Below are 72,089 nucleotides of genomic sequence, written 5' to 3' on the forward strand. Positions count from 1 at the left end.
CTCCTTCAGTCTGGTGGTTTGTCCTTTTTTCTTAGAAACTAAAGAAGTAGGTTCTATTTTTTTTTTTATGTCAATATTCCAGAAAATGAAAATGTCATGATTTCTTTTGCGTAGAATGAATAACCTACCTTTAATGGCTTTCCTAGATTTCTTTCTTCTTCGTTTAGTTATGGAAGGAAGGTCTTAACACTGCACTGAATGAATCTGGCTTTTCCTAAAGACTCATAAGGAGACATACTAAAAACGAGACATGGTCTCTGAGTTAGGCAACCTGGCAAACTGAAATTGCTTAAAGAGCAAAGGCTACTTGGCCCTTTGACACAGAAAAACTCAGGAGGGGGTAGCACACAGTGTTTGAGGTCGCTGACAGCATCAATAAGAAATATTTGTCTTCATTCTCATTTGCAGGTAGAAAAAGCAAATAAAATTTATCAAGAAACTTTTTCCTGCTTTTCATGTAGGAGTAAGTCCAGATCTTCCTCCACATCAATCTGAACCTGCTCATTGGCAGTAGAGTATTCCTTTTACTATAGAAGGGACGGTCCCAAAATAAAATTTCAAATTTATAATAATAATATCAAATAAATTATAATAAGATCATAAAATTTATATCTTGTGTAAATATAAAATATATTTTATATTTAAAAATAAATACTGGATTTGCTCAACTTTTTTGCTTTTGTGTTCATAAATATGGGCTTTACAAGCAAATTGAGTGTACATATATATGTATGTTTTATGATGCATATCTGAACTAGTTATGCAATATGACCTCTTTTGCATATTTGATTGAATTCATCCATAAAAGCATAACGTCCAGGTACTTTTGGGGAAAGAGAAAAATTTTGTTTGTTTTTGGACCATTTTCCCAGTTTCTTCTGTAGCATTGGTCCTCTTGGAGTTTCTTACTTAGTAAAATTTTATTTACTCCTTGGGCTGGCGTTGTGGCTCAAGGGGTAGAGCGCTTACCTAGCATGCGTGAGGCACTGGGTTTGTTCCTCAGCACCACATAAAAATAAAATAAAGGTATTATGTCCATCTACAACTAAAAATATATTTTTAAAAAAATTTATTTACTCCTTTTTGCTTATGAATTCATCTACTTGGCTGAGATGTTTCATGTGTAACCCTAGTATTAACTATGTTAATTCTTGGATTTGGAGTGGAGAAAAAAACAGAAATAATACTCATTTGGTAATTTTGGAATTTATATAAACTAAAAATATATATTTCAAAAATTTTATTTACTTCTTTTTGCTTATGAATTCATCTACTTGGCTGAGATGTTTCATGTGTAACCCTAGTATTAACTATGTTAATTCTTGGATTTGGAGTGGAGAAAAAAACAGAAATAATACTCATTTGGTAATGTATGTGTTATTCATGATTTTTTTCTAAGTGCAGATACCTATCCTCATGTGCACAACCCAAGGTATGTTTGGACACTTGTACATTTACCCTGCTGCATGCCAGCCTTCAAGGTTTTTGCTCAACCTTAGTGTCAACCGCTGAGCTATGGATAGAGATTTAGGGAACACATTGTTTTGTTGGTTTTCTTTCTTTCTTTCTTTTATTTCTGTTTTTCAATGATTTTTCCAGTTGTGAATAATCGGAAATAGGAACATTGATTTTTAGATTTATTTCCCAACAGGTCAAGGGTAACGACAATGACAAGAAATCCCTAACTCCAATTTTCAGGGTCTAGAAATACTTACACCAAGGAATTTCCAATACCAGTAAAGCACAGGGTACTATTTGCACAAGCACTGGGGGAAAACCCAGTACTTTCTATACTGGCAGATTTATTTGCAGAGACACAGGCATTTTTTCCAGGGTGGCTGCCAAACTATCTCCTGAGCTTGTCTAGCTAGCACCTGGGCCACTCTGCAGGGGGCTTTGCAAATAATACCCTCCCCTTTGCCAGGATAGAGGCTGCCTAAGTGATTCTGTTTCAGTGTGTTGTGGCACCTTAATCTTTCTAAGCTGCTCCACTCCTATCTTGGGGCCAACCCAAGAATGGCTGCTAAGGGTGTGGCCACAAAAGCTGTCTGACTGAGGCTGGGGATAAGGCCTGAGAAGATGACAAGAGTGGGCTTTGGATTTTTAGAACACTTCTGTGATCTTCAAATTTAAACATCTTTGGAAGTTGGGATGGGTCTGGGTGTAGTTCTTAGACTAAGAGTTAAAACAAAGTGGTAAGGTAATAAAAGCCACTGACTGGCTTTTGAGAAAGAGAACCTATTGTGATTTGGCATAAACCATGTGCCAGGCTCGGTGCTGTTTCTATAACCTCTTTTTTTGAAGGCTTGATAGAAGTCACATATACTATTATCTATTTTATTGCATTATATTTAAATTTTATTTCATTTGTAGTATGGGGGATGAACCCAGTATATGCTAGATAAGTATTCTACCCTGCTCAGTTCTTTTTTATAATTTTATCTTGGGACAGTCTCTCGCTAAGTTGCCCAGGCTGGCCTCGAACTTGTGATCCTCCTGCCTCAGCCTCCTGAGTAGGTGGGATCACAGGCCTGTGACACCATGCCCAGCATTATCATCTATTTCAATTTTCACATTCATCCTTAAAGATCTCTTACCTAACCCAGTGAGGATATTCAGTTATGTTGTTTCTTAGTAGAGAACTCCTTTATTTAAAACCGGGTAAGTTTTGTTAGAATTTACTTGTTTACTTAACACACACATTCATATCCTTTGTCACATCCAACGAAATCATTGTTGTTTTGAGCAGAGAAATCTTTTTTTTAATAAACATTTTATAGTACCAGAATATAAAGATGGAGCTGCTTCTGTTAAACAAGGTCTTAAACTGGTGGCCCCAGATATAATAATACCATATTGCTCTAGAGATCTAGAAATTTCTAAAATTTCTTTAGTGATATTCATTCTTCTTCACAAGCAGGACTGTGACCCAGTCTCTCCTAGAGAAGTGTCTCTCACCCTGTGAGTTCTTATGCAGGATGTCGAAGGACTCTCTGACCTTGGACAGGAAACAAGTCCCATAATTGGGGTGTCGGGGAAGGCTGGGGGCAGAAATACCTAGACAGACCATATTAGGTGCAAGGCACAACTGGGACCAATAAGACCTGGCCTCCTTGTGGTGAGGAAGGTCAGCTCCCATCACCTGCCTTCAGGCAACACAGACCTGACATGGAACCAGCACCCATGTGTTCCTGTGCATCCACAACTTGTCATTTAAGCATGTACCACTGGAGGAGAAGCACACTGAACCTTTGATATCTTAATGTTTACTTTAACAGTGGCTCATGGCTGTGAACAGAGGGAGGGCAGCTATGACACAAGCACCCAAGGCTTGGCAAGAGGCCAAGACACTTACCAAAGGGAGAAGGATCATGACTAGAGAAGGATCCAGTCACACTTGGTTCACTTCAAAATCTTGCCCTTGTCTTGCTCTTTGATCCAAATCACCTTTCTCATGAGAAGCAAAACATCGTGAGATTTTTTTTTTTGCATGTAGGAAAGTTAAAATTATTTTAAATAAAATAATTTTAAATTTAAATAAAATTATTTTAAATTCTCCTAGAACACTCGAGGATTGGCATTGAATAGATTGGAGGCAGATTTTCCAATGCCCAAAGAAATAATCCTTTGATGATTTTTCCTGTAGTTTCAAAAACTACCCTGTAGGTGTTTACCCCAGTGTAAAGCCTCCCTCCAAAAGGTTATATTGTTGATAAGGGGATATGGTGCTACTTATTACTTTGGTATCTTTCATAATTTTGCTTATTTTTCTATCAGCTGTTTTATAAAGTTGTGTCTGCTGTTTTTCTTTCTGGCACATTTCCTCTGTATTTTGTGCCTTTCAGAAGACAAGAATACTTAGAGATCTCAGAATTTGGCAATGTATTGCAAATATATGATGTATGTTCTCCTACTTGTATTCAGGGGCGTCTATTTCTCATCTCAGCATATGTCACTAAAAGAATGTGTGCAAAATTTTATCTATTAATTTTAAAGAAAAACTTGTAAATCATTTATGATTGCTTTAATGAAGATAAAATGAATGAAGCCCATTTTATTGTTAGCTTGTGAAGCTTATATATTCCATTATAAAACGGGCACGGATATCCCTCGAGATGTGCAGGGGGCAAAGTTTGTGATCAGGTTTAGAACCGATCAGGGTTAAGAATGGTGGTGCATGATTTTTCTAGACCAAGTCCATCAGATAATTTAGAATCACTCAAGTAAGGAATTGAAGCTGTATTTTTTACTAAACCTTCCATCAGAAAATGTTTCTACTTCATGTTTTGGGTCAGAATGTGGATTGTCTCATCTGGTTTAAAGCAGATCAGTGTTAAATAAGTTCATGAGGAAGGAAGAGTCACCATATAGCTACAATGCCTCTTCTTTCCAAGAAGAGAAGTTGGAAAGTGGGAGGATTCTTTTTGCTCTAATCAGGGAATAAATATCTAAACATGGAGGGACATAGGCATGATCATCCTTTGTACAATATAATTAGGAGACTGGAATTTAAGTTTGTGCAGTTGATAGGAAAATAATTCCAAGTGCTAAAAGCTCGTTATCTTTTAATAAAGTTTTGATCTTGCATTTATTCCAAGAACCCCTGTGTCATTAGGGTCAAAATGAAAAGTTCTCATCATTTAGCTGAAGATGAAAGAAGAAATCTGTGAGACCAAGAAGATACTCTATAAGAGCTTGTTTAGACAGAAGGATGGTAGAGCTGTGGTGAACGGTGGATAGTTAAGTAAATCTCAAATAGGCAAATGACTCAGCTAATTCTTGTTCCTGATGCAAGGATTTAATTCATTTTCAGTTACTATGATAAAGTACCTGAAATTAGATACTTTATAAATAAAAGGCTTGGTTAGCTCACAGTTTGGAGGCTTAAAGTGCAATAAGGGGCAGCCCATCAGTTCAGCTCCTGTGAGGAACTCTTGGTAGATGGCACGATAGTGAGAATAGAATGTGTGGGAGGAAGAGATCACATGGCAGGAATGGAAGACAGATAGATTCAGGGACTAAGCTTGATCTTTTTTTTTTTTTTTTTTTTTTTTTTTTTTAAACTGGCTCTTGCAGGAACTAACCAGGGTCCAGAGAGCATTTAATCCCTTCTGAGGATGGCTCCCTGAATGACTAATTACCTTGCACTAGACCCCACCTCTACAAGATTCCACCACCCCTCAACACCACCACACTGGGGACCAAGCTTCTAGCACATGAAACTCCTGGGAACACACTCCAATCATCTCTAAATCAAAAAAGAAGCCATGATTTCAAAACAAAGAAGAATATTGATCTACGAAATGTTATAAAGCCTTACAATCAGTCTTCTTAGTATGAAACATTCTATCAAAACTGTCTAGAGGACCATTTTAGGAAGATTTTGAAAATTTACATCATTACTTAGTTCGGAGTTCAACAGAAATAGACATAATGCAAGTGCTGGATCCCATATTTTAAGTAATAAATTTGTCATTATGTGACTGTCAGGAACATCTTTCCTTGTTCTTTGAATCATTTGACATTAACAATTGAACTGCAGTTTGAGGGCGGAGCAAATCTGAGAGAAGAGGCTTCCAAGTGACATCTAGCCATTTACAGCATTTACTGCAAGAAAGATCTAGAAGTTGCATGCATTGATGCAACTAAGAATTGTAACCCAAGGAAAACTCTATACTTGATAATACAATCACAACTAGTCTACTGCCTTACAATTGCACCCAAGTCCAAACAAGAAATGTCATGCATTTCAAATAAAAAAATTCAAACGGCACTGAGCTTGTAATGTATATTTTATTTTGCACAAGCTTGCATATATACTGCACATACATTCAGTTTAAGAGAAGATGGAAGGCACACAAGGCAATTGGACTACTGTATCCTTTAAGTGGTACAAAGCAAAAGGTAAAAGTTTGGAGAGAATACAAAAGCTTAAAACACACAAAGTAAAACCCCCTCCCTCCCTCCCTCCCCACAACAACTTAATTTTTTTTCCTGTTTTAAAATTTAGTAGCTGCCAAACTAAATTTTTTACTTTTACTTTAAAATCAATTGTCTACTGCACCTTTTAATTTTCTTTTTAATATGGACAGGGAGTCTCATTGTTTTATCATATCAATTAATATTACAGTACATCCTTGGTAATACAAAATTGTACACCTTCATCAAATAAATTAGGATAAATTAAACCAATAAATTATGCAAAGTCTTCAGAACAATAGACAATAACAAAAATCCACAATTGAAATTGCCTCTAGCTAAAAAAAAAATCAAAAATTGACTTTATCAGTTCTGTTATTGTACTATATTCAAATCAAAGGGTCTTTATTACAAAAAAAAGAGCTTCATAATGCTATTTACAACATATTGCTAAATAATATAAAGGCAGTGTTTTGTCACGGTTTATACTATATACATATGAGAATGGCTGGGACAATATTGGGGGAAGCCATGACCTTTGATTCTTCTAGGTAGTGCTGAGACCAACCCCAAATACATTTTTTTTTTGTTTCTAGTTCTAAATTTAAAGTGGTAATATACAATTTTGAATTTTTATCCCCCTATATAGAGGACTTGAATATTTAAAAAATACAGAATGAATCCATCTTCCCCAAGGAAGTCTAGCCCATTTGCCTTTCTGCTCATGTTTGTGCGTTTTAGGGGGTGTCTGATTTAAGAGAGGGCTCAGTTGAAAAGACTCAAAGTCCAGACGCTTCCACATTCTGTTATATTCTTAGAAGGATAATTATAAGAAGATGCAAAGCTTAAATACCAGTTTTGATCCCAGCTCGGAATATGAGCATTTTAGCTTGAGTTTTATAGATGGTTCATAACCAACAGATCTACAGAAAACAAAACTGCATTTCCTTCAACATAACATTTAAGTGCAAAACAGTAACTGCTTACTCATATCAACCAGTTACATTTTTTTTTTTAAAGGGGAGCTTTTTGAAAACAATGCTTCTTGTAATTTGCAAACACAGAGTTTGTACCAGAAGGAAACATTTGTACTATTCACACCAATGAATACTCTATACTATACATGGCAAAGAGGTTTTGCACTGTCCTCACATATACACTGCTTTTTTCAAGGGGAGTCTGTAAACCACTTTGTCTTTGATGAACTGATGACTGCTTCTAGGGGGACATCCTATTTTTGAAAGCCCCCAAATCTTTAGCTTTATGACTCAATATTCACCTGCATGTGTGTGTGTGTGTGTGTGTGTGTGTGTGTGTATGGGGGGGGTTCTTACTAAATGTCTTCATGTACATAGAAAAGAAACTTCATAAATTTACAGAAACTGCATTACCCTTGCCCTTGACATCTGATAAAAGAGACTGTTATCTTTTAAAAGTAGAGAGCAGGATTTTCAAGAATGCTTTCAACTGTCTATACAGTCACTGTAGTGTTCCTAATAAATTCAACAGATGTTGTTGTGAGAATGTAGTTATTTATTAAAATCTCATGTCTTACGTAACAGCAGCCATGAGGTTAAATATTTACATTGCTTTATAAAAGTTCCCCTCTTGCTTTAGTGTTTCCATTTTGCTTTTTTTTTATTTGTCTGTTTGTTGCTTTAAAATTTTTTTTTAAATGATATTCACCCACATCCCTAGTACAGTAACAAAGATTCTGCAAACATAAAACACTTTAATTAAATAATACTCGGAGGCACAAAGCAAACTTCAGGAGTATGTGGGTGAACATTTACTTAAATAATTACTACATTCTAACATCTTCCACGTGTTTTACCATTTAATGTGAAACGTCCTCATTTAAACAGCCAGAGAGACAGTAAGAATTAAATGTTTTGTTGTTGCAAATAGAACATTCTTTTCACAAAACATAACAAATGTCTAAAATAGGTTCTTAAATCTAGATAGGAAAAGGTAAGCTTTCCACTTCACACGCATATATATATGTATATTTTTACATGTGTGTATATGTGTGTATGTGTTTTTATGTTCACACATCTGCACACACATACATAGCACATGGTATGAAATATTGCTTCTATACTACTTTTCATTAGGCTAAGAAAACACAAGATTTGCACCACAGTTACAAAAAATTGGCTTCTACAAGAATTTTCAAAACTCGAATGCTGCTCAAACAATTGAGGAAAAAAATAATTTGCGGTATCAAACTGTTCTAAAAATTCTCTTCTTCAAAAACGTATTCTCCCGCTTTGTTTTAAAAAGACACAAAATATGCATAGCTATCAACATTACGTCAAACAGCCAGAAAAAAAATCTAGTGTTTATTGCAGCTGTAGTAATTGGAAATAAAGTCAAAAAGATGAAATCGAAAGCCACAGAAGGCACAAGAACAATTGTACTTGTGGGAAAAAACTGGTATTTTGAAGGATTTTTAAAAATCCCCCCGCTGGTGCATTTAGATCTAGGCACAGACTATAACCTCAAGTGTACACGTAAAACTAATTTAGAATTAGCAGAAAATAAGTGTAATGTGGAATTTCAACATGGACTTTAGACTCTTTTTTTTTTTCTCTCCTGTGTAAACTGTCCCTCATCCTTCACCCTCCCACCGCAGAAAGTCAACTTTCTCCCATGGACCCAATTTTCACGTGGTGAGAGTTAAGATTTGAAAGTTGGTGATTTTTGTTTTTCAAGTAACTGTTAAATAGGAGTTTTTGAGAGACAGGTTTTCATCATTTTCCAATGCACTCGGAGGCACAAGATTGTAAAAGGGGGAAAACTATCTGAAAAGCAGAGTGGTCGAGTTCTGTTTTCAGAACAAAGAGGTGAGTTTCTCTCAAGCTGCAAGTTTGACTCTGAAATCATTTCTGTGCCTCGGTAAACACTGAGGGGATATTCTCAATGCTGTAAGTGCATCGATACTAGGTTGTAAACACACACTTTTACTTAATTTACCTATCTAAATTAGAAAGGCAGGGGATAATAATATGAAAAATCCAAATAAGTCTGGAATCAATATTTCACTTGCCCCAGATTAAGACACCTAGTCATCTGTCTACCCAGGTGAACCACTGCTCTGCTGTTTTGCCCTTTACCTCACCCAGGGCAACACAATGTTGATGTTAGGAATTACCCGGAACAGCAAAGACCAGTTGCATGCTGACATGAACAACGAATGTCAGACTCTTCCCTATGAAGCAAATTCAGATGGCTTCTCTACTTGTGCTGACTGGAATCTTTTTTTTTTTTTTCCCCTAGACTTTTATTTCAATATAATGATTATCCAAACTTTTTAAGCAAGCCAAAAAAAAAAAAAAAAAGACAAATTGGATCCTAATGATTCAGTGTGCATGAGTGTGAGGGTGTGAGCTGGGAGACAGATGTGTGCGACCATGGGGGCTGAGCGAAAGAGTTGTCGCCCCAGCCCCAACCGCAGCACACTCTGTCCACACTGTGAGGGCCTGTGAGTCTCCTGAATGATGCCCGGCATCACAGGACTGCACCATTTAATTTAAAGTCAGCAGGTTTTAAGGCTTTGTGCTGACAATAATTGTGTTCATACATTCCTGTCCATCAGCAGAATTTATAAATGATGTTAAATTACAGCGAACGGGTCAGCTAGTCAGTCACATGGGTCAACCTGCAGTCTCCAAAGTCAAATATGATTTTTTATAAAAATTAAGGGAAATGGAATTTATGTTCTGTATGTTTTAAATACCAGATTTGTTACTGTGTCATTTTAGGAGGTGTATATCAAATTATCTGAGGGGAAGGAGGGGCCTGGAAAACGCCATTAGAATGAATCATGAATTTGACTCCATCCACACATAAAAATTGATCGAAGAAAACAAGTGTGAATGCTGTTAGATTTTTTTTTTTTTAAATGCACGTATGGGACATTGTACATCACTGAAAAAAACTGGGAAAAAAAAAAGAAAAGAAAGAAAAAAGAGGAGAATCATTGAAGAAAGCTTAAAATAGCAGCTAGCTTTCTTAGGTGTGCTGAAATTGTGTCTTTTGGGTTAACCCCAAATTTTCCTACGCTATACACTATTCTCACATTTTGGTCAATCCTAGCTTCTGACTTAGAAGAGACATTATCAATTGCTTTCAAATGTTATACCTAAAATGAAGAAAAACACTTAGACTGTCGCCACTTTGAATACCCATCAGGGTAGTGTAGAGCTGTATATATGGAAACAGGTCATTCTCACACGTCCTCCTCTTAGGAGGCAAAGATCAAGTCAGCTGACAGCTGTCAACAAACTTGTAGTGTAGGCAAGGATTTTATGGTCCATTGGGATTTCTTTTATTCCTTACTGTAGAAAGGTATAGTGTCTTAGAAAAAAAAAAGAGTTGATTAAACAAATAATAATTCTTTTAAGCATATAAACAAAGTCAAGCAAAGAATATAATTGAAGCTTATGTGCCTTTTAATATCTGAAGCAAAATAAATAGAAAATGATAACAAGTTATAGGGCTTTTCTATATGAAGAGTGATCTAAGCTCACTTATTGTGAAGAACCTATTATAAAGTTGACAGAGGTGGCTAAAAGATCATGTGTGATTCCAGTCTTATCTTGAAAGAGTTAGTTTTGTACAAAATTGCTTTGCCTCCATTAGAAATTGGTACTAGTTTGGGGGTGTTTGCCATTTTGCTCTTAGGAAAAGACCGACAGTGATTATTTTTTTCTTTTTTAATTTGGACTGTTGGGGTATTTTTGAAAAGTGAGCTGCTCATCTGTCATTGGGATTATTTTTAAACACATAAGAAAAAGCTACTTACTGAGTTCAAACCAAACAGAGTACTTCAGTGTATGAAGTGGTTTCATTGAGTTTCCAGACCTTCTTAACAATTAAAAACAAGAGACACACCAATGTCAGTAGAGCTGTGCTGTGTCATGGTTTACCTCAGCCAACCGCCATTTGCAATAAGCCACCAATCCAGCGGATGCATCTTTCACAAATGCCCTTCCTTGCTAATGTAGACTTTACACACGCCAACATTCTTTTTCCCTGAAAATTAACCCTATGTTAAGTCTCCAAATGTTAAGGGCCGTGGGCAAAAGTAAACTAAAGGCGGAAGGAAAAATAACCATCCCCTCATAGTGGAAAACAAAAGGAAATGAGAGAGATGATGATGAGGAGGAATTACCAACTGATTTCATAACATATCCATGCCTCCCATACACATATATATGAAATCAAAACCTAGACACATAAGTTGGACATCCAAAGGGGACTGCTACTATTCATACATTCAAAAAGAGTTGTTGAAGTTTCTACTCATGAAGCAGCTCTTGTAGGCAGTTTGGGGATTTGAAAATCTCAGGGACTTCACTATCCAGCTTGCAGATGACCTTGTATATGGCCTTCTTCCAGGAAGGATCAACATCTTTGCCTGCGATAATGGCATTGAAAAACTCCCGTAATGTGATCTGCGCAACTTCCAGGAATCTCTCTGGAACCTGCTGATACAAGGAGACAATGGCATTAATAAAGTTTTCAGTTTCAGGTCTACAATTCTTCAAAGGAAACTGAGCTAAGTTCATTCTTTCAGAAAGAGGCTTCCACGGTACCTGCATTTTCTAAAAATGGCCGGCTTCTATTCTCTTATGTAAAGTCATTATATATAGTAGCATTGTAATATGAGGTTGACAGCTCTGTGGAGTTTTAGAAAAAGAATTGTGCAGAGCCTACACGCAGACCTATTGAAAAAAATAGGATTTCGTTGTGAACATTAGGGTAGAGAATAGGAAGGAGGCAGTTGGGATTCCTGATTTTATTAAGTAGGTCCATTCCAGAAGAAAATCCCCAGCGAATTTGTCAGAATATAATTCATATTTTCTTTTGATTTCCATCATGAAAATAAAATGTGTTCTCACAATCAAATAATAAATAATTGAGCATCTATATAAAACTAAACCCATACTTTCAATAAAGAAAATTTAAAATCTCAGCTTCTGGATTTGTATCAGAGGACTGTTGCTGAACTCTCAATTGTGTATTAAAACAATCTGTACTATGAAGTACTCTACATTCATAAAGGAGTAAGATAATATCACAAAATATAAAATTTAAACTGAATCCTAAAATGCCACATCAGAAACTGCTTTGAGGTTAGAATTGCTCCATAAGAAAATGATTTATGCAGTTGATAATAATTATGAAAACTAACATTTTAGTATGTATCAGGCACTAGGTTACCTGCTGAATGGGAATGTCATTTCATTCTCCCAAATTCTCTGTGAGATATTATTATCCCAGTTATACAATAAAAAAAAAAAACTGAGAGATCAAGGAAATTGCTCAAGGTCATTATATTCCAAGATAAACACTTCCCAAGTATTCTTTTTAGATCAGTATTTATAAATCCTTTTCTTCTACAGCAATTAATAGATGTGTTGTGTATGTGTGTGTATGTATGTGTGTCTATGTTCTCTTGTTAATTTAATAGTTTCATCTCTTGACTAGGGAAAGGAGTACCAACTGGTGTACCTATTTATTATTCTTTTTAAGTTACTTATAGTAAAATGTGGTCTATCTTTCCCCATTATCAATATAATGGATTCACAGAATAATGCCACCAACTCATAACTTTCCAAGTACATGTTGACACTCAGTGGAGATCTTTTAGGGGTGCGTTTATGCATTGCTGACTGTTTTATTTTTACATATAAAGACATACAAGTACCATGGCTATATTGTAGATACATCTATCTACATACATAACAGATGAAAGATGTTTTTCTCAGTACAGATATGCTGCAGAAAAGGAGAGGTATTGTCATGTTCAGCCTCTCTCCCCACCTGTTCCCCAAACTGCTGCAATTGACCTTTTTATCAGGATAGTAACTGGTAAAGAAAACTAAAATAATGACCCAATATTCCAGTTTTCACATTCAAAATTGGACAAACAAGCTTATTACTCCCAATAGCAAATCAATCGTTCTCTTTAGGTAAACCTAGTAATTCCCCAGCAAAAAAAAAAAGGGGGGGGGCTCTATTTGGTGTCTAGCAAAAGGAAGAATTCTGCACAACCTTTACCAAACACATTTACACTGGCCTATTGTTAGCACACAGTTCCACATCCATGGGTGACTGCCTGGAAAGTCACCCATGGATGTGTGTGCAACCCACTGTTCCCTCCTGAGAACTCATCCAGCTTTCCCACAAACCACTGGTGATCTCCCCCAAAGCTCCTGGATACACGCGAGGATTTGTTGGAGGAGAGCTTAGCCTCCCACTCACCTTATACCAGAACAAAGTCATTAGGCAGACTTGTTGAGTACTCTTCCCTCCTCCTCCCAAAGATAATCCTCCACATTTTATCAAACGGGCATTACTGAGAGAGGGGATCTGGCTGGAGAACAGTTAGGCAGTGTAACTACCCACTAACTATTTGGACTGGGAGCTGTTAGCCAAATGCTACAGAAACATAATCATTGGCATTTATTAAAATAAACATTTCAAGAAGTGTGGTTCCACTGGCCATTGGCAATAGAGCCTCTACAAAAATCTATGTTCCTTGAACACTCAGAGGAGCAACATGGCAGAAAGCGTTGAGGGATGACAGGTGTGAGCAGGGGCTCCAGAGGAAGGCAGAATCCTGGAAGCCTTGCCCACTGCAAGGACCCCACGGGAAGTCTGAGGAGCCAGGGGAAGAGGAAAGAGGGGCGTTGTGGAGATTGTCCGAGGAGGTAGATACATCTAGAACAGCATCAGCACCAGAGGAGGGAGGCAAGAGTAGCCACAGGATTTGAAAGAACAAATCAAGGTAACTTCATTGGGGATTCTGTGCAGGCTCTCTAGCTCATTATTCTTATCATCGTTCGCCATGCCTGCTAAAGGTTTTTTAGTGGGTTTTGTTCTGCTTTAAACATTCATTTCGTGTGGATGTCATCATGGGCTTAGAATATCTTCTGCATTTGTGTTTTGATGTTATGTAACTTTTTACCTACTTGTGTCTACCTTATCCTCAGGTGTCTTTAGGTGAGAAGTCATGGATTTTATTCTGCGAATCACCCACAGTGTTCAGCGGGGGATCTTTTGCAGAGTCATTTGATAAATACTGTAGTTCATAGTAAGATCTCACCCCCTGTTCTAGCCCATCTTGTCCTGGAATCATACTTATACTTCCTTAATCATACATTGGGGGTGGTGGCAGGGAAGGAAGCTTAAAATAAAGACAAAATCGGTTAGAAGTTTAAAAGTTAGAGTTAGGGATGGGGTTGTGGCTCAGTGGTAGAGCGCTTACTGAGCATGTGTGAAGCACTGGGTTCAATCCTCAGCACTACATTAAAAAAAGAAAGAAAGAAAATAAAGTTATTTTTAAAAGTTAGAGTTTAGAAATCATCATTTTATGGGTGAAGAAACAATGCAATTCTCTTGAGACACAGAAATTATGAAATAAAAGAGACTTGTGTGAAATAAGGTGTCTTCCCATTAAACCATGCTGGCTCCCTTTTAATGCCTGTTTTTGTTAAAAGCAATTTCAGCTTCTATGAGGCATCCAATCTTTGACAAGCTTTTGGTCTGTAATTGAGAAAAAACCACCACCAAGGAGCTAGGAACTTTAAAATAAATGAAAATAATGCAAAATTTCAAAAAATTCCTGGGAAGAAACTGGGTTATTGGTTAATGTTTGGGAAGGGGTGAATTCTTTGTGCACAGGTGAAATGGGTTGCTAACCTAGTGTTTGCTCTGAGGTCATGTTCACCCAGTGGACTGGGATGGATAAAATAATGTCATAATGAGACCCCCTAACAATGGAGCAACTCCTCTTTTCTGGTGGCTCTTGAGGCCCAATGTTGGATAACAAATGGTCTGAGAGGGTGCTACTGAATTCTGCCACAGGTAGAAATATCAGCCACGAAAACAAGAAACCCCTCAACCCTCTGCTTGGAAATTTTCCCTAATTCCATTTACTAGAGTAAGGGAGGTCCTCCTGATGCTTTTGTGGGGGCATCTTAGGATTCAGGGTCATGAGTAGGACCATATTTTTCTGCACCTCCTCACACCTAAGGGTTTTCCAATCACTAATAAACATCTGCAGAAAATCCCTTAGTGACAAGTAATCCCTTATCTAGGTTTCTTTTAATAGAACCCAACACTCTGCAGAACGAACCCTAGAGTCTATCTCCTCAGCATCAGGTGGCAACAGTCAATCAAGTTGCTGGAATGCAAGACAATGCAGGCTGCTGGGGGGGGGGAGGGGGAGGGGGAAGGCCATGCCTTTGGACATGCCACAGGGAAAAAACAAAAGGCTTCCAAAGTCTCTGGCTGGAACTCTGAGGCTATTGTGGGAGCTGCTCTGCCCTGCGTTCTTCAGGAGAGGAGAGTGGAAAGTTTGCTTTGATAACAAAGGCATCCCAATAAGGGAGCCTCACCCCAAACGGTTTTGCCTTAATAGTTGGAGGAGAGAATAGGATTGTGACGAGGTGCTTGAATACTTGAATAGCTCATCAGTTTGAAGGGGGCTGGCTAGCAGCATCTACCAATTTCATCACAATTGTTTGTACTTGAGTCTCCTCAGAGCAAAGGAGGGCCTTGTGGACTTCAGGCAACTGGGGGAAACAAGGGGGACTGTTTCAAGTCTGCTCAGTCCACAGCTGGGTTAGCACACACACACGGTGTGTTGGGTGGGTAGCTGTTTTGCTGTTCTTTTTTTTGTTTTTTAATCAGAATGAGTGGCAAAGACATTTTTCCCCCCGTCTTCCTCCTCCTCTTCCCAGTTGCTTTACCTTCAAGGATGATTTGTTTTATTAAACGGACTGTCCCTAGCCTCTGCAGTACATAATAAAAGCCTGACATAGCAGGCTGCCTGCCTTCTGTGTCCTGCAGATACTCATCATAAGTGTCAGGACATACCAAGGTTAGCGGTCACTGGAAGTGTGCTCTCTGGCCCAAACCTTGCCAAACGCTCTTGGCAGCTGAATGAATGTCACAGAGAATAGAAGGGGAATTACAAAGGTTAAAAAGAAGACAGCCTCTCCTATTTTCTGGAGACAGAGAAGCTGATTTTTCACACCTCTGAAACATCCGTAAGCTCATTCATCAGCCTCTTGCGGGGGACCGTAACCTTGCCCCTCGCACAGGTCTCCATGGACACCCCTCCATCCTTGATCCCCTTTAAAAATTGGCCCACCGACCTTGTTTCATCAGTGAAATCATCTTTACTGAAATGGATAGAAAACAAACTAGGCATCACACCTCTCTCTCTCTCTCTCTCTCTCTCTCTCTCTCTCTCTCTCTCTCTCTCCTAAGAACCAAAGATTCAAATGGCCCATTGAGCATTATCAATAGATTCCAATCTTATCAAGGGAGATCATCTTTACAATACATCTTTTTAGCTCATTTTTTTTTCTCAAACTTCCTTCAACAGAAAAAGGGAATCTGGACTCATGTATGGGCAGGAGTGGCTAAGGGTTGGGAAAGTAAAATCCTGCCTAGTGTTTTGGTGAATTAGTTTGTGTGTGGGTTTTCTTTCTTCTTCCTCCTCCTTTTTTTCTTTTTCTTTTTTTTTCCTAATACTATAAAAGGGCAATAAAATGCTGACTGTAAGAAGACAATGTCAAGGAGAAAAGGGTACTGGTATTTTGGATACTCTTCACTGCTCGCCTTGGAGAGAGAGTTATTCTTGTCACAAACCCTTTTGTCTGCATCTGCTGACTGCTTGCCTGTAGCCAGCAGCATACTTTAACTGTTTTGTCACCTCCTAACATCACATGCATCAGCTGTTGGGCTTTTGTTACGGGTATTGTAGAACTAATCCGCTGTGGCTGTTCTACTGTGCAGTAAATAAAACAGAAACGGGCTTCTCAGACTATTCTGCATGAATATTTCAGATGGCTTTTACAACTCCGATTCACAAAATCAAATAAATAAATAACTCCCCCAGCACCCTCACCCCCCTCCCTGCACACAGAAACAAAACCCCTCCAACCAGCCCCAGATGCCTCCAAGTCAACTGCATTGAAGGCTCGGACTTGAGCCTTCAAGCAATTGTTTCAGTGAAGTTGAAAGAACAGTCTCCTCTCAACTTCAGCACCGTGGAATTCCTATTTATTATTAGAGTCGAACATGTCTCATGCTGAAAACCGGCTGAGCATCCCTGAAAATCTGAAGAGCTACTTTTTCTTTCTTTATTTTATTTTATTTTTTTCCCTTTTGGGCCTTAAATATATAGGTAAGGCCATCAGAAACGCATAGTGTTGACTTGTTAAGATGCTTTTATTGTTTCCATCTGCATTGGTTTCCCTTCCACTCATCTGAAAGGGGTCAAGGGAAGATGCTTATACTTTTCATTCATCCTAACGGCATTTTCTGAGATGTTTAGCCTACCCAGGAGCACAGAAAGGAAATCAAACTCTAAGGTCTTTTAAAACTAAATTCACATCAAGAGCTCTCTGATGGTGTAAACAATGTCCTGATCATAGAGAGTGAGGTATCTTTCTGGATGCCTTCTAAGTGTCTTTGGAGAAGTTCAGAAGAGAAAGGGCATCTACACGTGTGCGCGCACACACTTGCACACAAAGATCCTAGGAAAGGAGATAAACAGTTGAAGTACTTTCCCGAGGATTCATTCACCCTAGTGTGCACATGATTCCTCTAAATAAACTCGCCTGTCCCTGCTGTTTGTTAAGTAAATATTGATCAAGGAGAGACCTATCTCCTGACAGCAGTGGCACAAGCTGGGGACTTGTACTGCAGACAGGGTGGACTTAACTGGATAAACTCAGATGCTTTCCTAGCTCCTCGTGGAGACTATCAGATGAAAAGACAGATAAGGAGACACTGAGCGTCTCCCCTGCCTTGCTCACACTGAACTCTCCTGCTAGAGGCAGGAAAGTGGAATCATGGCATGTGAAATATGGTCACAAGATCCTATGACTAAGGGTCTTCCTTTGCAATCATGCATGCATTTATCCTGTGTGGACAGCCGGGAACTAAGTGGCCCTTCAGAAGACAAGAAATGGTGTGGGATGCTAACACAGTGAATTGTGGGATTCTATTCCAATGCCCTCTTTGTTGCAGGGGAGGATCAATTGGGAAAGTAAACACGAATGTGCTTTGGAAAGCATAAAATATCCAAACATAAGGAGGTGGTTTGAACCTTTAAAAAGGAGCCCTAATTCCTGAGAAGCATTTCACTGTGATTAATAAATATGTGCAAAGCATTGTTTTGAGAGATGCACTGGAGGATGTTTGCTTTTTATTGGCTGAATCAACAAATTGAGAAAAGTTGCTGTTTCCTAAATTTGAGTTTGCTCCTTTCATAATTATGACTCAAATTCCTGTTTTCCACACTGTGGTAGCTGAATAGATGCATGTACTTCCCTGTGAAGGCCCGTTTTAAAACAATCCTGAGAGATTAGGTTGTGTGTATTAAACTTTGAGCGCCATGGTCAAAGAGCAAGGTGTTATATTTAGAGTTCCCACCAAATGGCTCCATGGTATTTGTATTTTATTAGGATGCTCTAACCTATGTTTGGAGGGACTGGCATTATCCAGGAGCCCTGGCTGTGAAGCTGCTACAGGGTGACACCAAATGAGGCAGAGGAAGATTCTTTGTCAACAACTGGATTTAGGACTAAAGTCTCTCTTCCTCTGATGCTCCAGGGGGCATTCAGCTTCCCGGGGACCTTAGAGGATTAAATTACTTTAAGACCCATGCAGTTTGGGGCCCTGAGAGGGAGCCCATTTCCTAGTTACATGTTTTGCTACTTAAATATGTGAAGAGTAAATGCTTGTAGGAAGTGGCTCTATAGTTCAAGGCTGTCTTTAAAAAACACATACACACACAAAAAATGGTCTAAGCAGAGGAACACATGGCAATAACATTCTGTATCTTTTTTTTTTCCACAAAGCGTCAAAAGAACAATGTTCTGTTGAGCAAAATTCAGTAGCATTCTGTAAACATTAATTTAAGGAAATCAATAGACTCAGTGAGCTAAAGCCATATTGCAAGATAAACTGGCCAGAGTGCCACTTTGTCAAATAGATTTTCGTTTTCTCGGCTAGATAAAGACAGTTTCAAAATGGGGCAAACGTGTTGCAACCAAGGTTTGAAAAGTATGTGGCCTTCAAACAGTCTGCCTGTTTCTACTACAAAGCTGAATAAACATACTTTAAAAATGATAAGATTGCTTTAGAATTGATTTGGCTTTCAAATTTTATATATAGTAGATGGCTTGGTGGTCTCCCAGGGAAAGAATACAACAAAATAAGTGTGCATTCAGAAGAGAAAATGCACTTAGGAGAAAGGGGTTAAATTGTCTTGAGAGACAGAGAGCTCTGGGAGCAGCTTCAGTGGATGTTTGACTTTAAAAAAAGATAGGAAGAAAGAAATCTTTATTCATGCTGACCTGATGGGCAACAGGCCTTCTTGCCAAAATCCAAAAGCCAAACTCTCCAGTGAGTTGGGGATCAGAGGTTTCAGCTGGTGGAAGCTGCTCAGGTTCTATACTCACCAGGCAGTGGCATGTGGGTGTGCAAGGGGGTGTGGGGATGGGGGCAGAAAACCCAGGCGAGGGCTGGGGAAAGAGCTGCAGCAACAATCTACCCAGGAGCCTCAGAATGTCCCTCAGCCAGACTGAAAGAGCTATGAGGATAATCAGAAAAAGTGACAAAAGGAAAGCCTGCCTCCCGCTTTGTCACCACAGTGAGGACCTACACGGAGCTTGTGGCAGTACTCCTCCAAGTTAGACCACCTAACCTCCTCCAATGCCATTCCAGCCCTTATAAATGCCGGTAGAGTAGCAACCAGATATGACATGGTGGCAATGACCCGCTGGAGGAAATGTAATAAAAGGTATGAACAGTCACATGGAAACTGCCGAGGAGGGAGGTTAAGGATCTATCTCAAATGGACAGTGGAACTCCATGGAGAAGAATCACAGGAACTGGACTTTGGTCTGCAGGGTGGGGAGCAGGGGTGGCCATTGGCCATGCCTCTCCCCTGGACATCTCTGAGAACAGCATGAAGGAAGAGCAGAGACACCACCCTGAATCTTTGTTTTCTCACCTGAATTCGAGTCTTTGTCTTATAAAAATAGGTATTTAGAAAATAGAGCTCACAATAAAATTTTTATACCTTTAAGATGTTGGTAACATGCCTATTACTAAAAACTCCATTTAATTATCAACAGTATGCTAGAGTTGAGTATTTTTAAAAAAATTTTTTTGATAGTTGTACATAACACAATACCTTTATTTTATTTATTTATGTGGTGCTGAGGATCGAACCCAGCGCCTCACACATGCAAGGCAAGTGCTCTACTGTTGAGCCACAACCCCAGCCCCCAAGAGTTGAGTATTTTGGATGGCTATGTCTTTTAGGTAGGAGAAAAGAACATCTTAACATCTTCTACACTACTCATTAATAAACTGTGAATACATTTTAAATGATGCAAATATTCCACCATCAACTCGGCATGCAGATACGAAAAAATAAATAAAACCATCTTTTACATAGTCCCTGAAAAGGTGGTCACTTGCTGGGAACAGAATGACAAATGACTGTGAGAGTTTGTCAATATTATATTGTGGGGCTGAAATTTGGTTCAGTGACTATGCTTTTAGTAGCTAGTTGACTTGCTCAGGCATGGAAGTCTTGGTGTTATATGTGTTAGAAATAATGATTGTCACGTTGTTTGTTTTGGAGTAAATTTTTCTTCCTTCTCAAACTCTGCCTATCTCAAACAGTGACTCCAAGTTTAAACAAATGAAATAAAACAAAAGCAAAATACAAGAAAACTGGGTGTGGTGGTGCCTGCCTGTAATCCCAGCAATTTGGGAGGCTGAAGCAGTAGGATCACAAGTTTGAGGCCAGCCTCAGAAATATTGAGAGACTTTCAGCAACTTAGTGGGACACTGAGTCTCAAAAAGAAAACATAAAAAGGGCTTGGGATGTACTCAGTAGTAAAGCAACCCTGAGTTCAATCCCCAGTACCAAATCAATCAATCAATCAATCAATCAATCAATCAATAAACAGACAAACAAATAAATAAATAAATGGTAAAGCACCAAAACTAAAACCTAACACCTCCTTCCCTTTCCCAAAGATACTGTAAGATCTTAGACAAGATCCATAGAACTCTAAGGTCTTATAAAGAACTGGAAGTGCACTGCTGGAATTGTACACCTGTTAGGCTGTTGAAGTAAGAGCTAGACCAAAACAATTGTACCAAACCAAACAAAAAAGAAAACCTTATAGAAAGCTAGGTGCAGTGCACTCCTATAATCCTAGTGACTGGAGAGGCTGAGGCAGGAGATTCACAAGTTCAAAGCCATCCTCTATAACTTAGTGAGGCCCTAAGCAACTTAGCAAAATAAAAAGGGTTGAGGACGGGATGTGGCTCAGTGGTTAAGTACCTTGGTACAAAAACAAAACAAAACAATAACAACAACAACAAAAAACCACATAGATATTTGGAACTTCAGAAATAGAAGGGGTCTCAGAAAGTTCATGATCCACGAGAGAGAAACAACCTTCAGCCAGGGTTCAGTAATCTTCGTCTGTAAAGGGATAGATAATAACTGTATAGGCTTCATGGGACATATTTGGTCTCAGTTGCATATTCTTATTTTTCTTTTTTACAACTGCTTAAAAATGTAAAACCAGCTGGGTGTGGTGTGCCCACCTGTAGTCCCAGTTACTCTGGAGACTGAGGACTGCAAATTCAAGGCCAGTGTAAGTAACTTTGTGAGATCCTAGCTCAAATAAAAAAATACAAAAGAGAGAGAGAGAGAGAGAGAGAGAGAGAGAGAGAGAGAGAGAGAGAGAGAGAGAGGGAGAGGGAGGGCGGGCTGGTGTGTAGCTCAGTGGTAAAAAACTTATGCCTGCAGCCCTGGCTTCCATCCCCAGAACAACAAAAAATATATATAAAATATTTAAATATATATATATGCCACTCTTAGCAAGGTTCATGAAAACAGACAGAGGGTCAGATCTGGCCTGCAGGCCACAGTTTGCCAAAACCTGCACGTAGCCAAACTTAAGGGCTACCAGTGTTTCTAAAAGCCTAATGTTCTTTCATTCTGTACTAATCCTGTGTGCCTCACTGGGTCAGCACACCAGTTGTTCTTGTGGGGGAGCGTGGATTGACTCACCCGAATTCAACCTGCAATGTCATGCCATTTCCCAGATGCAGTTAAGGCTGCCCCTGTCAATGGGAATAGAGTAAATAATCCACGCACACAGATAGCCAGCGATGGCAAGACTTCAATTTTGCCTTGCTTTGCTTAGCAACCTTTCATTGGAAGTTTTTCTACCATTAAATATTTAAATGTGCCAAATAGAAAAATCTATCCGTGCTTCATGACACATCTAACCAATCAGCTCCATACATAGATCGGAAAATAAACACTGCAGCCAGTGCACTAGTGGTTCTGTGGCCCTAATAGACTTCCCATCAAGACAGCCCAGAAATTACTGAGTTCAAGACAAGCTGATAGTGTTTGAAATTCATCTTTTGCTACAATTACCGGGTAAGGTGTTGAAATAAATAGGGCCAAGCTTGGTACCATTCTTAGATGGGAGATTATCCAAAAACAACATGGCATGAATCCTCCAATATTGCGTGAAGGGAAGCTGGGGCACAGATAATCCACAGTTACTCCTGTTTCGATGGAGAATGCATTACGTGATTGTTTTCTGCCGCAGCTTTCCCTTCATAATTAAACTTTGCTTAGGCCAATATTAAAACAGGTCTGCGTGCCTTGTAGTCTTGTGGATGGAGCAATATGAACAAGGAGACTAGGGAGAAGCCGTTAGGAGGTGGGGCCCAGGCAGGACAATGAGGACAGCACTGCTCATAGTAAGCACCATAAAAAGCCCTTGTGATAGGGATGCCAATCAAACAGAGCTTCAGAGAGCACCAGATCATGGAGGATCTTGACACTTTGCTAGTCATAGCTAATGACACCCCAAATAAACTCTGGATCATTTTGAGGAAAGGACAGGGATGATCAATCTCAATGCAATCCCTTGGTTTTGACTGTAAGATTTTTAGTCTGTTAAAGAAATTTTGTTTTGAGTTTCTAAGGAATTCTGCTAATCTCTCCTCTGCAATTACCCTTTGCAAAATTAAGGATAGGCTATATAGTTGTCTCCATATTTGTGGATTCTGTATGAACAGATTCAGCCACCAGCAGATCAAAACTATTTGAAAACTATTTTTTTTCATCTGTACTGAACATGTGCATACTTTTTTCTCATTATTCCCTAAACAATACAACAATTATTTACATGATATTTACATTGTGTTAGGTATTTTGCATAATTTAGAGATGATTTAAAATAAACAGGAGCATGTGCATAGATTATATGTAATCTATGATAGATGATGACATTTTATATAAGGGACTGGGTATCTGTGGATTTTGGCACTGGGGGTGGTCCTGGTACCAATCCCCCACCAATATAGAGAGATGACTGTGTTTTTAAAGCTACATAAGAACTTCTGAAGGGTTTTTGAAATCACATTTTTCAAGAAAGGTAAATAGTTTGGAAAGGCAAAGGGATTCCAGAATGACCTCAGGGGCATTGGGGAAGCTATGAGACCACTCTCAACAGCTAAGGGGACTTGGGTAATGTTTGGTGTGTGTGTGGGGTGGGTCTTAGAGTGCTGCCAATACCAAGGGCTGGCCCTGCTCCTTCAGGTCACTGAAAATGATCAATCTTTGAAGATAGTCTCTATATTCAAGGAAAAGCAGTGGCCTTGAAACCTCAGCCTTTCATCTTCTTCCACCTACTCCAGCACCAGGTCATTTCTCTGTTGCCTCCACCCCCTTCTCAGCCACCCTCCTTGTTCCCAGTCACCTTTAGTACCAGATTTTAATTAAAAGTTTTAAGGTAACTTTAGGAAAAACAACAAAAACAACAACAACAACAACACAACAACAAAATACAGAAGTTGGTTGCAGTAACCACAGAAATATGAAAAATACATGTTGAAATGATTTGTCCAAGGATTTGATATATACCCACTACAAACTATGCTTACAACCCCTGAGCAACCCCCCCCTCCAAAAAAAAAAAAAAAAAAATGGAAGAGACTTTTAAAGTCTAGATTACTACCATTGGGAATACTTAAATTAAGGGAAAGAAAGTTCCCAACCAAGCCTAGAAGTGAAGATAGTTATGTTCTCTCAAACAGCTGACTGAGATGTTACGTGTCATAGATTAATGCAGATTGCCATGTTGAGGTGTGGCCCATGTGGAAAGCTAGGGACAGGGACACAGATGAGCTCTCTTAGCTTATTCACATCTGAACCACCTCTGAGAAATCCCACAAGTGCAAGGGCCCTACTGATACAGTTCACCTCCTCTGAATGGCCACGCCACGGAAATAAAAAGTGAACAGCGAGTATAATGACAAGTGCTCATTTAGTCAATAAATTGTTTATGAATTTGAAAAATTAGTCTCTGTAATCCCAGGAAGGGAGTCTCCCTGTCTCCCAGGGCACTGTTGAGATTTAGATCTGCAAAGAGGGCTTTGGGAGGAAACGACAATGGGCCCCCTGGAGATTTCTATTGAGATAATTAAGCTGCAGCAGAGTCACCAGGGTAGAAGTGGCCCCGCATGGATGCCATCTGGATTCCCAGGGCCTCCACACTCATGGCACACAGCTCTGCATCGTGACCAGATTTCCCTGAGAGAATTTAGGATGTCCTCTGTCTTCGAGTGACAGCATTTCAGGGCCAGAACAAGGCTCCTAATCCTTTCCAGGTAAGCAAATTAGAGTCAGTGAGGCAGGTGTGGCCAGAGGCAGACCCTGCAGGACAGTGTCCCCCACCCCCAGTTCCCTGCTGCTCTGGAATGGAGGACTACAGAACCCCCCCAACGGTTGCAGGCTGGTATCACCTTCATTGTCATACTTGGGGCTGGAGAAACCACAAACTCTATTTTAAACCAGTTTGGTATTCAATATCTGTCCCCATTCTGATCAGAGCTCCTCACTGGCCCGTTTATTTTTCTATTGAGAGTCAGCAAGAGATGACACCATAGTTGGGCTTCTGGTGAGGTGGCAGCAACAAGGTTACAATAACCTGGCCCCGTAAGCAAGTAAAAGTGAATGCTTGCCAGGTGTGGTGGCACATGCCTGTGATCCCTGTGGCTGGAGGGGGCTGAAGCAGGAGGATCACAAGTTTGAGGTCAGCCTTAAGAACTTAGTGAGGCCCTAAACAACTTAGCAAGACTGTGTCTCAAAATAAAAATTTAAAAGGGCTGAGAATGTGGCTCAGTGGTTAAACACCTTTAGGTTCAAACCTAGCAACAACAACAACAACAAAAAGTGAATGTTTATATAGTATTTACTTTGTGCTAATAAATTCATGTAGGTTAGTTTGATTCTTATAAATTCTATGAGATAGGTACTATTATGTCCCCTCCTTTACAGATGAGGAAACTGAGGTACAGAGATGGCAAAGACATTTGCTCAACTTTCACTGCTAGAAAGTGGCAGAGCTGGGACTGATCTTGACTTGATGGTTTTTAGCCTCGGTGTTCTTAAATTCTACACTAGGATTGGTCCAGGGCCACTGATAGTGAACTACTCCCCAGAGCATTTTTTCTTTTTAAGATTTCAAGGTGATGCCTGTATCTAAAATAATATTTACTAGCCAGAAACAGTGCACACACCCTTCATCCCAGCAACTCAGAAGGCTGAGGCAGGAGGATGGCAAGTTCAAGGCCAGCCTGGGCAATTTAGCAAAATGACCCCTCATGGGATCATTTTAACCAATAAGTGCTACTGAAAAAGCCACTCAAGAAATCCAGCTTCTGAGAACAAATTTGTAGAGCAAACAAAAAAAAGTTCCACTGGGTTGCCCATGAGACACATCACCAAACTGGCTCAGCCATATATACCAGGACTTCTGCCCACGGTTTAGCAACTGTAACTATCCCTCAGAGTAGCACAGGCCAGAAGCACATTACGGAGGGAGCTAAAATGATCAGGGGCAGCCCACTTACTGTATGAGATTAGGCTTTTAAAAAGGATTTAGAGCTCCTTAATCTGGAGAGATGAAGATTAAGGGGCAGTCATGATCAAAGTCTATGAAATCAGAAAGGAAATGGAGAATATGGCCACAACCCCATCCACAAATCCCAGGATATTATAACAAGGGATATCCCTGTGGAGTTCCAGGGGAATCACTTCAAGAGCCATAAAAAGAAGGTACTATTTTCACAGCAGGTAATAAATTTAGAGAATTATTATCTTGAGGAGTGGTATATTCTGAGAACAGGGTTAAGTGTAAAAAAAGGTTTAAACAAACCCACGAGTGATAAAACCATAATGACCCAACACTGGGAGGCTAGGAACATTCTGGATATATTTGAAAACCAGTCAATCAACGATGGATACTAGTCTCTCCCCAAATGCTCCCTGCCGGGGTTAATATGGAGCTGGAAGGGGACCACTGCTCTGACCACCTCTCTCCTTACTGTCTTCAGCTATGTTGCTCATAAATATTTGGAACAGGGTTCATGTATATTCTTGGGCCTATTTTTAAAATGTGTATCAGGAAATTTTTGGAACCTGGTACAATAGAATCAACTCATTCTTCAGAGGAAGGTTTCCTATGTTCTTTTTTCTTTTGTCCTTCCTTCCTTTAAAAAAAAAAAAAAATCCTTGCCAGGGTCTTTGTCCTTGATCCCCATATAAAAATATGAACTCACTCCCTAACTATACTTCCAAACTAAAATCTTACATTGTACTCAGACACTTTATAAAACATGCTCCAATAGTTAGGGGATTAAAACTGGTTAAACTCTCTACTGGGGAAGCTTCTCATCCCACACTAACACAGAATAATTAATTTAAATTTAAGGGGAAATTAAACATACCAATTATGTAGTACCCATCACAGCCCAAGATATTAAGCTCTAAAATTGACGACGGTTATTGTAGGAGCCAGAACACCTGAACAGAATCTGCAGCTCTGGTAAATATATAGAATAAAACTGGGGAGAGGGGAATCTTTCAGTTCTTTCCCAAAACAGCCAAGAGTTGATTAGATATCTCCTAGTAGTGTGGAGATTGGGGAGGCTAGGGCAGCAGGAAGAGGGGGGTGTGGATTTCGGTAGAGGGTAGAGAGGAGAGGAAGATGCCATTTAGAGAAAAGGAACCTTCAGAGGACTCTAGCCTGCACAGCAAGGCATAATGAATGTTGCCCATACTCACATTTTATTTATTTATTTTTTAAAGAGAGAGTGAGAGAGGAGAGAGAGAGAGAGATTTTTCAATATCTATTTTTTTTTTTTTTTTTAGTTCTCGGCGGACACAACATCTTTGTTGGTATGTGGTGCTGAGGATCGAACCTGGGCCGCACGCACTCCAGGTGAGCGCGCTACCGCTTGAGCCACATCCCCAGCCCGCATACTCACATTTTAAACTGCTCTCAGAAAATTGGTAAAATCTGGCCATGTGCAGGAGCCAATAAAGAAGGAAAGAGGGAGTGGGAGAAAGAGGTGGGGATGGAGGAGAAAGGCAGAAACAACATCCAACACCATCATCAACCAAGTACCTATCACTTGGTACATTTTCAAATTGCAAGTTTTTGAAAACCTGAGTCCTCGTGGTGGGGAGCTATTCAAAGTCACTGTTCATGTGGGAAATGGAAACGTAGGAGAGGTGGAGAGGGCCAGTGATAGGCTCAGGGTAGAGAGCACAGACTTCAGAGTGATTTGGGCAAGAAAACTGGGACATCTGGAGTTCAGAAGTCGAGGAAAAATGGGGGAAGAACCAGGAAGATGAATACATGATCATCAGGCACACAAAAGAACGGAGCAAAAGGAAGGCTGGATTTGGGCACTCGCGTCTGGCAAGGAGGCCGGCAGCAGGGCTAATGAAGCATTTGCGGTGTGGGACGTTTGCCAGCGCAACAAAGAAGATGTGCTTGGGCTCTGCAGATGTGCCAGGGCCCCCAGAGCAAAATAATGACATAATCACCATCAGTGTCACAGACCAGACTGTACACAAGGTGACAGGGGAGGGGAAGCCTGTAATACACACACAGGGAGGACTTGCCGTGGCCCACAACGGCTGCGGCCCTGAGGGCTGGGGTGCCTGCCCACGGCCCCACCCCAGACAGACCTGGGATCTCTGTCTTCAAGCCCCAGGTGAGGCGACTGCTCATCTCTGTTGGGTGTTCGACCCAATTCCAGCTACTCTTAACAAGGCCACAGAAATGGGAAAAGCTTCAGAGGGATCTGCACTGGATGGTTAGGGGCTGAAGAAAGCCGAGCGAGGAGAGAGGGGGCCACAGGGAGTTTTTGTGAGTCCAACTAGCCAATCTTTGCAACTGTCATGAACTGGACCCTCACCACGTGCTTTTTTAAGGGTGCCAACGTTTCTTTTATACTGTATGGAAATGCAAGCAATATTTTGGGGAGCCTTGTGTGGGGGGGGAGGGGACACAAATGAGCAATAAATGGGCCACCTCAAAAGGAGCACAGAAGCAATGGCAAGGCTTGAGACAGCCGCCCCTGCTCATTTTAAACAAGGTCTCCCAGCAGGGCCTGTCACCTGCCCATGGCTTTTCCTCAGTAAGGTGGGTGTGTTAGTACAGCTGTCTGGCTTTTAAGTGACTTTTGTCAGTTTGAAAGTGAAAGTCTGTTTGAGGAGCTGAAAGAACAATAGCTCCGGAGCCCGGAAGAAGAGCTCCAAGCACAAAGGACTTGGCTACACTAGTGTCCCTTTTCATTGCTTCTCATGAAAGATTCATAAGAATAACTTTAATTTTTTATGACCCCCTTTTTGGTATGACTATATTAGTTGTGTCAACTTCCACATTCAGGTTCTCTTTAAATACCAAAAGGTCTGTTGTGAAATTGTTTTCAAAGAGCACTGGGGACAGAGTCGATTGTGGCCATCCTGCTGGTCCCTCCCTCCAAAAGGAATCGCTATCAGGGACACAGATTTCCTTTAAATAGGGTTCCCTTCAGCCTTGAAGCTGCCATGAGCAGCCGACAGTGCAGTTATTTTAAACCTTACTAATTTGCCAGTTCAACTGCTCCTCGGAAGAACGATTATATTTGTTTTTCTTGGCTTCACCCTATTTAACAGAAACAGTAGTATAATGATCATTAATAGACAGTCCTCCTTTCCCGATACTTCTCCAGTGGCTGTCTCCACACTGTATCTTTATTTTGTGTCTCAGCCAAAAAAATAAAAAATGGGAGGGGGGAGGTGGGGGACAGATTGTATTTGTTTTATGTCATTACCAAATATTATTGAAGATTGGTTTAAGGCAATCCTTGAAGGCAAAACCATAATCTACTTTGAAGAATTGAACTCTGATGCTCCACCAAATCGAATCTTTGCAAAAAAATATTTCCTGTTGCAAATTTACATTGATGGATTGAGGGGAAATGAGTGATCATGAACATTTCTGCCCTATGAATGATAAAGAACCAAACAGCTAAAGTTACATACCATCTTGGGGTTGGGGGTGGGGGTGGGGTTGGAAGGAATGAGAAAATTTGATTTAAAATGTTATCTGCCACTGCCAAAAGAGACCTGCAACTTCCAGTAAGCTTTGGTTTTGCTAAATAAGTTGGTTGAATCCAGATGAAATAAACAGGCTCAATTTCAATAGGTTGTTCAAACTTCTTCAGACATTTAATCCGGGATGGGCTGAACACAATGATCACATCCCCCTGAAAGCTCTAGCCACCAGCAGCGGCTTCCAGAAGGGAACTTGTGCTCTCTCTCCTATTGATAACCCTTTGTGGGACGAAGAAAAAGAGGCGAGGCAAGGAGAGCTGAATGTCAGACAATAGACATCGCTCCACACACTGCTTCTGAACTTTCCTCCTCTCTGAAGGACAATTAATTATGAAGGCCTTAGGGGTAGGTCGAAGCAAGGGAAAACCCACTGTGGTCCCAGCACCCCAGCCGCCGCCTCTGTGTTTGCTAAATGCTTTGCCTGTTGGGGTACAGCCACCGAGAGAGCCAATAGATCATGGGGGGGGGTGTGGGAGGTGAGGGAGGAAAGCAAAAGATTTTTTTGTGTGTGCGCCTGCCCTTGTATAATTCTATTCTCACTGTGAACTCATCCATACACAAAACACAAGGACAATTTTTTTTTTTTTTAAAGAGAGAAAAAGCCACAGGGTAGGTTACAGTCAGAAACGGGCTCTCCAGTGGTGTGTTAAAAAGGATGGTCTTTTCACCAAATCATTTCACAGAGGCAAAACAGACAAACACAAAGAGTTGAGACTTTTTCTCCTACATTAAATGGAGTAACTGATAAGGTCAGACATATGATACCTAAAGACACGAATCTGTGAACTCTTGAAGTCAAAGGGCCTCTCTGTGCCGAGGAACAATCTTTCAAAGGAAATAGATCATAGAACTCCACTGAACCCCCTTTAAACTTTATGAAGCAGGAGGAGAAAAAGCTCTAAGTAGGGAAGCTTGACAGAAGAGCCTTGAACTATTTTCTGAAGGAAAGATGAGACCCTCCCTAGGCTGCCACAAAACATCTTTTTTTTTTTTTCTAAAGGCTCCTCTGAACTTTGATATGTGCCAAGACACTGCTATTGAAAGCTGTATAATTATGTGCTATAGCCACTGTAGAAAATGCTTTGTTCACCCCAACAAAGGACAATAAGCAAAGTAAAGCGACATTACGCTGTATCTTTTTCTTTAAGAATGTTGAGAAAGGTCATGGAATGCTATAACTAATAAAGCTGTTGAGTAAGGAGGTTTTAAAGTTGATCTTACTGTGCTTGAATGTAACCCAATGACAAAAAAGACACAGGGAGCTAAAAATGCAATGACATTACCAAATAGATGATAAATCAATGGGCCCGCTTCATTATACTGATGAACACCTTGAATCTCAAAAGGACAGCGGTAAAGAAATGGAGCCTCGTGCTGCTCAGGGTGCTCCCTCCCCCCAACCCCCAGTCCCACTCCCAGCCTGCTGCTGCTGGTCCTGTTGTCTCCTTCAATTCCAGGCAATCATTCTGCTCAAGGAATATGTTCCCAGACAGCCATGTGTGTACATATATTTAGAGAACATTCATTTAGTCTCTTAAAAGATCAATTTGGCTTGTCAATGGTGGGACTGGCAAGGGAAGAAATGGTAAGTGTTCCTTTTCCTCCTCACCACCCACTAAGAGTGCGTTGTGTGATCATTTAAATGGCTCAGCAGCTTCAAGGCCAAAAGACAGCAACAGCAGTAAAAGGTTTTCACTCATGTGCCAGTTTGCCAAATGATCACTCATATTTAAGTATCTATTTGGAGCAGAGGGAAGCGCTTCCTAAATCCACCTGTCCTCATTCTTCTTTAAAGAGATGACAATGTGAATGAAAGACTTCCAAATATATTAAATCTTCTTAAACATGGGCGTGGTTGAAAGTGGAGCGGGGTGCCAAGAGGAGCATGTTGAGGGGAACAGGTTGAATGAGCACATGTGTTGGTGGGTGCAGGGGAGCCCAGACGGGGTGCCTCTCTTATTTTCTGTGATCAAGAAGAAAGTGAGAAAATGCTCCCATGTAGAGGTCCGCAGAAGTACCCCTTCTTGCCTATGTCACCTAGAAAAACGTCAAACCCACTAGGCTCTGTGATGGAGTCTCTGCGATGGAGACCCTGCTCCGTAAGATGCTATTTCTATCAGGACCTTAGGAAATGGCATTTACAAAGCCACTAAGGAATGAATCAAGTTCCCCATCCTATTTTATTTCTAAAGCTTCACTCAAGACACCTAGGCCTTTAGTAAGAGCAAGGAAGATTAGTCACTCTTCCTGGAACTTAGACTCTGCCTACAGGTAAATGATTAGCCACCAGGGGACCCAAGAGAGACCCTGCTTTCCTTGGTGGGGGGGTAGAGTTACCTCATGCTATCCCAGACTCATGCACCCCGATGAAGGTATCTATTGCACCCTTCTCATAAGGGTGCAATAAACTCAACTGCTCCCCCAAACCCTTAACCTCTAGATCATTCTACCTCTTTTAACTGCCCCATAGAAAGTGGCCAGCCTGGTTAATGCTGTCAAACCTAAGGTCTTTGGGCTCCTTCAATAGTGCAACGAATCTTGTGAGTTACACACATCAGTTGCCTTAGTTGAGAGTTCCTTGCAAAACAGGTAAACTGGCTGCACCATTATTACCTTCCTTCCCGGCTACAGTTGTGAGAGGGGGGAAAAAAAAAGCAATAAAATCCAACTCATATGCCCCTAAAGTCAGAAGTATCAATTTGATTTAAAAACTGGGAAGGAATGCCAAACCTGCTTTCCCTCCCCATAAAAAAAAAAAAAAAAAAAAAAAAAAAAAAAAAAAAAATTTTTTTTTTTTGGAAGCTCTTCAAAGTGAAGTGAGAATGAAGCATGGAAATATATACCATAACACCTGGAAAGACAAATTTATTGTTGCCAATCTCATTAAACGCGAGAGGCAGGAGTGAAAGATGCAGCCCGTAATGGAACACCCCTTCCCTGAACACCTTTGCAAACTCATATTCAGCAGTGAGCCACCCCCATCCTGTGCAATGTAGCCAACTTGCCTCCTTTTAGCACAAACGAAAAGGGTAGTCCGTTTTTTGTTTCCCCTTCGGTGTCTTCTTCCACATCCCCTGGGTCATCTCAAGCTCTCACCACCCTAAGTCTGGATGCCGTGCCAAGAATCTTGGCAATTGTGTAAACTGATACAAAAGACAGAGCAAGCTCTCCTGTCACTTAGAAGGTCCTGACTCATAAAGGCCAGGAAATGCAGGGTCCAGAAGAGGAGAGAGATGCAAGCCACTCCTTCTTTGCCAGCGATAAACCTTCCCCATCTGCTTTATTTTCCTATAGGCCAGGGGTCAGCAACCTCTCCAGCCCAGAGGGCCATCAGCAGCAGGGGCTGGAGGGGGATGGTGCTGAGCAGTGACAGAGGTGCCACAGAAAGTCAAGACACAAGCTGAGAGGAAGCAGAAAGCTGAGAAGAGACAAGGAGAACAGAAGAGAAAGAAAAAGTTCTGGTGAAGGAGGAAAAATCAGATTCTCCTCAAACCTCCCACCTTTTTTGGTTCTACCCATTTCGAACAACTTCAAAACAGAGCTCAGGGGTAGAGTGCTTGCCTAGCAAGAAGCCCTGGTTTCCATTCCCAGGACTGCAAAAAACAAATGGTAAGGCTTTAGGCAGGTTGGAATGTTTCTTGTTATTCTATTAGTGTCTGTGTCCTTATTATTGCCCACATTAAATAAGTTACTATTGTTGAAATGCTGTAAGGAATGCCAGGGACATTAGTAAACACTCAGTAAATGTTAGCTATTTTATAATTGCTATAAATAACTGATTGAGAAACTTAAAAATACAATTCATACAATATTTTGTTATTTGACCAGCTAATAATACTCAGGAGGGTTAATCTATTCATTTGCACTGACTGGATCTTTGGTCATTGTGTAAACATGACTTCAGTCTCTCTACCACATTTGGTCTCTGCTTAAAATTAAACACACACACACACACACACACACAAAAAAAAAACAAAAAAAAAAAAACAAGGTATACAAGTCTCCACTCTACCATCCTCTTCACTTGCCATACTGAAATTATGGGCTTATTTACTTTGATCTGAAGGGGAGAAACAGCAATGCAAAAGTAGAACAGCACACACACTATCAGTCGAGGTATTCAGCTCGAGGTGCCTGTACTACTTTTGGCTCGCAGCCATGGCCCATGCTGGTGGAGCTACAGTGATAAGAACGGTGGCTTTTTAAGCATCTCACTTAAGAAGTGACCTCCATGCTCAAAGGCACAGAAAAGAAGGGATCCCCTTATCAGAAGCATTTGTAAATGTTCTAAACTGAGTGACTAAAGTAAAAACTATATGGTGACCGTGGGCTTCTATGTGGTGGTGCGTCTGCATGTGAGTGTACGTATGTGAGAGCTTGTGCATAGAGCAGACAGGGCACCATCCATGTTCCTGAGTCTTCCTTCCAACCTTTCTGGAAAGAGCCTGGTTTTTAGCAAAGGAGGAATTTAGGCCCAGAATAGTCCAATAACTTGTCCAAAGTCACGTGAGAAGTGACAAAATTCCTGCCCAGGCCCCATGCTCCTTGCAGTGAAGCAGTCTTAAAATAGACACTGCAGATAAAGGAGAGGTGGCCTGGCTGGAAGTGGATATGATTCACAAAGGGAGAAATATCAGATGTTAATCATATTAAAGGAGGATTTAGATGATGCTAAATGGAGCAGCTTGTTGGGTATCTCTTGATGCCATTGTCCCCTGTTTGTGTCATTTTGGTCCTTGTGCTGAGAGTAAGGGATTAAATTCCAACCAGGTAAGGTTTAAACAACCCCACAAATCCTAATGTGCACTTTAAGGATTTGCTCCCTTGAGTACGTTATACAGCAGAAATGCAGAAATCATCTCATGAATCTTGGTCAAATCTTTTATGAAGCTTGATCTGTGCTTGCAGGTGAATATTTATGTCATAATACAATATAAATAATTCACTAGCACACAGTAGAAGTCTCTTAGCTTAAGGTTTAGATCAATAGACTTATCAGAAAGCGGTGGGGTGGGGAATAAAGCTCTTAATAAGATCTCTTTAAAATGTTTAGCCATAATCATGTTCTTCAGCTGTAGAAGAAATGTGCTTGTATTCTGTCATTATAGTAAAACATCTCTCGGTTACAACTGAGACTTGAAAGAGAGAGATTTTAGGATAGTGAATCAGCACTCCAAGAGTCACTAATTTTAATGTGTTCAGCGAAAGAAAAACTTCATTGACAACATGTTTGGCAAGAAATATATTGGCTTTGGACAGAAAAGATACAGTGGTAACTTGCAGTATAATCATTTATACTTTCAAGGAAAAACTATGACTTCCCCATTGCTAAGTTTGCATACTTAGTTTTCTTTCTTTTCTTTCTCTCTCTTTTCTTCCTTCCTTCCTCCCTCCCTCCCTCTTTCCCTCCTTTCTTCCTTTCTTTCCTACTAGGGATTGAACCCAGGGGTGTTTTATCACTGAGCTACATCCCCAGCCTTTTTTATTCTGAAAAAGTTTCTTGTGAAATGCTGAGGCTGGCCTTGAACTATGATCCTCCTTCCTCAGCCTTCCTAGTTGCTGAGATCACAGGTGTGTGCCATCTGCCCAGCATACTTGGTTATTTATAAGCCACCATAACTGATGTGCACTTCCCAGAACTAAGGAGAAGAGCTGAAAAGGAATGGGCAAGCAGAGAGGGTACTGGTGATCAGTCCCCTTTATTGACAAGGCCAAATTGAGGTGTCCTCTTTGCTTTGAAATTAATAACATCCTGGACACCTGTCTATAATGGGAAAGCAAGAATATTAACATAAGTTTCCTTAAGAGCAGATATGAAAAATTTCTATCTTTAGAATAGCACAGCATTTAGCCAAGATGATAGAAGAAATGAACCAATTTTGTCAAGCCACAGCCCGTCCACTCTCCTAATTGAGGGTTCAACCTGCAGAACCCTTGTCACATTCCCATCTCCAACCATTGTCACTTCAGCCTGCAGGGCTCAGCAAAATGCCTTTGTGAGTACTGGGAGATTTGCTGGTGTTGTCTCATAGATAGTCATCACGTGGTGGTGAACACTGTTTGCTGAGGCACCGCATTAGCCCATAAAGAAATGCCTTACTCATAGCTACACATCTTTCATTGTTGCAAGGGTACGGCTTCCTAGAATTGTCTATATTGCTTTGTTTGTATCCAGAATGTGCATGTTGTAGATCTATCCAAGACAGTACAGGAGCATATGAGCAAAGAGCAACATGTTTTTGAAGGTATACATAGGCAAAATAAAACACATGATCCGCTCCTCCCAAAACAGAAACAAATAAAACTAAAAAAGGATGTCGATGGATCTCTTCTGATATGTATTTGGTAAATTCTCATACCGAGGCCTCCATTAAGAAAATCGATTAAAGTTAGAAACCATGGAATATTACTTCCCTGTCAACATTTTTAGACTTTGTCTGAAAACAACTTTTGTAGCTATCATTGCACAAAACATGCATCAGCTCAACTGACATCCCAGAAGATAAATATGAAAAAGCTTATTGGAACAGGGGCCTCTTCTCTGGAAGAAGTATTTGCTCCTTACTGCTCTTTCCTTTGGACTGTTCAGTTCACTTTTCTGGGGCTGGGTGGGTCTTTCATATAAGCTAAAGAGCCAGAGGAAGGGAATGGAAATGGCAGAGGGGCAACTCCCCATGGTTCTGATGGTAAGCTCTGCATTGTGGCTGCGCCTGTCACTTTACTAGGCCATGGTCTTGTAACAAACTAGTACCAAACAGATTTAGGAACATTTCTTAAAAAAAAAAAAAAAATTAAAGTAAAAGGAGATGACCAAAAAATGTAGATTAGTTCCTACCTCAAAGTCATTTGCTTTATTGTAGTGCATGTTCAGAGCCCTGTACAGCTCACAGTCTCTGGTTATAGACAGCTCCTCCGTACTGGTGACCCCATCGTTGATGGCTTGACGTGCATACTTCTCCATCTGAATGTAGTAGAACTCACGGAAATTGCTAAACCACTTGATGAGCTGAGAGGTAATGCATCTGTTGAACTGTTAAATTTAAACGTTGAAAAGGATAAGAATATTGCCATTTTTGTTCATTTGTTTTTTTACGTATTTGAAACAGTTTCAAAGTTCCCCTCCACCCTGTTACCTGGAAAAGCGTGTATTTAATTCTACCAAAATGGTAGCAAAAGAGAAATAACCTTTTTTTTTTTTTTCAGAATATCATAAAACGTTCCAGCAATGGAAATCACATCATTGACCCTTCACATTTCAAATGGAAAACTCAAGTTCTAAATCAGATTTTTCTTAAGCTTAGCATCTTTTTAGGAAAACATGATTCTTCATCTCTCAGTAGAACAACTGCTTTTGTTTACTCTTCTTTTGTGTACATGGGACTGGGGATTGAACCCAGGGGCACTCTACCCCTAACTGCAATCCCAGTTCATTTTATTTTGAGACAGGTCTTCACTAAGTTGCTCAGGCTGACCTGGAATTTGTGATCCTCCTGCCTCAACCTCCAGAGTGGCTAGGTTACAGGCTTGTGCCACCACACCTGGCACATTTTGTATACTCCTTATGGAAATTCTTTCAAGCCATGGAATCCTAGAAAGAGCTGTCACTCTCAAGTACAAAAGACGATGAACCACAGGACTTCACCATTAATATGATATAGATTTTTAAAATGAAGATTCCCATCACCTCATATGGCCTTCTTTAATGCAGGAAAATGGCTTTCCAACAAAACGGCAAGAATCTGTTATTTGCTTTTTTTTTTATTTTTTATTTTTTGGTAATGGGTGATTCCCATACCCATCTGGCCACAATTCCACTTAATGTTTGTCCACAGTATTAACTTCTGGTGTGGTTTGGTCAGACCTTGGTACCTGTTCATCTTCTCCCTGAAGCCAGTGTTGGATAAGACCCATCCCTGGCTTTCCCTAGGTATCTGTGCCATTTGGGAGGTGTGTCTAACACACAGTACACAGACAGCATAAACAGAAGCTTTATTCCTTTTTTTTTTAAATGCCAAGTTACTATAACATGGTTAAGCTTTAAAACTTTGTTTACCAAGATTTCCTGATGACCTTTGTAATGAAGATGTCTTCCTGGATGCACTGAAAATGATACCATCCTTATTGACAGCCCTCTGCTCATGTAAAGGACAGATGCATCTCAACTTGCCAAGTCAAAACCAATAAATCCATAGCTTTATATCAGGCAGTCTGACAGACAACCCCTGCCTTTTGTCATCACAGGCATTCCCTTTCCTGGCCCCAAGTAAAAGATGTACATTCATCAAAAATCAGCAAAGAGCACTTATCAAACACTGGCCATGAGAACATCCAGACTCCAAGAAGATGACAGCTAAAGTGTGTATTGGAGCTGTAATTACTACACAGAAAGTTGTTTCCATACTAGCAAAGATAATAAATGAATGAAAATTTATGGCAGAGAATGGAAGTAACAAGGAAACAGAAGCAGGGAGACTGGTGTTTCTCCCAGAAGGCCAACTTGCATCATAATTGCCATGGAGTTGCAAGGGCCCTTACAGATAATTGACCAGAAAATGATTAAGTCATCAGCAAATCGCTTCTGCTTGCAAGAGTTCAAACATGTACTTAACCTATCCAAGAATTATATTTTCACTCTGTGTGTCTGCTCTGTCTCTATTCAGCCTCGCGGGGAACCCGATTAAAAAGACAACTGAAGGACCCCCGTTATCTGATCTTCTGGTTGCCGATTTCAATAGAACTTAAACCCATTACGATTTGCTGAACTTGGAGTTCTTTCCATTTTATCTCAGCAGTAAAATACACTGTCCAAATTTCCAGACACTGAGATAAGGACTACAGGCCCCCGTGACGGCTTACTGTTCCTTTTTAATTCTTTTAGAATAAGAAACAAAACATTACAAAATGATAGCAGGCTGTGCACTGGGGAATGAAAATTGCTTTGACATGGAGATTAGGCTTCTGCATTGTTACAAGACATTGTCTCATATGGACAAGAGTACTGTAGAGGAAAAAAATAGAAGGGTTTTTTTTTTTTCTAGAATGATCATGAATGACCTAATGGGAGAGGACAAAAAAGTAAGTGCACTTCCCATTATTTACGAATGGGACATAAAGGGAGATTTAAGGCTTATTGTTGGAGAATGGAAATACCAGAGAGAAAGAATGGACAGAAAAAAACAGACTCCCCAAACATGAGACAAGTGAAATGACCAGCAAAAGAGACCAAAGACCAGGGTTTCCCTTCCACAAGTGAACTGAAATGCATTCGATTTTCCTTCCTGGCTAAAAGCAAAGCAAGTCATCTCTTTACTAGATATTTGCGTTGGGGGGAGGAAAACTGTTAAACTTTAAAGAGTTAATTTCCCGAGTTCTGTAGTGGCTTACAAGAAAAGGATCAATTGTTCTATAAAGGCAAGCTCTGTAGTGTGTTAATGTGTTACTGCAAAAACTAATCACTACAATAAAGAGGCTGTGTTTCCACAGTGTACGAGTCTCTGTGACTTTGATTAATGCTTCCCACGGGACATCTCAGCCTCAATATGGGCTGAAGAAACTTCCTAAATATTCAATGAGCATGGTCAAAAGATGTATAAAACAAATCAATGTGACACCTTAATCTGGCTAGGCAGCAGTTGACTCAAGGGGTGGAGGGGATGGGATACATCATTTAACACTGCCGGCTTGCAAAGCTGCGAGCGTCTGTTCTTCAAAGCTGAAATGACATCGAATCTGTTGTACTTAGTGGTTTAGGAGTTATTAGTTTATACATTAAAATCAGCACCCAGTAGCGAACAGGAAGGCAGTGCAGCCCACCCATCCTAAGCATCTCTCTCACATTTGCCCAGTTGCCCTTCTCAAAGGATTTGAAGCCCTGAGGAGCTGAGCTTTTTGTCTGGCGAAATGTCATTGTGAGGGAATTAAGTTGGACTCTGGGTGAAAAACACAGAACTTTGTTTAGATTTTTGACTAAGTCAGCCCTGGTTTTACTCTTCTATCCCATCACCACTGTAGAAGAACTTCTCTCCTCTCACCAGCATCTCCACATTACAGGATTTCCCTTTACCTCTTTCTTTCCAAGGGAATTGAAAAGTCCCCATTACCTAAGCCCAAGGAAGTCACTTGGGGAGAGTAAGCACTGTATCTATTCTAAGGGAAAAATACAAAGGTATGGGCATCACCCTTGCTTAGCTCATCTTCTGGGGCTGGTGGCTTTGGTGGACATGTAGGCTATGTCTTATTTATTAAACAAAATATTTTCTGCTCATGCTGGTTTCCGCTGGTTTTTACATGAAGACTAACTTCTGATGACTACATGAAGTGAAAGGACCTTACAATTTGGAAAAGTATGTTTTACTAGAAGTGGGAATTTCCTTAGATCAATGTGACCACAATCCCAGGATAGGCTAATGTGATCATGACACATATAACTTGCTACAGAGGCACCTGAAAGTGTTTCTCAAGATACATGATATAAGATTTTATTTCAGCTAAAATCCCAAGGTCCTTTTCCCAATATTTAGGGATCTCTCTAAATTCTATAGGGGTTTCTTGAATCCTGAACGGAATAAAACTTTGCATTGTATGCTCATATAAAGGGAAATTTGCAAGTCTCTTTCAGCCTTTCAAAAAAAATCCACATTCACATATTCATGTTTCCATGTAGCTATAGAAATAGATAACACACACAATATAACATATACATATACATAGACCCCAATATATATATATATATATATATATATATATATATATATATATTATATATAAAATCATTATTAATATGTGTGTGAATTATGTATCATTTATGTGTGTGTGTGTGTGTGAGTGATGTTGATATGAACATTACCAACATTCAATTTGGAATGATTCTTAATATTAAGGAAATCTCAGAAAGATCTGCCATTGTTATCTGAAAGTTTCTGGGCCACCATGCCAGGACCACCTTTAACCCTTGTATGCATGACTTTTCATTCTCATCATCATCGTGAGCTCAGGGAATACACATTCATTAATTATTAGCCAAACAAAAGACATAATTAAGAAAGTTAAAATGTATAATTCATTCCAAAAATAAAAGAGAAATGACCTCTAGTGATTTTCTTCTTTGCCTTCTATATCCTACTGTTTCCCCTCCATTAGAGTGCTTAATTGTTATTTTAACCAGATTCCCATACACTTTGATAGTTTTCTCTCCCAGTATGGTTAAGCTATGTATGGAGAGAATTTATAATCTGAATATTGCCACTTTTTAAAATAACATATGCATGCAGGTTTTTTATTGTTATTTATACAGAGTAGGTAGTTATGTGTGACACTGCATCGCTAGATGTATTCTAAAGAAATGGGAATGGTTTCTTGTTGGTTTCTATTGCATGGCATTTATAAAACCACAGATCAATAATCTTCCCTGCCTTATGCTTTCCCCACCACATGTGTGCACACACAAAAACATGAGTGTACCTAATGTTCATGTCTACAGTTGGGTACTGTTGATGGCTCAGAATGGCTACTGCTGTCCAGCCCTCCAAATGGCTTCATTTGAATGGTGGGTGAGTGCTGCTTATGTATTCAGTTGGTAAGATTCTTTGACCTCTTTCTAGGTGAAAAATGCTATATAAATAATATAAAGTATTACCATAATTATGTCATACCCTGCAGATCTTTGCACTAAGGGGAGGAGTGAAGGAGGTGACATGGACACACAATGTGAACACATGTGTGTGCACATGTCATAATTCTTTTTTGCCTCTTTTCTATCTTCCCCTCATCAAACCAAGATTCTGGGAGGATTCCCTAGAAGATTAACTTTGCCAGGTTCTACCAAGTTCTAGAAGCCAGCCAGTCCTCAACCTGCTGGCCAATTCCCTTCTACAAGTCTATTCTAGATACCCCACCTCCATCCACTCCCTGCCCAAACCCAGATCCTTTTCTTGGTCTCCTGTGTTACTCAGCCTGTTCTTAGGCAGCCCCTTTCTGTTCCAGACTTTTTCTGCCTTCCCCGTCCTTCCCAGCCGGTTGGCACTGAATGAGGAGAAAACATGCCTTCCACTTAAGGAGTACAGCCAGGGAAGGGGAGAGATAAAAGGCTCAAGTTGACACACAATTCAAAAGCAAACAGGAGTGAAAACAGAACTTTTCTCATAAGGCCAAATCAAACATCAATGAAGGAAACTGAAATGAGTTGGCCTGCAAAATGGGGCCAAGGAAGCAACTCGAGCCTGGAGTACAAAACAAGCTATGCGGAGGGAAGCCGGAGAGGAGCGAGCATGTTTTGGCAGCTTCTGAGTTCTCAGTGGCAGAAATAAGAACTTGTACATATGGGGGTGGGCAGTGGAGGGGTGGGGAAAAAAAACACCCAACCCTAATAAACTAATCTCAGCTAATGTAATGTTTATCAAGTTCCTTGGATAATGATACCATGTGTGCCATTATCATCATCAAAACCCAATCTATGTTTTAAAAAGTTACAGATGATTAACACAACATCAAGTTGATGCAAACAATTACTTAAAGCCCACACAAAACACACACACACACACACAGACACACACACACAGACACATACACAGAGAGAGAACCAGGAGGTCCCCATATTCTGTAGAATGAGGGAGGCTGCAGCTGTAGGCCGACAGCTTTCATATCCTCATTTGAATAATGTGTCCTGAATCTGTCACTTTATTCATTCTCCTTATGCTCAGTGTACTCTACATCAACAACAAATTAAGTTGTAAATAAGAGACAATCATCACTTTTGTTTTTAAGCAGCTACTGCATAGAGAATTTCAATGCACGCTCCTTTTCGACAGGGGGGAAAAAGAGGTGCTAGAGTTTGCTTTCATAGGCACAAATATGGGGGAACCAACAGAAACAAAAACAGAAACAGTTTACTGTTGCAGAGGGGAGGGGGGGGAAACATTCTCTAAAGCACAACCATCCATTACGAGCGGAAATTTCTTCCAGAAACTACTAAAACATACAAAGACAGAGGCTAAAGTTTCCCGGACTACGCTACAAACCTACGTAACTTGGGAATACCAGTCCTTCAGTCTGAATACACAAGTGGCATCTCTGCTCAGCACACCTTTAGACAAAAGGACAAGTGCATCCAATCCATTAAGACACAGGTGTATTAATAAGCTGATTCCATATTCATCTCCATTAACTTCTGAGAGTTCAATCACTACCACATGCATAGAAAATTAAAAAAGAAAAATAAAAACTAATAATAAAAAAATACCCCTACCTTTACATCGGAGAAGTAGGTCTTCAGCATATTGGAGCTGGGGTAACGGGTATAAAAGAACATGAGCTTTGCTTTTTTCAAGTGATTGGGTGACAATCCTTCCTGCATGTAGGATGCAATTGGTTAAGGCAGAAAATTCCATAACAACAAGGATTTGTCACTCCTGCCCCCCACCATGCACACAGTCACCCCCAGAATGGAGGCCCACCACACAGCCCATGGCACTGTCTAAGGAATCTATCACCAGTTAGAAATTACCAAAGGTACAGGTGAGGATGAACAATTAGCTGCAGATTCTTGGCTACTTTGTGACAAGGGTGGCCAAATCTGTCCCCTGCTCTAGGTCCCGTATGCTATCCATAAGTTCACTTGTTGCTAAGGAGATAGATGCACCCAATGTGTTACTTCACAACTCTCATCATAAGAGATTTTTCCTTCAGCACAATTACAGTTCTGTTTGTTTGACTCTCCACACCCTGTGGTTTACATCAAATTATTATACTGACATACATGAACATAGAAAACGCACTATTTTGAACACTGTTATACAAGCTTCACATTTTACCTCTCAGTGCTAATCTAATGGGGCTTCGTGACTTGATTTCTTCCTATCATACTTTTATCTCCTTTGAATTGTTTCCTTTAAAATAATGATTCTAACTTGGTAGGGGTAGTTCTGGCACAGGGAGAACAGGGTGGGGGGTGTCCCTTTTGTTAAAGCAACGGTCCAAAACCAAATACGATTTGCTTGTCCTGGATTTATAGTTAACTCCTTTGAGAGTGACACAGTAGTTGGGGCTAACAAATCAATAAATGTGGGTTAGTAGATCAATAAATGGCCACTTACCCCAAATAAGAAGGCCTATTTATCTGGAAACATCATTACCTTTTAGATCTGTAAACAGCAGCAACTAAAACAGTTCCCAAGAGAATGTGAGGCTAACCATAACAATCTAGGCTTCCTGATTCTCGCCCGGATTCTTGGCACTCCTCAGCAGACTCTGAGCTGGGATGGCTCTGGTCACATCTGTGCCGCAGCCTGGCCCTGCCATTTCCTCAGCAAATTAATGGCTTTATAATTTATCAGAAATGAAGATGCACGTGGAGAAAATCAATGTGGTCCCCCACAAGGTCAATTAAGGGTCTTTCCTAGAAGCTTCTCTAAGGATTTTTTTCTCTTAAAGGCGAGTCTGGGAAAAATAAGGAAAAAAAGAAAAAGAAAATGTGTACAGGTTCATGCACACCACACACACACACACACACACACACACACACACACAGACACACACACACCCTTGATTACCCAACAGAATTTCACATCTTATGAAGAAAAGGCAAATAAACACAGCCACTCACAGAAGATAAAGGTTTCCCAATGACCTCCATCAAGTACAGCATGACTAATCGTAAGAATGGAGGGGAACCAGAGAAGTACTAGAGAATCATGATCGAATTAATATTGATAAGCTCTTGACTACTTATAGCAGAGTATTTAACCAAATATTCGGCTGAGAATTTGTTCAATTAACATTCCCTTTTATACCCCATGCCATTAAAAAAAAAAAAAAAAAGATCACCTTGGTTGGCAAATAGAAAAGTTAAGCATTGTGGTTTTGTGCGTGCATGTGTGTGTGTGTGTGTGTGTGTGTGTGTGTGTGTGTGTGTTGTAACTGAAAATAAACACTGAAGAAAGAAAATTTGATTTTATGTCTGTAAGCCAAAGCAGCTTAACTGAACTTGTGTTTTTGTTTGAGGTCCTTAATGATTACAAAGACGATAATTTATGACTGACATACTTCTTGTGCCAAGGAAAGAGCTGAAAGGCCCTCCAGTAACCTCCATTAGACTGATAGAGAAGACTAAAGGAGCCCAGGACACTTCAGGACCATCTGTCCAAATGGATAAGTGAAATAATAGCTGCAAGCTGTCTCCTATTGCCTCATGATAAGAGTTTTAGGGAAGCCCCAAGTTTGACAATATTCTCAGATCTGGGTTCCAATCTCTTCTTTCAGACGGCTACATGAAAACAACCTCATATGTTTAATTACTTATGAGTCCCACATCTTTCAAAATCTGGTCTCACACGAAATTCAACTGTTTTGCTTTATTCCTCAGATAGGCAGAGAGCTATCGAAACTTCCTGAAGCTTTCCTTTCATTCCAATTTTGCTACAATGTTGCAGTTTTTATTTAAAAAATAAATAAAATCTTCATCATATTTTGATCAGAATTGAGTTTTTAATTTCACACACACACACACACACACACACACACACAATCTCGAATTTGGATTTCTGAAGTTCAAAATGTTTTTTGCTTCAAAATGTTTTCTGTTGGTCTTGTTTGGAATCGATCAGTTGAAATGGAACACAGAATAAATCTCTATCTCTTGCTCATTGTGCAATTAAGATAAAATTCCCATAAAATAGATGTTTCTAATAAACTATTAAAAATAGCTAATGAAACATTTAAAAGCCAACAGTTAGATAATCCTTTCTTTCTCCTCAAAATACATCTGAACTGACCAATTGGTTAATTTCCCTTTTAAGTGCGTGTGCTGAAAAGCAACTGTTCTTCCAAGAAAGCACTAGCTGTTTCCTGGATACTTACACACGCACAATGACTCATGATGGAATAGATTCAGTAAACATACAGCTGTACTGAACACGAGCTAAGCTCCATTCAAGGCCAGGAAAGAAAATGAGCACAAATAAATATTAAGGAGGTAAAGGGAGGGGGGTGGGGGGGTGGGGGGGATGGAACGCAAGCAAGATCTGTCCCGGCAGCTCATGTGGCTTTGCCTCAATTCTCTTAGCCATAGCTTTGTGAAGACAGATGACATTCAATTCTATGTGTAATGCAAAATAGACAATAACTGCTGAAACTTGAGACAGCTGCCAGGTGTAAAAAAGAAAAAAAAAAGAAGAAAAAAGGAAAAAAAAAGAAAAGATGATAAATCCATAAATTAATGAAAGACATCTGCTCGGGAATATAAAAGATCAGAGAAGCAGGGTACAGCAGCTGAACCTAAAGTGGTGTCCAAACAACCTGAGAAGCTAAGTGTTGTCTGTTTACCAAGCACAATACAACCTTACCTAAACAGCCCCAGCGGGAGGAGCAGGAGGCAGGAAAGAGGCAAATAGAAAAATAATAGGTGGTGAAGGCTGGAGGAAGAAAATTCTCTTTTACCAAACTGAACTCTGGATTGCGGGACAATGTTATATGTTGCAATTCCAAGGAAATGGACTGGGATTACTTATATTTTCTCAAATGCTTGGAAACCTAAAGAATTTTGGTTTCCTCCTTATTGTCTGATCTGCTGTTTCTAAGAGGCTTCCTGTAGGAACCTGTGATGGGGAGGAAAGAGCTAAATTCCCTCATCTAATGACAGTAACAGAGCAAGTTGTTACTCTACTAAGAAGTTCAATGGAACCAGAGGGATGTGTAGTTTACACTGATCTCTTGGAAGACAAAAATTTAAATTATAATTTTTTTTCTGGACATTGGGGAGACTAGGACCCAGACTTTTTCAATCCTTACTTAATCTGTGTGTATCACTATCACTTAGAGAATCATTATGGATCCAGGAAATGTCTAAAAATGTAAAAAAATCAGCTTCTGTGGATTTGTTTCATATTTTAGAAATTAATTTTTAATTCATGTTTCAGGTTGAATTTTAATTTCTTACCATTTAAACATTTTTTTCTTCCAAATTTCAAGTAGTTTTAATATTCTTTCTAAAAGTCAAATAGGGGGAAGCTGACTGCCCCAGAGATCAAGCTCAATTTCTTCACCTGCACATCTTAATGGCTTATAATACTACTCTTGTGCTTTAATTGGGTGCATGCAAATGTTTGAGGCCTAAACAAGGCTATTTTTCTTGAGATGCAAAGAGGATGAATGACAAGGAACATCGTGAAGAAAAGCAATTGGCTGGTTGTTTCTTTGGGAATTTGAATAAAACTTAATATTTGATTAAATAGATTCATTTGCAAAGATACCGAACACATTTTTTATATCCAAGACATGAGCTCTTTGACCAGGTGCATTGACTTTCAGTTTAACATGCACACATTCATGATTTCCTTCCTACCACAGGTGATGAGGTGGAGTGCTCTATTATTTAGAACATATATATTTAATGTGTTCAACTTAGGATGGATTCAGCTGATAAGCTGATGTTCTTAATAGTTTTTATCTTGGCTACTTTGTTAAAAAAAAAAAAAAAAAACAGATGATGCCCTTTGGAGTAGAAAAGAATCATTCCTTAAGACTTAAATTATTTAAAACAATTTGGAAAACCATGAGCCAAAAATAAAAACACAAGAATGATAATCATGGTGGTACCATTTCATTCTACTTCTGGTTATTTCTATTGATCTTTCCTCAAAATAATTGTACAAGGGATTCAAACATGGCTCTGTATCCCTAAAACTAAAGTTAAACACCACTTGTTATGATTCCGAGATTTCTTCAAACTAAGCTTGAAAATTTTGTCTATAATCAAATAGAAAAAGGAGTTCAGAGAAAAGTACAATTTTGTCTATAATCAGGTAAATCAAGGGTAGAACTCATTGACATACAGTGATAGAGACAGGAGCAAAGTGAATCCAATCTGTCAATAAATAGATTCTCAGTTGTTCCAGAATTGTGGGGACCAGAAAAGGTGGCTTGTCTATCCTCTTCTTCCTGAGGAAAAAAAAAATCTACTAATAAGCTGACTAGTTAGGTGTACAATGTAATAGAGAAGGAGAAAAGCAGAGTAGGCCCAAACATGGAAAATGTAACCATTAATTGCAACAAGAGGCCCAAAGCTTTCAGCCATAATGATACAAGAGAACAACTCCAGGCTTAAGCAGCTACATTCCATGTGATCATGGGTACTTCTCCCCATCACTGTTTAATAAAAATCTTATATTGGTAGAAATGGGAAAAGTTATCCCTATGCAGCAAAAGCAACTATATTTTCTTTACAGCCTTTGGTATGTAGAGAAATCGAAGAAACTTCTTTGCATTCAAATCCTCAAAATTCCTCAGGGGATTTAGAGAGGGTGAGACAATGAACATAGCTGACACTTAAAGCAATCTAAAAGATCTTTTTTTTTCCCCTAGAATACCAAACTAACTTAGAAAAATAAAAAGCACGGGCAAATTATAATTATCTGGTTATAACAAGAAGGCTAAGCTCTAAAAACTATAAACTGGCATCACAAGCAAGAGTTTATATTAGTATAGACTTATAGGACTTTGAAAACTGGCTTCAGATATTCATCAAAATGGGCAGGCATGTACCTTTATCCTTTACACTTGTGGGGGTAGGGAGAGAAAGAAACAACTCACTACTACACTCCTTGTTTCACAAGTTTAGGGCTTCTCTTGAAGTACCATAGGGTCCAGCCCTACACGTCATCCTGGTAGGCACTTCAAAAGATCCTCTTCTTGGGAAGGGTGAAAATCCATTCAAGACATTGTGTTTCCTTACTTCACCCTTTTGCATCACCAACAGCTATATTCCAACCATGTGAACAAAACTTCATTGCCTGCTTATAACATAAAAATCATGGTGCTTCTTACACTTTAGCTTCATGACTGGCAGGTGGAATTTGAGCTTTTTGAGATACTGAAGTTAAATCAGTACCCAAGTCAAGACTCAAATCTAAGACCTCAACGACCCTCTCACAATGTTCTTCTCCTCTTCCTTGTACAGGGGGTGACTCCATGTTTACCTGTCCAAAGCATCTCAAACTTGTGGCTCCAATTCACCTTACCAAAAACTTCACCCCTATCCTGAGAGTTGGCTGGAGGATGACCAAAGAAAACGTATTTCTATCATAGCTGTATATGGTAGCCTCTGGAATGAGCTTAGATAATAAAATGTCAATCTCTAGTCATCAAGACGATTGCTCAAAATCCTCAGTTTTGTAGCAGCTAAGTTAATTGCTAAATTTTATATCCATCTGGTAACTTATTAAACAAGAAACATGCTTCCACCTGTCCCCAAATGCTTATTATTCTACTACCCCAAAAGATTAACAACTGCAAGATTTTTTAAAAAAATTACTGAAAGGAGCAATTTACAGGGGGGGGGGGATGTCATCAGTTAAAAATAGCTGGAGTTAGGATAGGTCTACTAAAATATATATACATGGTACCTCTATATAAAAGCCAAGTTCAAAATTTAAAGGAGTCATAAAAGGAGTCATTTTTAAGTTGAATACAGCTGAGTTTTATATTTAATTGTGCTCTCTTGCTTTCCAAAATAATTTGCTTTGTGTATGTTAGGACAAAAGATTTCTGTGTATGGTTGAGCAGAGGTTAATCATGCATAGAGGCAGCTGCACCAGACCCAAAGAACAGACCTTGGGTGAACGGAGAGACTGATGCTGTCTGAATAAATCAGTACCTGTATATTTCCTATATAAAAAAGAGTCTCACTTAAAGATTAAAGAATCTAACTCCCCCCTTGCCACATCCATCTTTTTCCCACCACAGGACAGCAGCCTCCCACCAATAAAGCGCTCTCCATAAGATTTAATCGGGCCTTCCTTAAGTGGACCAGGAGCCTTGCAGATGGGTTAAAGTGAGAATTCTTCTTTGTGGAATCTTATGGGTCTGAAAACTGACTTTTTTCCTTACTCCATAATAAAATTTACCATCTTTATATATAAAATATCTAAGAGAATTCAATATTCACAAAGAGAATTTTTTTTCCATTTCTGATTCTACACTTAGAAAAAAAAAAGAAGAAGGTATACAGGAAGAACAGCATAAAATACACTACTGAATAAGCACACGAGAAACCACCCCATGGAGGCAATTAACAACCAATGAAAGTTGCAAAGATGACAATTTAGTGTTAAGCTTTTCTGTGATTATGCTGATAAAAGCCTATGACACTGAGGAACAAGAAAGATTGCATTCTGGAGTAGATGCTGAACTACATTATTCTTTATATTGTGTAAACCTAACCTTTCAGAAAAACTTTTTTTTTTTTTTTTTTTTGCTTTTTGTTTTGTTTGTTTCTTGAGGGGGGAAATAAAAGGATATTGCACTTCCCGAATAAGGTGAGATTTCGGACATGTCTTGCAGATCGCCACACTCAGACTTTATGAGCGACAAGGAGAGCCCTTCGGCGGTGCTGGGTGGGTGTGCTGGTGAACAAGGATGGTGGCTCAGATGGTGGGATGACATCTTGGTCCTCAGACTCGTCGTATCCCTAGTTAAGTCTAAGGATTCAGGAGAGGCTCTGTCTTTTCCAGAGAAGGAGCCAGAGGGAGCACCTAATGGACTCTGAAATGGGTAGGCCATCAAGGGAAGGGGGAAGGGGTGGCGGAAGGTGGAGGTGGTGAAGCCTGCGGTGGCAGAGAGAGGTGACTGGTGCAGGGGCTGGTGGTGGCCGCCAGCGGCCGGGCCGGAGGCAGACTGGTCAGATGAGTTTTTGCGGACAACCAGGGGCAGTGCTTCTGTCTGGTCTGTGGAACTGGGCATCTGCACGTTGCCAAAGGTGTCCAGGGGGTTCGGAATGATGACGTCGCCAAAGCACTGCAGGCGCTGGTTGGCGGTGTGGAAATTGTGATTTTCCCCGTTGACTGCAAATCTGGCCTGGGGGATCTGGAGAGGTGGGAAGACCTGAGGAACCTGGCGGGAAGGCTTGGCCGAAAATACTTTGACCACAGTGTCCACAACTTGTGACATGGCAGTGTTCAGTTCTTGTTTCAAGGTCTCCGCCAAATGTTTGCCTTCTGGTTGTAAGGAGTTTGGCCCGTGGTCTCTTTCTTTGTTGTTGCCTTCTCGCTTGGGCTTGTTTTCAGCCAGCTCCTGCTCTCTGATCAGGGCTCGAGCCCGGTCGATGAACTGACCTGGGTCGAGCTCACACATCTCGTTGTCGGACCTCCCGACCGAGTCCTGGGCCCGCGCCTCCAGGATCTCGGAGCGCATGCTGTCTTCAGACAGGTTACCATCTTCATCATTTTCAGAATCAGTGCTGTCATAGATTTGGTAGAACTTTTCCTGCAGCTGGCGCAGCTGTTTCTGCATGTCCTCCAGCTGCTGTTTCAGCTGTCGGCGCTCCTCTCGCTTCTGTTCTTTTCGGGCTGAAACCAGCTGCTGGAAACTCTGTTGCTGCTGCTGGGGCAGCTTTTGCTTGCGTTTGTTTTCTCTGTAACTTTCTCGGGGACTCACAGACTGCGGGGCCATCTCTCTTTCATTTTCATTGCCCCTTAATGCCACACTGGGGGAATGGCTCATACCCCGAATTATATTCTCAACCCGGGCACGCTTTGCTCTCAGGTGCTCATCACATAAGCGATCCATATCAAACTGGCTCATAGTAGGCCTGCCAAAAGGGGAAAGACACTCTGGGGGGCTGTCTCTTGAAGAGTTGCTGCATATATCCTCCTGATGTACTTCGGAGCCTGTACTAGAGAGACCGCTGGCTTGGAAACTGGGCTCGGTGCCACCATTTTTGTTCATGTTATTTTTCAACAGCTGGGAAATTATGGTTGCTCCTGGAAAAGGCATCATGGCATCTTCATACGAGTTCGCCCTCTTCAGCAGCTTGCGGAGTACATTTGACTTTTCCCCATCTGCATGCTGCACCACTGAATACTCAACATCCTGCTCAGAACCTTGGGGATTCATGGCACTAAAAAACGTTGCTCTTGCCTTAGCAAAAAATGCAGATGCTGTCCCTACCGTCCTTTTCACTCCAATGTCAACTCTTCTCCTCTTGGTTTGCCGGCTTAAGAGGGCTGTGCTGTCATGGTCAGGCATCACTGGACGGTTATTGTGCCATCTTCAAAAGCTCGTCAGCTGGGCACAGCTCAAGAATCCCGGGACCCTGGCCAACAGAACAAAAGGACTGATGAATCATTTTCTTTAAATTTCTCCAAATTTCCTGACCTCAATCCTGAATCAAATGCAAAATGCATAGGCTCTGGGATTTATGGCACATTACAATTATTGCAATTTATTATGCACTCTGCTTGAAATGAAACATTTTTAAATATTTCTGCTCCACTGGTTTAAGATGGATTAAGATTAAAAAAAAAAAAAAAGCAAAAACTGCTTAAGCACCAGTAATATGATTCTCTTTCACAAATGCCTAAAATGATACTGTTTATCTTCAGAAGAAACAGTAGATTATAAGAACACAGCCTCTGACAACCAATTGATTAAATTTTGGGCATTGAGATTCATATTATGAAAGAAGATGAAAGTGGTCTATACTTAAGAAATAAGGTTAGGTTTAGAGACTGTGTGAAATTGGGATGAAAAATTCCATTTGTGCATTAAAACTATTGTGGTTTTAATGCTACTGAAGGAAAAAGACTCTAAAATAAATGCAAATATTTTACACACACCCTTTATTACTGAAGTTTAAAATATTTTTGTCATATGTGAAATGTGAAGAACATCCCAATCAGCATCTTTCAAACATAAATGGCTAATTTAGCATTGAAAGAAATGCACAAATACTCATTTTACAAGTCTGCTTATTTAGCATATTATGCATTTGTATTAGTGAAATCATATGTGAAGATGGTATCTGTGGCTATATCTTTCTATAACCAAGAATATTTATAAATTTTCACAATGTCCTTTTAATAACTTTAATTATTAGAAAGTTGGGTTCTGCAAAAGAAAAATGTCACTTCTGAAAAATCAATATGTGGCACAATAAACTATGGACTAGGCAAAGTACATCTTTAGTATAGTTTTCTTCTGTCAAAATCTGCCCAAATTGTACTTCAAACACCTAAAGAAATGGTTTAACATACTCCATTTGTGAATCTTATTTCCTATGCCAAGTAACAGGAAAGGAAAAAAAATTAAAACAAAACAAAAAAAAAATGACTGATTGAAGATATAGAAAGAAAGAAAATAACATCAATCAAATTGTGAGAAAGGGAAATAGGGTCTTTGTATATGAACTTCCGTTGTTTCTTGGGGACACAATATAAAATGGGATCATCCTTGCTTGCATTTTATAAAAGGCACTTGACATATTGTGAGACTTATTAACTAGCAATGCTAACCCCAAATTTTGTGTACATGCAAAATGTCACATCTTTTTGTTTACACTTAGCATTTTTGAAGAAAATGAAAATATTTTTTTCATGCTGGATTTATCTGATATTGAACTTCACGTTTGCTTAACAGAGCACATCTTCACAATAACAGGGTCTATTGCCAAAGGCAGCGTGCAGAGTGTTTGGAACAGCTCCCATCTCTTTCGGTTCACCTGTAAAAACATCTACGTGCTCCCTAGGACTGCATCTGTGGCTAGTTTTAAAGAATGACTATCCATGCAAATAGGCATAATTTCAGCATGAAATAACCTGCAAAAATCAAGAAAATGCTCAATGCTTACATGGTAACAATATGTATTCTTTTTTTTTTTTTAATGCAACAAAGATTTCATCATGAAGCTTTTGGTGTACATGAAGATAAACTTCTTAAAAAGAATCTGCTTTAGGGTAACCATGAAAGCAAGATGATGTTTCTTTCTATATATTTTTGTACACTTGAGGATGAAATACTTTTATGTGCTTCAGGATAAAATTTTCCGAACTTGGGATGAAGACATCTCAATAACTATAATACTGGGCTGAAGACTGAATTCAGAGTAATTGAGACTCCTCACACATTAATAATGAAATTGGTTTCAGGAATACAAAAACACAGTGACAAATATTTCACAAAATATTAGACATGATAAATCAGGTGTGGGCTGTCAGGTAAGAGAAAGAACAAGAAAAAGGCTGGATTATTAGTCACAGGAACACTTGGAAATGTGGGGGGTTACAAAGAAAATTCTTTTGTGCATATATCAGCTTTCCAGAAATAGAGCTCACTGTCATTATTTTAAAATTTTACCTCTTTTCTGTGTGCAAATCCTTTTCTTTTTAATATCACCTGCAAAGCACACGGATATCCAATCAAATACTGAACAAACTTCCTGCAGTATTTTCTCTCCCTGTTCACCTTAACGCCCAAACTGGACTTTCCTGCCCATCTTACTACTAGAAGATCACCTCTGATGCAGAGCCTCAGAAAGAATAGACCAGTTTCATTGATGTGCACAAGTTCATCCCCAGGCATCCTCCTTTTCAAAACTGCCATTTACCTGTATCATCTGCACGTCCTCTCATCCAGCCTAGGTATCAACAGCTGCATCCCTGCCTCATGCCAGAGCCAAGAGGAGGGCCCTGCTCTTTCTAAGGTGGAGAGACATGATACTTTCATCTTCAGTGGAGAATAAGTGTTAATTAAACATGCTCATCCAGTCTGCTAAGAACAAGATAATCCTGTAACTCTCTTCAAATTCACCAAACTAAACTGATTTTTTTTTAAATTATCTTTCAATTGCTTCACATTTTAAAATTAAATCATGATTCCTTTCTATTTTGGGCTAATAAAATTTAAACACTTTGGGGGTCTTATTGTAAAATGTCTAGCTGAGACATAATACACAGAACAAAACAAATGAGAAAAAGTAGAGAAAATGATTTAATCCAGAAAGACATCATATTAATAGGAACAAATAAATATATATCTCCATAAAATTTAGACCTAAACTTAGAAATAAAGATAGAGTGATAGTATACATTGGGACCATAACCCATGGAGGCTATAGGCAAGATAAATAATAACTGGCTGACAGTACTTTAATAACATCATGTTTCACAAACAAGACACACACACACACACACACACACACACACACACACACTGACTGATATGTTCACCACATAAGAAAATGCTCTATCAAATGACCATAATGTAAACTAAATCACTTGAAAACATTTTTCTAAGTGTTTCCATGGTTTTCCAATTCAGAATTTAAAGGATGCTATGGAATGACTTTATCATGAATGTTGTCTTCTCCATTAAGATTTTCAAAAAGTCCTAAATTTCTCAAAATATGTACTAAGCCATAATGTTTCAGCTATGATTATAATTGATTCTCACAATTTTTAAAGGTTATTTCTGATTTAACTAGGCAATATGAAACCTTTTGATCAGCACTGGTAAATATCAATATTAGCAAGAATAAAAAAATACTGATGTAGACTTTGAACCCAAATTATTATTGATCAAATACATATACTCTATTCCTATAAAGTCCTCTTTAACTAATATGAAAAGCTATATAGAATTTTTTAAATTATTGAATATTTTGCTGCACCAGTTGGCATCTAATCTACACAAATGCTTTAATAACTCCCATGCAACAGATATCTTAACATAGCAGATTCTTCCCAGAAAGAGATAAGAACAGACAACAGATAAGAACAGATTTTAACTATTCCAAAAGATTTTTCATTAAAATTGGAATTATCTGACATTCTAGAGTTCTAAGAATTCTGATTGACTTAATGTTAGTAGAGAAGAATTTTCAGTAAAGAATTTCAAAGGAACATTGCAATATGAAGCAGAAAGTAGCTCAGTGCTCCACTCTAATAAAGAAGCTATTTTGGGGAAGGGGATGCAACTTTTACTGCATCTATCTGGAGTCCAGATTCTGGACAAAGAAGTGTTTCATTATGGTAATTATCCAGATAGTTCAGACAAATCTTTTATGAGACAGGGAGAATATAAGGTTGGCATGGCTTCCTGCTTGGATTTAGATTATCTGTCTTTGTTGATAAAATTATTTGGAAAAATTGCTTACATTTTAGTTCTTTTAGAAAGTCATCTTTGAATGGATCTCCAATCTACTTGGGTTAACCTGGTTATGAAATGTTAAGTGGAATATCATTAACAAAGACTCTTTTTAATCAATCTGAAAATCAGTAATTCAAGGGGGAAAATAATCAGATGATTTGATTTAGGTACTTCCCCCACCCCATATCACTAAGCTGCTCCCTTCTTTGTATTCAAGAGTTCATATCTGCTATTTAACAACTTTTCCTTTAGATACATTTCTTATTGTCAGGTAAGAAAACCTTTGATTTTTATTTTGAAGAACCCAGTTGGCATAAGTTAATACTTCCATCTAAGATTGTATTGAAAGGGTTTAAATTTTCCTATCAAGATAGAGTTCTCAAATCGTAATCATTTCATTTATGATTCTATTAAAAATTCTATACATTTTTCACCTGCAAAATGAACACAGAACATTTTCTGAGACATGCCCAAATTATAAATCTCTACTTATTTAAAAAGTAATAATTCACTACGTTGGGTAAATAAAAGAGTATGAAAAATAATCTTAAGAAAATACACTTTTAGTTTTCCTTTTTGCAGAAATTTGGGATACTCTAAACATCTAAGCTTTGAGGCTTTAGATACATTAGGAAAAAAGGCTTGAGAAATTCTTCTTATATATCCCTTCCAATTTATACAAACAATTAGAATACTATATTAACACATCATTCAGAATCCACTTTCATACTATAATATCAATAACATTTTACAATTTCCTTTTTGTCCTAAATGTAAAGTTTCATATTAACATTGAAAATTTGAGCTAATTCCTGAAATGATATAGGAAATTGATTAAAAAAAAAAAGGCCTTTTGAATTTGAACAACTAAAGAATAAGTCTGGCAACTTATGAATTAAGCTAGCTTGGGTTTTAAGATTGCATGTGCTGTTTATAGAAGAGTGATGCTAGGAAATAAAGTGAGAACAAAGATGCATGTTATGTATGCATGACTTTCCCCCCACCACAAAGTAGTGATTAAACTAAATAGAATTCTGCATAATGGACACATAAAATATCAATAAGTGCCAAGCACAGATAATCCCTATTAAAAATGAACATAGCCATAGATCACATTTTAATTACAAAAGAACTTCAAAAGCATCCAAGGAAAGTATGGAGGGGGTGGCTTTGATGCTTAAGTTTAAAGAATAAATGACACATACTATCTTATTTTCATGGAAACAATGTTAATCACCCAAACAACACAACAAGCCAAGAAAAACCATTTATCATCTAACCTATTTCTATGCAACTTAATTTAAAGAAGGAGCCTGTTTAACGCAAAAATTTAAAAGGTCAAAATTTAAGAATCCACAGAGTCCTCACATTGAATTCCCCAAATCCTCCCTTACACATCAATCTGGGGTCCTTAAATTAACCTATTTACCATTATATAAACATATCCATGAGTAGGTTAACTAGAACACTCTCCTTTTTCTTCCTCACCACACACAGTCTATTTCATTTTGAAAATACTCAGAAGTTCTTGCAAGCAACTCTTCATAGAACTGGCCACCTGAATCTTGCATCAAATAGAAAAGCACAGTTACCTCTCATGTACTTGAGATTTTTCTTCTCCATCAAAGTCATATCTAGGACATCTGGCACATATCTGGTACAATGACAAGTGAATTCTACTTTATGACAGTATTTAACATATGACTTAAAAGTTTATTCACATACCCATTCTTTCTGGACAGGGAGAAAGCATGCTAAAAAGATAAGCTTTAACACCAGTAACACTTTCAAACTGACCTTGGTATTTTTGGCAGTTACACACACCCATCTCTGTCCAACACACACACACACACACACACACACACACACACACACAGAGGACTTCTCTCTCTCTCTCTCTCTGCCAAGCACAGACCTGGGAGACAGGCATAAACTGGAGGGAAGCAAAGGGAAAGTCAATCTCTCTCCACCTGCTGCCTGAAGTGGGGGTGCTTTTGGCCACTGGCAGACAGAAGCCTGAAACATGGCCTCAGCAGCAGCCTGCCAACGTCCTTAAGAAAAATAAACAAATACATACAGACTTGCCCCCATCCCTTCCCAAAGAACTCACAAGTCAGGGCTAAAAACACAACAACAGCCCAATTCCCATTATCCCAGACAATCCTATTAACCAGGACGACCATAAATTCATAAACCTCTACAACCCTCAAGCAAGCCTTGTGGTCTGGAACACACAGACACACAGACACAGAGGAAATTTGCACCTGTCTTTCTTGACACAACACACCTGTCAGGCCCTGCCCATGCGCACTCTGCTAATAGACTTCTGCCTACCTAGTTTAGGAAAGAAAATGTATGTGTGTGTGGGGGGGTGGGGGGTATTATTATTATTATTTTGTAAGGGAGGGCATGAGTGTGGGGGAGAGAGGGAGGGGGTAGGGGAAAGAAAAGAAAAAAAAAGAGAGACTCTTCTAGCCTTGACTTTGAGAGGAGGCCACCTTGTACTCTGTTTTTATAAGCTTAAGGAGACAACACAGACCTTCTTGGAAAAATAAAAACAAGCAGGTGAGTTCCCAGCCTTCCCCCAGGCGGAGTAGGGCTCTGGGTTGCCAAGAACAGCAGTTTCACACTCCAACCTGCCTCCTTGGGCTATTTAAGACTATCGCCCAACCCCTCCTTCTGTTTCTGCTCTGCCTGGAGGACTCTCCACTTCCGAAGAAGCTGGGAAGGGGCGGGAGACCAGTGAGTGTGGAAAGCTACTCCCCCCTTACTCCCACCCCCATCGCTCCCTCCACCAACACTCAGTGTTAGCAGGAGGACTAACTGGATGTCACACTAGAAGAGCCAACAACTTGCTAAACTGGACTTTGGATGATATCTCCCGCCCCCCCCCCCACACACACACAAAACTTGCCCCCCTCCCTGACCCCTCTAGTCTGCTCGGGCAAGACAGCAGCTCTTCCCCCTTCTTCCCGCCCTCCTCACTATTCTTCCCAGCAACAATTACTCGCACCTCTCCTCTCCTCCCTCCATAAGTCCTCCGAACTGGGGAAAAAACAGTAGGTACCACCCAGACAAGACCAGACGGAAGCGGCCCAACACCATAGAATGCCAGCGATGGCTGTGAGATTCTTCTCCTCGGACATCCGCTGCCCAAGAACACCCCTAAGCCCACCCCGGCCACAATCCGATCTCCGCGGCGTTCAGGCCCCACTCCCTCCACCACACGACCCCGGAGGGCTCCAGGTGCCGCCTTACCCTACTCAACTTGCCCCAGCTCTGGGCTCAGGAGAGGGGCGCCGCTCGGGTTTCCCCGGACCCATCACTCCACCGCTCCAACCACGATTTCAACATTTCAGCGTCGACAGCGTTTTGAGAGGAAAGTAACAGAGCGCCCCCCTCCTCCCTTTCTCCTCCTCCCCACTCCCGGCCCTCTGCTGGGGTTAAAAAGGAGAAGTGAAAGGTATGCAAATGACAAGCAAATTGCAAGAGCCGGGAAGAAAGGCAGCTATAATAAACAAGACAAAGGAGAGGACGTGGGGACTAGCCCCGGAGTTTTAAACCCCGGGAGATGGGAAAGATGAGGCTTGGCGGAAAAGCGGAGATCCAGACGAACAAAAAGCGACCCGGTCCCCCTCGCGCGGTCCTCTTTCCCGAGAATCGAGGCCAAGAGAAAGAAGGAAAGGAAGCCAACGCCTCCTCGCACCCCAGAAACAGTACACAAAAGGTGACAAGATCAGCGACAAGTCCAGCCACATCAGCCTCCCCCATCGCCACCACCACCACCACCCCCCAGCCACCAGCAGGAAAGAGAAAGAAATAAAAGCCAAGCGGATCACTTACTCTTAGGAACTGGGAGGAGCGGGGCGCTGAGTTCCACTGAGGCTCCTGCTTAGAAACTGTTTAGAGGCTATTTTATTATGATTCATTTAAATAACACCACATTCTCCTGGAAAAAAAAAATGTTTACACGGGTATGAGTAATGGGAGGCTCTTTTCTTTCCTTCTCATTCAAGAACAAGCCAGTGCAAGTGATTCTGGAAAAGGGGAGGGGACTCACGAGGGAGAGAAGATACTTACGCGGTGCAGAGAGCAGTGGGACCGAGTCTCTCTCTCTCTCTCTCTCTCTCTCTCTCTCTCTCTCTCTCTCTCTCTCTCTCTCTCTCTCTCTCTCTCTCTTGCCGGCTGAGAGAGGAAAACACGCGCGCGCACACACGGTGATATCTTGCGGGTGATGAATATGATAATTGGACAAGGGACGGTGAGTCTGTACGAGAGCGAGCGAGCGGGCGAGTGGCAGAGGGAGAGGGGAGAGAGAGAGAGGGCGGGGAGGGGAGAGGAGAGCTGGAGAGAAGGGGCGAGAGGGGGAGAGGAGTGGAAAGAAGCGGAGAAAAAAGAAAATGAGAGGAGAAAAGGGAAGAGGAGAAAGCAGGAGAGGAGAAGAGGAGAGAAGAAAGCAGAAAAGAAGAGAGAGAAGAGGGAAGAAGAGAAGAGGAGCGAAGCAGAGAGGGAGCAGGCGGACCTGGCGAGAGCTCTTTTGCGCCGCTCTGCTTTCCCCGGCTGCAATGGTGTATTATTTCAGAGCGCTCCCTCAGCTGAGGGCTCCGCTCCACAACAAGATTTACTTTAAGACACAGCTGAAGGAAACAGGAAGACTGCACGTCACAGTCTGACTGACGTACCCGGCCCCAGCACCCAATCGCTAGGCGCCTTCGGATTCAAGGGGGGATAGCGAGGCAAGAGAACTTGGGAGGAAAAATAAATAAATATATAAAAGGGGTGGGGGAGAGGGGCTGGGAAGAGAGGAGGAGAGAGGGGCCCTGCGCTTCCCCTCCCCGGCCTCCATCCCCGGCCCCCACCCCACCCCCGCCCTGCCACTGCTTCGGGGCGCCTGGATCGCCGCGCCGGGGCCGCAGCGAGCCATCTGCGGGCACTATGCAAAGCGGCGCCTGGCTCACACTCGCTCTTCCAGGACGCAGGTCTTTTTTTTTTTTTTTCCTCATTTCCCAGATACAGCTGATCGAGTTCGCCGAGTGGCCGAGCGAGTGAGCGCTCCTCGAACTTGGGTGGAGGAAAGCACGGAAAAAGTATACTGGAGAAAAAGTGGGGGCTTTAGGAGTGGGAGTGGTAAAGAAGGAGAGAGTGGAATGGGGGATCCTCAAACCATTGCACTTCTAAAAAGATCATAGCTAGTATCAACAACACATGTCACCCTTGCTTCCTTTTGAAGAGGAGGTGGACGAAAAAATACAGGTAGGTTTTGCAATTAAAATAATAGGTGCCAGAGGTTTCACGCTGGGTCCGTTGCATCTGATATTCAAAAGATGAACATTGGCTGATTCCCGTCAATCACCCGTCAAAATTATTAGGAAGAAAAATTTTTACCTTTGGTTACTTCTGACAATAATATTCGGATTATGGGTGCAGCAGCCACAAAAAAATATGTTACAAACATTATCTCGTGATTATCCCTCACTAGACCACTCACCCCGGAATGACCAAAGAAAGTAGTTCAACATAGAATTTACACAATTTCGACGTCTGGGTAGCAAACTTTGAAGTTTATTGGGCAAGCATTTTAAAAACCGAAATGTTGGGTTCCAACATAAAGCCAGAGAAAATTCACTTTGGTTTGATATTTCTTGGATGAAATATAACCAGTAAGATTAAAAAAAAATAACGTCGCTCTTAAAGAGCTCCTTGGGCTTTGTAAGTAACAAATGCTAAAGAGAGAGTCTCCAGCTGCAGCTAGAAGGTCCCGTTCACCGCAGAGTAAACGGCTTTTAATAAAGCAGTCGCGTTTATGACTTAAAGATCCCATAAAAGCTAGGGCTTGCAAGAGCTTCGAAACATAGACACTCATACCTAGTCGTTTAGATGCTCATTTTTTTTTTTAAAGTAGGAAGAAACAAGTATTTTTTCTGTGTCCCTCAAATTTAATCATAGTAAAGGTTGAATCAAGTGCTGTGATAACAGTATTTATTAAGTGTATGGCCAGTACACTGGTCGACCACTGCTGCCATCTTCTACACACACACACACACACACACACACACACACACACACACACACACCACTGTTTTCTGGGACATTTACAATTTCAGCCTCAAATTCATCAAACTGTAAAGAGGATATTAAGTCTTCTCTTTTGAATAAGAATAGCTTTGGTAGCATGTGTCTGTCTATACCCTGCAGGAAACTTTTGGCACGAAATTCAAACATTGAAAAGAAAGGGGGAAAAAAATCAGGTCGACCAGGTTATTGCCCAGGGTAAGAAAAGAGACTTACGTGAGCATCCCCAGCTTTCTTTTTGTCCCCCTTTCGCTGCCCCCCGACACTCCCTCCTTCCATTATGGAAACAACACAGACGAATGCACACACACCAGTCACACCTCCAGTGAACGGCTACTGTATCAAGTGTTCTAATCGAGATGTGACAGTTTAAGCTGGGAACTGAAATAATCTATCAACATGCCCATTAGATACAGGCTGGAATAATGCTTCTATTGGTTGGGTCCCTTCGAGGTAAGCGGGTGTATTAAGCACGGAATTTGGGTTCTGAGAATAGATCAAAGCTACTTTCTTTTTTTCCCCGTCCTATTATTTTTCCTTAAGAATCTATTTGTACACATAAGTTACCGCCAGCCTACAAATAAACTGGTAGGAGTAAACAGTGTATGCCCTCCACACCTTAAAACCATCTGCTCAGTTTGACATTTAAAGGGAGGAGGCCAGGAAAGGAAAAGGGAGAGAAGCAGGAAGAAAGGAGGCAAGGAAAGAGAATAAGATTCAGACTCTGGAAAGAAATGGCTTGAACTTGAGCCCACAAGTTTGGGGCAATTGCACCTAGCGCTCAGATGCACGTTTTGCACACACCACTCCTGGGATCTGGCGGCGGGAAAAGTTTCCTGCGCACCGAGTAAGTCCTGTATCACGCCGAGGGCAAAGCAGGCCCGAGCTGAAGTCCGGGTAACCCACTTGACAAACAAGGAAACTCCCCTACCCCTAGTCTGGCGACTGAGGCTCGCGGCTCGCCCTGCTCTGCCGCGGCAGTTCGCAGCCCGCGTTAGGGCGCAGGAGCCGCTGTAAGAGCGCGTGCGACTCTGGGCTAGCGAGCTCGGTCTACAGCCCAGATCCCGGAGCTGCCTACGCCGAGCCCTGTCTTGTCCCCTACTGTCGGGGCGACCGAACAGGCCAGGCTGCTGGCAACCTCTCTTGTCAGAGCTGCGGCTCTCTCCCGGGTTTCAGGCGGCCCTGGAGCAGGGCGAGAGGCCCAACCCCCCATATCTCGGGCGACTCCTGGTTTGTTTTCTGATAGGGAACAAGCGATCAGTCAGCCCGGAGACGAGAAGTCGCCTAGATATTGGCTCCATCTGTGAAACCAGCAGCCAAGCCTAGGGTCAACGCAAACCCCTTTCCCTGCCCCATTGCCAACACAATCCCAGTAACTTTAAAGTTAACCCAAGTTCTGACCGGCCTTCTAACAAACTCTCTCCCTGCAGGTTGCCTTTGCTTACTTCTCTGAGAGGTAATCTGTGTGCTCTTAGTCAAACTCTTGCAATTATCACTCAGACATCTGGTTCTGGGTTAAACACATTTGCCTTGACATTTCCTTGGTACCCCCTCTTGTTCTTTCTTAGAGCCCTTAGGTAAAGGTAGGAGGGAAAGCAGTGCATGCAAGTAACTCAAAACCTTACAAACAACTGTCATCAGATCTTAAAACTAATTTGGGGGATTTTTGACCAGATCCAGTTGAGAGGCAGACATGATCGTGGATTTCAGAGAAGGATGCCCAAGAACCTTCACAGTCACCAGCTCACCAACCCAACCACCCACCACCACTACCACCAACCCGGGGAAGGGAGGACAAAGAGAAACCACCCCCAGGGTGCAGGCCTGCTGTAGGTTGCCTAGAGGCAGACTGACTGCTGGCCTCTCTCATTCTCATCCCCAGTGCCCTGTGTGACGCCAAACCCAACCTGAATTTGTTCTGAATGGGGGGGGGGGGGGGAGAAAGTGAAATGCCACAAGATCAGTAGCAAGTAGCAGCTGCAGCGTTTCTCTCTTGGGAACCCCATTGCTTAGAAGCCTCCTAGTGATGTTTGTTTAACCAACAGCTTTCAAAATAAACAAGAGAAATCACTCCAAATAAGTTGAAATATAACCCTTACAAGAATTCAGACTCATAGGTGCTGGGAGGAAAAAAAATAATAATTTTTAAAATAAAATAAAGCCCCCACCTCCAAATAAGAATCTTCCCTTTTACCTAAAGGACTGTAGTTGTCATAAAAGTATAAATTCATTGGAAGGAATCATTACAAAAAGGTGACCTCGAAGAAAATCACCGGTCCCCCACAAACACACACCCGCGGGGAAGAGGAGTTGTCAGTGATTTAAGGGTCACACGACTACTTGATTTTATGGAAGTGGGTGAAAACGATCAAAGGAAGGTACATTCCCTGCCCTGAAGTAATAAGGAGTAGGCTGGAAGCTCTTTGCCGCCAACCCTGGCTTTGCCTCAGGCACCGAACTTTCCAATATCAAGATATTAACAGATGGTCGTGAGCACATGGAGGGCTGTTACTTACATAATCCAGCCACTTCGCCCGGCCGCGCTGAGCCGGGCTAGGCGCCCGCCAGGCCGGTGCGAACCTTCCGAGGGGTGCTCTTGCTCCCCGAAATAACTTGCCTTTCTCCAACCCCACCAAGCTCTTTGAGGGCTACGATTTGGAAAGGCTGTGGTTTCAGTAAAAGACACACATCGATCTGCCTGTGCTTTATCTTCTTCAACCCATAATAGTGAAAAAGCTGGAGACCCAAGGTCAGAGAGAAGAGGAGGGGACGCCTTCGGGGAGAACTCGGTGCTAGCTCTCTCCGTGTCTGGGGCTGTCAGGAGGTGGAATTCACCCAATTTACAGTCCCCCCCCCCCCCACCACCACCCCCACTACCACCACTAGTTCAGATCAGCACATCTTTCGCTGTCACCGAAATACAAAGGCAGGCTCGGGCCGCAGCGGAGCGGGAGTGGGGTGGAGTGAGGGTGTGAGTGCGAGGGGACGCCTTTGCACGCGGGGGCGCAGTGGGCAAAGTTACGCAAAACCTCCGGGTACCGCTACCCTTCCGAGTTGGTGCAGGTTTTTAAGCGCTCGTTCCGGCTTTCGGGGAGTTTCTTTCAGCTGTGTGGCCGCCTGCTGCCTTCACGCCCTCAGTCACCTCCCGAGAGGCCCGGTCCCTCCCGGGGTGCCTCTGTACCTCCGCCTGTGGCCGGGGGTGGGGGGTGGGGGGGGACGTGTGTGTGTTTGCCAAGCCTCCTCTCCGATGGCGACTCGGGGCTGCCAGAACCTGCGAGGATTACGCCTGCGATTGTTGGAAAAGTTTCGGGATGGGCGGGAAGGCTCCTCTCCTGGCGGGAGCGGTGCTTCTCTCTCGGGGCTTCCTCCTGGTGTCCCCCTCCCTCCTCGTCCGCCCTTTCTCGCCGCGGCCCCGCACTAGATGTCGCGGCCTCAGGGACCGAGAAAGCGAGCACGAGATGCTGCTGCTGTGGAGGCCGCGCGATCCCTGCGGAGGGCGAGTCTAGTGGCCCGGGAGACCCGTGGGGGTCCACACCGCCCTGGCCACTCGCCTCGCCTGTCCCCGCCAGGTTCCCGCGTTCTTTGCCTCTTCCTAGACCGCCGCAGGGAAAGCCGCCGGGCTCCAGTCGCCCGGGCTCGGCGCGCGCCGGGGCACAGAGGGCAGCCACCTGCTCCCGGTGCGCTCCCGAGCCAGGGGAGCGTCGGCCGCGGTCGGGGAACGTCGGCCGCAGCCCGGCCCGCGCTGTCCCCACCGCCTCCCCTCCCCCGTCGGCTGCCTGTTGCTGCGGGGGCCATCGCGGTGGTGGCGCGCCACACGGGGTGGAAGTGCTCGACCTGAGAAGAGGGGTAGCTCTAGGGACTGCAGGAGGGGCGGGGACCCTTCGGCCCACCGTCCTCCTTTTGTCGATGAATCTAAGGATGTTTGGCCGTGACTCTCATCTTGCCTTTCTTTGGTCTTTCGGGTCAAGGGCGAGAATCCCGAGGAGGTGCTCTGTTTTCTGGGGCTTGGGTGATAGGACTTAAGTTACCCATGCTGTCTATCTTACAAAGCTTTTATTCAGGATGAGGAGCCAGGTAGAAATAAATAGGCATAGGCCAGAACAGCGAGGGGTAAGAGAAGGAAGCTAGCTCCCAGTTTGGGTTTATTCGGGGAGAGAGTAACTCCGGAAAGTTGCATTTTGTTTAAATTAGAGCAAGACCAAGTTGAAAGCCAGATTTCTATAATTTTTCTGGTAATATTTCTTTTATGAAGTATCTAAGTGTCTGTTTGTCATCATTTTGAGATCAAAAGGAAAAATCCATATGCTGCATAGTTCTTCGAAATTGCTATTTAAATATGTTTTAAATGTTTTATCCAATGAGGAGTAGACTGCTCAGAGGCAAGTCTGGCTACAGGGATAGCTGGAGAGCTGGACGGTTTGATGTGGAGCAGTGGTTCCAAGGACCTGCTAACCATCAGAATCACCACGGGAGCTTTAAGAAAATAAAATAAAATAGATTTCTGAGCCCAGGTAGAAGATAAGCAGAAGGACCTGCAAATCTGGTAGTCACACTATGTCCCCAATTACTGCTCAGCAGTTATTGACTGTGACCTTGGGTGTGTTAACCTGAGCCTCAGTTTTCCTTATCTGTAAAATGGGGATCATAGCCAAATCATAGTTATTGAGAGATTTCTTTTTACACAAGCAAAATTGTTCAGCCCATGATTGGTGTTCAAGATAAGGAAACCATTTTGTTCACAAATGTGTGCACATATGCTTGTATTGACCTTCCTCTACCCTCAAAGTTTTCTTGAGGCCAAGTGGACTTAAATGTTCACATTTTAGCTTATGCATTGTTACTACCTGGAGCATTTCATATGCATACCCTGAACAAAGACCTTTTAGACCAAAAATAAATAAATTAGAACTGGTGCATGTTTGGAAGCTAGGCCTTGTGCTCCCAGACCTAGAACTCTCCATAAGGCCCACTTGAAGACAAGGGGCATTTACTAATCTGAAATCTGCTTTTATTCCCCTTCCCTCTCTCTTTTTTTTTCTTTTCTATTTTTGAGCCTTTTACATCTTCTACTTCATAGATGGCAGAACTTTCCTATAGAAGCTGCTGATCAGACCCATGAAACCACAGGACAAAAAGTTCTATTCCAGAAGGAACAACAAGCAGGGGGGAAAAAGTCAATATTCCTAGGTAAAATAAAACCAAATGTATATCATACATCAGATGTTTTACATGTTGAATCCCTACCTCCCCCAATGCATGTAAAATAAAAATAATAATTCTTCACAAAATTATGTTCAAATCAATGAATAGGAGCACCCCCAAAGGTAATGCAGGGAGAGCCAGCCAAAGACAGCTGTGAGCAGGGAAAGGAAGGCAGGAAGGTGCCATGCCAGGCTGAGACTTTTTCAGCAGTGTGGGTGGAAGAGAGCCAAGGAAATGGAATGGGCTGAACCAGCAGAGACAGATCAAGGAGGCTGACCATTATAGAAGTGGAGGTGGCTGTCAGTGACTAATACAGCATCCCAAGGAACGTGTTTTACTTGTGCACTCAGAAAGCTTGAGAGAAAGTAATCACATATTCCTGGGGAGGGGATCAAGAAGGGATTGCCAGCTTGGGGCACCTATAAACACCCTCTCCTTTCCTGGTGAGTGAACCTCAGGGGTGGGGATGGAGCACTATACTCCCAGAAGGGGAAGAAGTAGGAGCATCTCCCTCCCCTCAATGCCTATCTTGAAATGCTGGTGGGTGTCTTTGGACAAGTGTGGAAGGTTCCTGCTCTCTTGACTAATCTCTGTGTTCAGGCGGGAAATGTCTGTGACTCTAAGCAACAAAACAAAGGAAACTCAAGACAACTAGAGAGGAACACATGTATCTGGGAACAGGCTGGAGCAGATGAGTGGCAGTCTCTGTCTTCTCCTTTACAAGCACCATCGTGGTGGGAGGAGCACATTTGCCCACACTTGGGGGTAGGCACGGGATAGAAGCCAGTGGGAAGATTGGGGTGGAGAATCTGGATGAGCATGACTGGGTGGGGAGTGACTATAGGGGGGTGGGTGGCGGAATGGGGGAAGTGTGTGGAGGGTGGAGGGAGCTGCCTGGTTGGGGAGCATACAGCTGGGGGCGGGCAGAACAGGGGTGCTTTGCAGAGCCTATGTGGGTGGGCTGGATTGATGGAGAGAGAGGGGAGGTGAGACGGGGTGGGGCGGGGTGCAGAGGAGTCAGGAGAGTGGAGGGCAGGGCTGCGGGGTGTGGAAGTATCTTTTGGGGGGCAAGTTGGAGAGACCAGCAACAAGGGGAGATGGGAAGCTAAATTTAGCCACTGTTCCAGCCAGGGTGAAGGGCGTCTTGGCTTCCTCTAGCCCAGACTTTTGAAGTTGATCGCTTATTCCCAGTTGGCTGGAAGGACTTGGACCCAGCAGATCCATGGTGGTCACATCCTGTGAGGACAGACATTCCAGGGGGCCTGGCTCTGCTTATGGGGGTTTCCCCCCTGCAGAGCCACCACAGTGTCCCTTAGGCCCCTTCCTCCTTCCTCTCAGCTTCTCCTCCTCCATTTCCACCTGAGGCCCTGTGTTGATACCTTCCCTAGGTCCTGACCTTTTCCCTCCCTGATCAAATGGGGGAGTGCCCCTCTTTCTCTCCTCAATACTGATCATCGGGTAATGATTCTATAAAGAGCAGGAAAAGGTACATAACCCAAAGGGACTCAAACAAAATGGAGTCATTCCATTCACTAGATCGTTTCTGTTTGCAAGACCTTGCTAACATGTGGAAGTTGGTGGCCCTGCTGAGAGAGCAGAGTAGTGACTGGATGATTTTGATGCAGACCCACCACCAGCAGCTATTAGCTGTGTTTGATTTGATCAGATTTCTGAAATCTGAATGAGGAACTGTGTTCTAGAAGGTTCTGAATGAGGGGCAGAAGTGTCAACATCCCCTTCTCCTGTCATATTTCACAGTGATCTTCCAGTAAAAACATCACAAGGAGGCAATAGGCATTGTAATAATGAGCGATGATAGATCCTTCCAGCATTTACTGAGCACTTCCTCTACGCCAGATGCCTGGTACTCTATACTTCAATTTTCTTCATTCTACAGTGTCGTAGATTATAAAAAAGGCCATTAATTTAAAGATGGACTTTGGGAGAAAAGGGAGACATACTGACCTCAAATGCACAATTGATTGTTAAGTCATACTGATTTCAAGAACATGATAAACACGAGAAAAAAGTGAATCTTAGAATTGAGGAAATAAGCATGTTTTATGTAATTCTCCCAACAGCCTGGAAAAAGGATTATCCCAACTGTATGAATAAGTCTCATTTCCAGTCTCCAGATGTTCAAGGCCACCAAACCAGTAAGTAGCAGAGCTAACAGTGGAACCCAGGTCAGCCTGTGGTCTGGGCTGGAAGTTTCTGCTAGGCCACAGAGTCCCCGCAGGAATTGGGTGTGATCAGTGCCCCCACCCCACCCCCTTTTTTTTCCCTTTTTTCTCTTTTTAAACACCTCTGGTTTTTGTCGTGACCCTTCTACCATCAACACCGTCACCCCCTAAAGCTAGGGACATTTCCATGAGGAGCAGGAGTCATTCAATGGAGGAAAAGGTACAAAATAGTCAAATTATGTTTTTTTTTTTTTTTTCAGATTCAAAAAAAGTCTGTAAAGGGTAAAAACTATGCATGCCAGGCTTTGCTGTTCACCGCAGGAAGTCAACGAATTCAAGGATCTCTGTACTGCTGAAAATAGAATTGTAAAAAAAAAAAATAATAAAAAGGGTGGGGGGGGAGAGAGAGCAAACGAAACTAATCCTATTAAACGTGGTAGCATGTTTTTGTGGCACGCAGGGAGAGATTAAGCACAGGAAAGGGGATAAGTACTGCTTCAGTTTCACTAAACTAATGTGACAACTTGTCATTGGAGATCTTTACAGCTTGTTAGTAGATGAGTAGCTGATTCAGAAGTGTTTTCTATCATTCCCTTTGTGTCCCCCATGAGTTTTTTTTTTTTAAGTTTTCTTTCTTTTCCTGTTTCTTTTTTCCCCTTGCTGGCTCCATTTTGCTTTTTAATCCTTAGTGTCTCCTTCAAGTCAAAACATTTAGCTGGCTCTAATCAAGATTTGGTTTTGAAGATGCCCCTTGACCTTGGGCTGCCCAGAGAAACCCCTGAGAAGTCGGCTCTCCATCCCCAATCTGGGCACTGTCCTGGGGCTTGAGAAACTGAGTTCTTTGGGGGAAAACTCTCATTTCAGATTTCTTTTTTTTCTATTCTTTTTTTTCTCTCTCTTTTGCCTTCCATTTCCATGCCTTGATCCTTTTAATCTGTCCTTTCCTCCTCCTTTCTGTTTTTTTTTTCTCCAACTTCTCTCCCTCTTGTTACTTATTTCCCTCCCATCTTCTCTTGACTAGATGACAATGATGATGATGATGATGCTTTGTGCTCCGGATGGAATCCATAGTTTTGTTCATGCTAAGCACCAACCTCTACCCTGTTGAGAGCCACAGCCGAGTCAGAATGACGCCTGGCATATTGCCAGAGGGAATGGTTGAAAGGTGATGCCAGGGAACCATTGAGATGATGATTTGAGTTAAGCTGTATATAATTGCTGTGATGCTGGATTGATTGAGTTGTATATGGACCCTGCTCCGGGAATAGGGCGGCTCCAGGAATCTGCCTTGTTCGCCCCGCTACTTTGGAGGTTCCATGCAGTTCTCCCGGGTTCGGGGAGATTGGGCGCGCGGAGCCGGTGGAAGGTGTGTATTCCCGAGTAGTGTGTGTGCAGTGCCAGTGAGAGTTGGGGACTAAAGAATTGCTGTTTGAACCTACAAGGCTTTGTGGCGGCTGGATTATTTGTGCCCAGCCAGACTGCGGCACTACCCCTGAGCTACATCACCAGACTTGCTTTCCTAGAATTCTTTTCCCCTCCTTCATGTTTTTCCAAAACTCCTCCAACCCCTGCTTTCCTTCAAATATGACAGTGAAATAAAATAGAGAAAGATTATGAACGCTTGAAGGTTTCCACATTGAAGAAACTCTTGTTAAAGGGGGCCCTGGTGAGAGGATAGGGTCAGGGGTCCATTACTGACCCCAGCAATGAAGGAAAGGCTGCTCTCCGTTGAGAGGAAGCAAGGATTGTCATTGTCTTTCCAAAACAGGTGTCGAGAGCTTGTTTGGAAATGTGGCTGGCTGTCCCTCTCTCTGTGGCTTTGGCGTCCCTCTCACCCATGAACCCCTCCCCCCTGCAACTTTCCCCACTGGCTTACCACCAGAGATGTTGAGTCAATGGAAAAACAACATTCGCCAACATTAAAGGGAGACTGTTTGGAAAAGGAAGGCCCTGCTGAGGCGCAGAGGAAGCCTGTGCATTAACACGGGCCACCTCTTATCTGGGGCAACTGGGCCTGAGCTGCCTGGGCTGATTCTCTGCCTTTGCCAAGAGGTCTTCAGCAGACAGGCTGCCTTGCAGAGTCAGGGGCTGATTCTTATGGGCATCACCAGGACTCTTAGAGACAAAAGGTCATTGCTTTTTTTTTTTTTTTTTCCCCTCAGAGACTGAAATCCTGGAGCAAGAAGCAAAGATTTCCAGAGGGCATACTTCTGTAGGCCCACATCTCTACTCACTGTGGAGCTGGCTCCTCCCATTCCCTGTGTGTTGAGAACTCCTAAGCACTGTGGGCACTGGCCATTCTGACCTGAATGTGAATTATAGGGAGGGACAAGCTAAAGCAACCCAAAGGAAAAGCAGAAAGAGGCATGTGAGTAGGTTGCCCCTGGCTCTAAATTGCTCATGTTAAGTCTTGAGCCAGCTCCTGATGGAAAGATAAGGTAAATCCCTAATCAGTCAATAATTAACTGTAGCTCCATTAGGGGCCCAGTCAGCCAAATCCCGCTGACACCTTCAGAACCTTGCTTCAGTGGGAAGGGTCAGCAGAACCTTCTGAGAACCAGGCCCGTCTACTCGGCCCTCCACAGACCCACTCAAGGGGTAAAAGGGGTAAAGTTATGCCTTGTCTGCCAGTGAAATCTTTTCTCAGGTTAAGTCCTCAGGGTAACTTCTGGAAATTTCCCATTTGGAAATCTCAGCTGTGTGTATAACACAGAACAGCTTAGATACCTGTTCTGGTTCTGGGGCACTTTGAATCAAATCCCAGATGTGTTCTGACTGTTGCAACCTTATTCTTCTTCCAGCCTCACTCATCTTAGTTTGTGGTTTATTCCCAGTGTCCCTAGACATTCTGGTCCCCTGTTTTCTTCAGTGTATGACAAAAGCAAACATGGCTTTTGAGGTAATAAGCAACTACACAGCCCCACCAATGCATGACAATAATTTTTGAATTTTAAATCTGTAAGAAATTAAAAGATTAATACATATTTGATTTGGCAGTTGGTGGATCAGGTTATTTTTACTTCCTATAGAAGCAAATTTGGGGGAAGGTAGACTTAATATTTTTACTTTAAATTTTTGGTTTTTGTTTTTCTTTGCCTTGTTGTTCTATGTGGCATTTTTTTGGTATCATAAGCAGTAGTCAAATATACCAATCTGGTTTGAATTTTTCCTGAGGTCAAGTTATAGGTCATGAACATTGTCAATCAATGAACTTTGCTTCTAATTTTAACTGTTAAGCCACTTGGAAAAATGCACTTTTAGAT

The 72,089-nt window shown here is 41.4% G+C and overlaps 1 protein-coding gene across 6 annotated transcripts; it reads right to left on the bottom strand.

Moving 5' to 3' along the window:
• Positions 1–7,130: 7,130 nt before the first annotated feature.
• Positions 7,131–60,210, bottom strand: PROX1 (prospero homeobox 1). 6 transcript variants are annotated; one of them, XM_081299021.1, is made up of 7 exons: positions 59,450–60,209; positions 59,213–59,318; positions 49,746–51,539; positions 42,702–42,807; positions 36,294–36,488; positions 14,198–14,233; positions 11,288–11,408 (listed from the first exon to the last, which is right to left on the bottom strand). In XM_081299021.1, the coding sequence occupies exons 3-6, from the start codon at positions 51,470–51,472 to the stop codon at positions 14,228–14,230; spliced, it is 2,034 nt and encodes a 677-aa protein (XP_081155147.1). In that variant the 5' UTR covers positions 51,473–51,539; positions 59,213–59,318; positions 59,450–60,209; the 3' UTR covers positions 11,288–11,408; positions 14,198–14,227. The 6 variants fall into 6 exon arrangements, with proteins under 6 accessions (XP_081155142.1, XP_081155146.1, XP_081155143.1 ...); XM_081299016.1 differs by lacking the exon at positions 14,198–14,233 and having other exon boundaries at positions 7,131–11,411; positions 59,450–60,210; XM_081299020.1 differs by lacking the exon at positions 14,198–14,233 and having other exon boundaries at positions 7,131–11,408; positions 59,450–60,208.
• Between the last annotated feature and the right edge of the window lie 11,879 nt (positions 60,211–72,089).

The sequence above is a fragment of the Spermophilus citellus genome, assembly GCF_964194105.1.
Source record: "Spermophilus citellus genome assembly, chromosome: 6".
NCBI classification, from domain to species: domain Eukaryota; kingdom Metazoa; phylum Chordata; class Mammalia; order Rodentia; family Sciuridae; genus Spermophilus; species Spermophilus citellus.

Excerpts from the sequence above, each read along its gene's own strand:
- PROX1 (XM_081299017.1), bottom strand. The coding sequence starts at position 51,472 with ATGCCTGACCATGACAGCACAGCCCTCTTAAGCCGGCAAACCAAGAGG. Across the intron at positions 42,808-49,745 it reads CCTTATTCGGGAAGTGCAAT|GCAGGAAGGATTGTCACCCA; the intron begins ATCCTTTTATTT and ends TGCATCCTACAT. Across the intron at positions 11,412-36,293 it reads ATAAAGCAAATGACTTTGAG|CAGGTTCCAGAGAGATTCCT; the intron begins GTAGGAACTAAT and ends TCCTTGTATCAG.